The following is a 72,089-nucleotide window of genomic DNA, read 5'->3' as shown; positions in this document are numbered from 1 at the left end:
AAATTGTTTTTTGAGGAAAGGAAATGTATCTGTCTGTCATATCTTGGTGGACACCTATACCTCGCCGTAACGGGAAGGGAGGAAGATGGGAGTGAACGAAGACACCGTATCCACTAGAAGCACCTTTGTTCATTCCAAACAATCGAGCTGGCATGACGCACGACCGGCCCGAATTTATTTTCGGGAAAGCATGGACTGGTTTCTTGCAATCCAAAAAGCAGCTGCGGAGCCTCCCGAGTGGCTCTCAAGACTAGAGCCGTTGTGTATGTTGCGGGAATTTTAAACTGACGAAGCCAGTCTCGTGCTGGCTGACCACGACAGTGTCGTATGTATATAGCGTTATGTGTATTTTTGTTGTGCAATGTCATGAGCCAAAGACAGGCAATAAAGAAAAAAAAAAGCTGGCATGGCGGAGTGGTAGCGTGCTCGACTCGCACTCCGGAGGCCGGGGTTCGATTCCCAAGCTCGGCCAATTTCCCACTCGGTTTTATTTATTTATCTGGTCTGGCTAGAAAGGTTAAGTAGACTAATTCGTTAAGTAAGCAATTAACTAAACTCAGTCAAACTTACTTGGAGGATCACTATACGATCCCTTTAATTGGTTGCATGGTCAGTAGCCAAAGTACAATTGGCCCCGTTTAAAATTCGCGCACTGTGACGTCACGACCGTTTCGGCCAATTGATAAGCGTGACATTTCTGTCGACAGCTCCTGCTTACAACGATGAGTCATTAAAGGCTTCCGCCTTAATATGCGGACTGATTTCGTGCTCTAACAGTTCATGCAAAACGCACATCAATAAAATAGAACAGTTTGGGGATCAGCACAGTTTCCAGCCTCAATGATTGTCAGGTTAGCTTCATGTTGTCAGGGATAGAACAAAGAGACTTGGACTGGCAAACAATTGTTGGTAAACTCTGGCTGCAGCTATCCTCATTAGTTTAAAGTATACAGAAGGCTTCTCACCCAGCCCTCAGGTACTCGATAGCTTGTGCTTATCAATGAGTTCCGAGACATAATGAAGAGTAATGGTTAATGCAGTGAAATGGGTAACAAATAACTGATTTTTCTCAAGAAAGTGCCGATGGATTATGCTGTCAAACACAAATTCCCAAGGATTCTTCAATTAAACAAAAAATGTCAGTTTATGGGTAGCCACTATGTTATAACAATCACATACAAAAAAGTGACACCAGAAGCCCTCCTTATTCACTGACAACAAGAGAGAATTCTAAGACATATCATTCCGGCGCACAAAATCACACGGATGAAGAGAGTAGACTCCATGGACACCATATTTCAACTGAGGTTTATTCCACAACACAGGCTTTTTATGTGCAAAGGGGTACTAGTGATCTCTGGGGCTGAAAAGTGTTTCCGCGACCAGATAACAATTATTCAGGACGGTAAAAACCAGAACAGAAAAAAAACATAGGGACAAAGGTATCTTGCCACTCACATTCAACACATCAGCATGCCTATGCATCACCTACCTGGCTGACCCAACAAACACATTTGCCTTGAGATAATCTATTTTTTTTGTCTAGAGCGCTACAGAAGTGCTGCTGACGTAATTCTCGTTTTCAGCAGAGATACAAAAGGCTTAAAAAATTTCCCAGCTCTTTCAAGTGCTAAACTTGCATAAGACGTGCTTCTTTCAAAAACGCCTTGCATGCTCGCTTGTTTGCGCAAAGCCGAATGCGCTCAGCTAAATGACTTTTGCCACTTAATGAATCAGCTGTCCTGCGATGTTCAAGAAAGCGTTCATTGATGCACGCCTCGTCTGTCAAATGTAATGCTTGCCACAGGCAAGGAGGATGCTGTACACCACGTCAACCTCATGTTTAACGAGGGGTTTGGTGTGCTTAGTTTCGTAGGCAGGCCTTTCCATAACGTCATTTATCAGATGGAACATGCATCCCAGCTTCCCCAAGCTGAAAACACGACATGTACACCGTGTTTGTCACTGGCCTTCTTGAGGCGGTGCAACACCTGATGGCAGTAGGGCACAATGACAGCTCGCTGTTGCGAATGTGCATTGTCTTCTGGCTTGCGCTGCCCAGCAGACTTCATCTCTCGAACCTGGCTTTCTACCACTAAGGCTACAATTTCTCCTGTGAAACCTTCCTGCTCCAGCCTCCTTACTTGGGCATTGATGCTGTCACGAAGTTGTGACAGCGTCAATGCCGAAGTAAGACGACTGGAGTAGGCAGGTAGAAAAAAAAATAGATTATCTCAATGCAAATGTGCGTGCTGGGTCAGCCAGGTAGGCAATGTGTAGGCACGCCAATGCGTTCAACTTGAGTGGCAAGGTACCCTTACACCTATGTTTTTGTTTTGGTTTTCGCAACCTTGAATAATTGTTACCTGGTCGAGGAAATACTTTTCAGCCACAGGGGTCACCAGTACCACTTTGCATGTAAAAAGCCCATGTTGTGGAATAAACCTCAGTTGAAGTCTGGGGTCCATGGAATCTACTCTCTTCGTTCATGTGTTTTTGTACACTGGAATGATGTCTTATAAGTCAACCCAGAACCAATCAGCCCAGCTCTTCATGCTTAGCAAAAATAAGGCAGCAGTAATGAAACCAGTTAGCTCATGTGTCTACTTTCTTTTACATCTGTGACCTGCGATGAGTGGCATAAAAACACATATTTAAGTTAACACGCATGCATCATAATGTTAATATTTGTAGCAGAAACAGTATCACATTATGTAGCCAAAAACATGCAGACATTTCCCACTTCATGCATAGAATGCAACATTTAAGAGACGAGCAATATTGAATGTAAAACTTCAAATGGCCTGCAACAGGCCCATTCTGACGGCCAACTAGTATTACTTATATAAACATGTAAACATATCAGGCCAGAGCTATCCAAACTACTCCAAACAGTAGCATTAAGGAAAAGAGCAATGAAAGTAAAAGAACATTTCATGAGAACTACAAAAACAAAGCACAATGTAGTAACAACTTACAACACAGCTTTTGACCCCATATGGTGGCCACAAAATCCATGCCATTGACCCGTACTGGAAGAAAGATATGCCACCTGCAGATACCAATTCCCCATTATCTCTATGACAGGAATACAGAAACAAGCATGCGAACTCGGTCCAACAGTGAATATCACATGAATGCAAAAAGATAAGGAAAAATATACTTGCCCAAGTATACACCTCAATACAAAGGAAAACTAAGTTGTTTAAAATGCATCCGTTCCCCTAGCACTAATAAAGGAATCTTGCTATGAGGAAAACAAATCTGCGTTCGAAAGCGTAGATAAACATTAACAATTACTGCGCCACTTCGTTTCCTCAAAAACCAATTTTCAACTAAAGCAGACTGATCGAAATGCAAGAACCTATGATCTGGGTAACCAGAAACGCGATCGGCATCATAAAAAAAAAAGATTTTCACACACTCGTTTAAAAATTAAACTCTGACGACCGGAAATTAACTTTCGTTGGTAACTGCAACCTGACACAGTGCTTTCTTTATGGTGGGGTTTGAATTCAGACGCTGAAAATGGGCACTGATCGTACTGGAAGGTTCCGGATCAATTTAGACCACCTAGAATTTCTTATTGTGAGCTGACATCGCACACCACAGGGGCATTCTTTTTTTTTTTCATTTCACCTAAATCGAAATGCGGCTACTGCGATCAGGACCGAGCCCACGACCTAAGGTTCAACAGCCTAGGGCCAAGCAAAAACCGCGGCGCAAAAAAGGTGTTTGAATCCCCCTCAAAGCGCTAACGCTATCTCGAAAGAGAATCATACATTTCACGCACAGCCAAAGTGCGGATGCTTGAAACGTGGGCGGTGCTGTGCCCAAGCATGGGCAGAAACGCGTAGAACGAGGCATATACGTTGTCAAATCTCTCCTCAACAGGAAAAAAAAAACGCGCAAACAGGCTCATGCGCATACTAAAATCATGCGAAGCTAGCGCACGCACGTTAGCATCCCCTTTGCCAAAACAAGTACCGACAATTCTTGGCAGAGCAACTCACCGCGGCGACATTTCGCCAGCCAGCGACAACAAGCGCCTTAAACGCTTTTTATAGCAGTGAACACGAATACCGCAGCAGCAGTACGACAGGTCACCGTTCAGCATTATATGCTTCGGAGTACGAGAGTACTGCACGAGAGTACTGCTTACCTTTTCAGACGATTGCGTAGTCGTGCAGAACGCTGTTTGCCTTCGTGTCACAGGCACTACACCAACCAGTGTGAGTTCAGCACGATTCCTGCGTAGCCGGCACACTCTAATACGTAGTCACACAGAAGAAAATATTCCAGGCCTTATTTCGAACCTTTCAACCGCGACACTGGCCACACTACACAAAGAAGCGCACAAACTGAAAAGTTAGAGAGACCAGAAAAATGACCCTTGGCCTCGAATAGGCTCTGTCAACAGCACTGCGCGATTTTGCACCCTTGTGCAAGAAGAAACACACGCAAACCACAACACATTTCATGACGGCTCACAAGCGTCAAAGCGCGTCGCAGCACCAGAAGCGCCATGAGGGTTACACAGAGAAACAGCTACCGGCAGCCATCTGGAAGTGACAACCAGTTTCTGTTTCGGTTTCGTTTTGAAAAAGCTTATATCCTAGATTTTACTTTATATTTGGTATTTTAAATGGGTATTCAGCCGTATCGGCATCCGCAGAAATTGCACCAATTGCCAGCAATTAGCACTGGTAGAAACGCGCGGATTAACGACCTGTTGCTTGCGCTGCGGTTGAAAAATGCATGAGTTCTCACGGCAGTATCGCAATGTTGCTTTGCTCATTCACGAAATTACATGCCGATTTCTGTTTGCATGGGGAAGTTTTTATAATTGTTGGAGATCAGCAAGGCTAACAAAGTACCCAACGTAGCAGTCGTAGAAAGTAGGTCGTCGTAAAACCATGGTGACGCTGTTCCTTAAAATGTTTGATCGGCAGTACGACGTGCGAGGCGGCAGCGTTGAAACGCGCGTCGAGAGAACAACTTCCATGGTATATGCTTTCTTGAGACTGCAGTGAAGGTGTGTATTTGCTATGGTGGAGTTCTCTCATCCAATGTGAAAACCAAATCAATTCTTAGTGTCAAATATGCTGTGTAATTTAGATCTGCATTGAAAAACAGTGTAGTACTGATAATTGTGTACCAAGGTGCGTGTATAAGTGTGCTGTAATCAGCCTTTTAGAAATATTGTGTGTATAATTTGTATTCGTAACCCTTCTACAAAACAGCTGTGTGGCCAGTTATGTGCTTAACAATATGTTAATTGAATTAGTAATGTCTTAAAATTCACGCTCAATAAAATTTTCTGAATGAAATTGAGTGTTGGATTCAGGCATGCCGGGCTCTGTAAACATGCAATATATTATTTTGTAAACAATGAAGTTAAACTTTTTCACAAATATTTTGCTAATGATAATCTAAGCCCCAGTATATAAGTCGTTAGTTCTGAAATATTTGGGAAATTGTCAAGTCAACATATGCACGTGTAAAAGAATTTTGTCATGCAGTTTTTATTCTAACAGCATAAAGTGCCAAGTGTACCTTTGATGGATTTGACCCACTGAGATTGTTAGTGCATTTACGAGGTTCATTTTGTCAACCATTTAAGCACATGCATGCAGTATCTGCTCCCCAGCATCGGTCATTCAAATGCAGCCATGGTTTGTACCATGCCCAACAAGTAGGTACACATCCATAGGCTCCCACCGTGGTTTCCACATAGTCTAGTGTTGCCTGCCAGGCCCAACAAGATAACCACGATGGATACCACCAAGCCCACCACGTCCCATCGTGTTCACTGAAGTGTCCAGCGTGGTTTCCATTCAGCCCAATATTGTGCACTGGAAGTGCCAGTGCAGCCACCACAATTTCCACTGCATCCACCAGCACCCAGCGCGGAAACCAACACTTCCAATCGGCCAACCGTTTTCTCCAACCTAACCAGCGTAAAATCCAGCCAGACTTTTGCTGGAATTTTCAACAGGCCCAGTGACCCCCCGATCAAACTGCACATGTACGGGAATCCAGTGCCCATTGTACCTCAGGTAGAGATTCTCGGCCTTCTCAGTAACAACATACTCGATGCAACCGCCACCCTTCAGCTCTTGCAGAGACAAACCAAACAGGTCTCTGCACTTATCAGGCGGGTGGCAGCACGCAATCATGGGCTGTCTGAACGCGAGACAGTCAATATGACAAATGCACTAATCATTAGCCGCATTACATACCACCTCCCATACCACATACTCACCCAGCGGCAAACACATCAGGCAGACATCCTAATGCGCACAGCTGTCACCTCCGCCCTACGTCTTCCACGGACGGTTAGCACGAAACGACTCCTGGCCACTCGTACCCACAATACAGTGATCGATTAATAGAGGCTCAACGCACCAACCAATTAGTCCGCCTGAGTCGCACGGAAACAGGACAATGCCTACTGCGACAGCTACGTCTCAATCCACACATTCCCTACTCAACAAGTCCTACACCTTACATGATTTCTCTGCGCACGCAGGATCACATATATCAGAAGCCCCTACCGCGCAATATGAGCGCTATCTTCATCAGGGTAGGCGGCAGGCACGAGCGAGATATTACACCAAAACATACAGCTACCGCTCCGATATCCTTTATGTCGACGCGGCTGAAAATTCTAAAGTAGGATATTTCACGGCAGTCGCAGCCTATGAAGACGGCGCAGTGGGGGCCCCCGCCACTCTGCGAACTAATCAGCCTGCAGAGGCCGAAGGAGCCGTCATCGCACTTGCTCTGGCCCACTCCACCATTGAAAAAACATAACCGAATTTTGCACAGATTCCCAGGCCCCGTGCCGCCACTACCTAAAGGGCGTGGCGACGCCGGAAACACACCGTATTCTGACCACTGCCACCTGTCTCGACCGAACGGTTACTCTGTCGTGGGTCCCTGGACATGCGTCGATCCCCGGTAATGAGCGCGTTCATGCGCTGGCCCGAGAACTCTCCTGCCGGACCCCGGATGATCAAGCACCCAACCCTGCACAAGAAGCCCCATCGGTCCTCTCTACATATCACCAAATCACCATATTTTACAAATTCAGCCGCATGACACTGCCACCACCCCACAGTACCTTGTCGCCCTTATCCAGCGCCACATGGCGACAATTACAGACAGGCTGCTTTATTTCACCCCACCGTCTCTCATGCTTTCACCCCACCGATCCTCCTGATTGTAACACCTGTGTCGTGCCCAGATCCACACTTTCCGACTACCTTTGGGAATGTCCGTCCCCAAAGGCAGTACCCCCCATCCCCAATCCCACTCATTCTTCCTGGGAGGCTGCTTTACGAACCGCTCAGGCCGCCGGCCAGAAATGGCTGGTGGATCGGGCTTTACATGAAGCACAAGCCCTTGGACTCCTGGACCAGTAGGGGAGCACCCTGGAAGATGTTTTTTTTGTGTAATAAAGTTGTTTCCATCCTTCCTACTATTCAGCGTTTGGAGCAGCATATTACCTTAAGAGAGCTTGCGGCAGGAATTTGAGCCGGCGACCTGTAATCGGGGCTGCGGGTGTCCACAGAGATGTGTGAGACAAATGCTTCAACTTCCTTGCCTCAAATCCAATTTTTGTTTTCTTCATTACGGCACCTCTCTCTCTCTATACCTCCCTCTTTCATTCTTCTTTCACTCCCACCTACCTCACTTACCTTACGGCGGGGTTCGAGTGTCCGCAGCGATTTGAGACAAGTACTGAGCCGTTTTCTCTCCTCAAAAATGCGTTGTGTTCAAAGCTGTTTCCAAAAGGCCAGGCGTCGCGCTGAACGGGCGATCTCGTTCTTTTCCCTCGTGGTGGTGGTGGTGAAAATATTTATTGCGAATGAACAGGAGGTATGTTTGGATCAGCCCGTAAGGGACCGATCCTTACAAACAATAGGTGGAGGTCCCTAGTATGGGACCCCAGTAGCGGTTGCCGCCGCCCGGTCGCGTCTCCAATTCGGCCGTGTCAACTTCAATAACACAGTGGAACTGTAGAGGCTTTAAGGACCACACTAAGTGGGCCAATTTCCGCCTCTACCTTGAAACTTTCGAGTCCTTACCAGCCGTGGTTGCCCTCCAAGACCAGGCCTGGGCGCCACAATTTCAAATTACACGACATTCCAACAGGATCCCGCGTCTTGTCTTCTCGTTCACAAAGACTACACAGTCAACCTAGTGGATCTCGACCTCCAACTAGAGTACTCTTATGTAATGGTGACCCTCCTACCAGTCCGCCGCAGGGACCCACTGTTGCATATACTCAACGTGTACTGCTCTCCCAAACTAAAGCGAGTGACTTTTGCGGACCTCTTTAGCCGCGCGCTAAGAGTAGCGGGCCGCGATCCCCTGCTGATTGTGGGCGACTTTAACGCTCCCAGTCAGCAGTGGGGGTGTCGCAAGGAGGAGTCGCGTGGGCGTAAGCTGGCGGAGCTTGCGTCCACGTTGGGCCTCACCCTCCACACGTACCCTGTCCACCCAACCCGGCTAGGAAATTCCGTGACACGGGATACGTGTCCGGACTTAACCTTCACTCGCAACATACGACACGCAGACTGGCTCAACACCGAGGAGACCCTCGGTAGCAACCACTGCAGCATTAACACTACACTACGCACACGCCCCCTCAAGCGTCCCAGAACACAAGCCCATATCCCAGATTGGACGAAATTGAGGCAAAATTTTAACTCACTTGATAATACACCCATTTCCGCACAAGGCTACACAGCATGGTCCCAACAGGTGCTGGCATACCTTTCCTCGCATGAAAAACACATCCAGCTCTCAGAGGCGGTCACGGACGTGGATAACCACCTTCTACACCTGTGGGAAGCCCGTCGCAGCCTCGTCCGCCGTTGGCGACGCCAGAAACACAACAGAAAGCTTAAACCTCGAATTTCCGAGCTTACCCAGAAAGCGGCAGAGTACGCGGCCCAACTCGCCGACACCAACTGCGTAGATAGATGCAACACGGCCGCGCGACAAATGTCCAGCCGAAACACGTGGCGTCTCTTTCGAGCCCTAATCGACCCAACCCAAACACGAACCGCAACACAAAAACATTTGCAGCGAGCCATGCACGCTTTTCCTGGAAACACGACTCAACTGGCACAGAAACTTCGGGACCAGTATCTGTCTACAGCCCCAGACCCCCGTGGATCTGCGTACTCTTATGGAGGCAGAGAGAACACGGAGCTGGATCAACCTTTCCAGCTCCATGATCTGCGGGCGGCTCTCGCCAAAATGAAACGGGGCACTGCGCCAGGACGGGATAAGGTCACCTTCAAGCTTTTGACGAACCTGCCCGAATTGGCATACCAGTCCCTCCTGGAATACGTCAATGCGATTTGGCGCGGAGACACCCCCCCTGCCAATCAAATGGAAAACGGCTTTGGTCACTTTTATTCCTAAAGCTGGCAAACCAATTGACACAGAAAACCTCCGCCCCATCTCTCTCACCTCATGTATGGGCAAAGTAATGGAGACGATGGTGCAGGATCGGTTATCTACACATCTTGAACACAAACAGGTCTTAGCGAGCACCATGTTCGGATTCCGCCCACACAGATCCGCACAGGATGTCCTCCTGCAACTCAATCGGGAAGTCCTTGACCCCCTCGAATGCCCCCATAACGACCGGGTAGTACTCGCCTTGGATCTTAAAGGGGCATTTGACAATGTAACACATGAGATCATACTCACTAACCTAAGTCACACCGACTGTGGCCTCAACACATTCCAATACATAAGCCAATTTTTAATGGATCGTCAATCCTACATTCGAATTCAAGATAGAGACCATGGTCCTTACCTACTCGGCACGCGGGGAACCCCTCAAGGCGCGGTACTTTCCCCGCTGCTCTTCAATCTGGCCATGATGCACCTGCCGGCTCAGCTGAGTGGTGTCGTCGGCGTGCAGCACGCCCTGTACACCGATGACATCACTGTGTGGGCCACGCAGGGCAGCACAGGAGACATTGAAACCAGCCTGCAAACAGCGGTGACGATAGTAGACCGCTACGCCCGCCGCTGCGGTCTTCAATGTTCCCCTCAAAAATTGGAATTTGTGCACCTCCGCCCCTCACAGAAGTGCAAAACTAAAATATCTCTCTCTCTTGAGAATGGTCCCATACGCGAAAGTGATGAGATACGGGTACTCGGACTCTACATCCACAAACACAGGTGGCCAGACACTACATTGGCCAAACTCCGTAAGGTGGGGGACCAGGTGGGCCGCATGGTCCGCCGGGTTTCCAACAAACGCGGAGGGTTACGAAGTAAGGATGCCTTGCGGCTGGCAAACGCCTTCGTAACTAGTCGAATTCTCTATTCGACTCCTTATCTCCACCTACGGAAACAAGAGGAGGACGCCCTTGAGGTCATCCTTCGCAAAATTGTTAAACGTGTCCTTGTCCTCCCCATCACTACTTCAAACAGCCGGCTTATGGCTCTTGGGGTCGTGAGTACTTTCCGGGAGCTCCAGGAGGCGCACCTTACAAACCAGTACACGCGCTTGTCGCTAACGGAGTCGGGTCGCCGCCTTCTTGCTCGACTCCATATCCAACACACCCCTCTAATGGAAGACAGGTTTCGCATCCCGGAACTGTGGAGACGTGCCCTCCACGTGCGGCCTCTTCCAGCAAACATGTCACATGAAGACCATAATGGTCGGCGCCTGGCACGAGCGGAAGCGCTAGCCCGATATTATGGCAACAAAACAGGTGTATACTACGTGGACGCCTCCGGCCCTCACCACGGGGGAGGGTACACGGCCGCGGTAGTTTACAACAGCAACACAGTTAACGGCCTAACTTTCAGAGCCCGCAGTGCAACACAAGCAGAAGAGGTCGCGATTGCTCTCGCGGCCTCACATTCCAATTCAAAATACGTAATCACCGACTCGCGAGGGGCCTGTCGAAACGTCGAACAAGGCTGCACTCCCTTTCTAGCCTATCGAATATACCAAAATTGCATACGGGATACGGACCCCGCACACCGTTACCTCATATGGGCCCCTGCTCATCAGGGGTTGGCAGGAAACGAGGCAGCAGACGCAGCCGCCCGCGCGCTCTCTCACCGGGCTGTTTTCTCCTCCCCATCCGATCAGGAACCCGATTTTAATACGATCTATACATTCAAAGATATTACAACATATCATCAAAATTGTCATCGCCTTTACCCTAGCTCATGTAAAGGCCTGAAGAAGGCGGATGAGCGGCTCCTTCTCCGCCTTCTCACCAATACATTGCTGTGCCCGGCAGCGCTAAAACATTTTGACTCCTCCTTTAGCGGTAGCTGCCCACACTGTAGTGCGGTGTCTTCTGACACCTATCACATGGTGTGGGCCTGCCCTTCCAACCCCGCTATTCCCCCATCCCCAACCCAACCCGGGAGGACTGGGAGGCGACCCTGCTCGGCTGCCACGACTTACAGGCCCAACAAGCCTTAGTCAGGCGCGCCCGGGCGGCGGGAACCGCCACTGGGGTCCCATACTAGGGACCTCCACCTAGTGTTTGTAAGGATCGGTCTCTTACGGGCTGATTCAAACATACCTTCTGTTCATTCGTAATAAATGTTTTCACCACCACCAGCACCGGGTGCGCCCGACTACGGCTTGTTGGGCCTGTAAGTCGTGGCAGCCGAGCAGGTTCGCCTCCCAGTCCTCCCGGGTTGGGTTGGGGATGGGGGGAATACTCCCGGGCAGCGCTGCAGCACGCTGTCGCGTTCCACTGCGAAAGGTGAAGTTTAAGTGTCTTCCAATTTTTATTGCGAAAGTAATACTGCTCGAGGTTTCCGCTCTTGGCCGTTATCCCGGAGAATCCACCATTGACCTTTAGCGTGACCTATGTGTGACGTCATACCAGCTGTGGAAAAGCGGGGCCCCAACTCGGCTCGTCGTGATCGTCTTAGCGAATCCTCCATGCCGCAGCTGCGAGCCGCTGCCGCGAGGGGCGCTCGCTGTACGTGACGTCATGGCAGCTGTGGAAAAGCCCCCCCCCCCCCCCAAATGGGCTCGTCGCGATCATCCCAGCGAATCCTCCACGGTCCGCTGCCGTGGGGGAGGCGCTCGCTCTACGTAACCAGCCAAACCAGGCGCAGCCAGGGCTTTTGCTATCGCAACCTACCGGGCTTAACGAAGCTAAGCCTCTGCCAATTTTTTATCTTTTCAATTCACTTTTCTTTATAAAATGCAATTCTTGTCCTCCTTTAGACCCTATTCATTTATTTTCGATAAGTTTCAGCCTATCAATGCCGAACTGGTGGCGATTGGCTTTCGATTAACTGGTCATTTCCCTCCTTTCAGCTCAGTATTCCTTTCGGACTTTCAAATTTGGCGCCGCATGTTCGCTCCGCGCACACTTCCGCTCACGTGCTCCCACCCTTCCGGCGTTTTCGCTCCACTCGCTGCCCTAGTTTCGCCCACTATGGACATTTTTGGCTCTAATTATTATCTACTTGTGAGGGGAAAGACTCCAGGCTATTTGTTGTCCATGGGACAAAGATTCATTTTTCATGGAGCCAGGTTTTAACGGGTAGTGTATTAGAGTGCAATTTGAAAAGAATGTTTTCACTGTCGGCCGGACCGGGATCTTTTTCACCCGTTTTAAAATATCCTGCCCTGGGCATCCACGGTAAGGTGCACGATACAAAGGTGGCGGCAGCATAATATCAACCAGATCCTTATACAGCTTCTTTTTGGGAACCTTATACAGGTATTCTAGTGAAAAATGCACTTCCAACAACCTGAAGGAAAGGACAACCTCACGCAAATATCCGTTTACAGCACCACGCATGTTTTCCCACGATGACACTATAATTCCGGGGAGCAGCTTTTGCAACCGCATTTGCATAACAGTTCTCAAAAATATGTCATTTTGATCACGAAGGAAAATAAAGCGCGACACCACTTGACGCAAAAACAAATAAACCAGTCCAACGCCACCGCTTTTGACTCAAATAAACAAGTTTGTTCGCCTGATTTTCTCTCAGGTCGACACCGAAGGAAAACCTGCAAACACTCGATGCATTTTTTGAATATTGCTGCGCGACGTACAGAGCACATTCATCACGTACCATATCTTAGAAATCAAGAAAACATTGCACACAAAGGCACGTGAAAAGATTGACAGCTGCCTTCCTTGCCACGCGTCCGCTTTCTCTAATTGCCTGTTATGTATGCAGCCGGAGACAATTGAACATGTTTTCCTAGAATGCTGGGACGCGATATTTTTCTGCGATGTCCTGCAGACAACCATCAAGAAAGAACTACCACTGCACCCTTATGGTATCAGATTTCTACCAGTTGATCGCAAAGAGGTACCCTATGACTTATTAATGCTTCTTGGCCTTCACAGCTTGTGCACAACGCGAATGCAAATAAGGCATGAGGATATAAACACTCGTACTACACGTGAGAACTTTGTTGAAAGTGCTGTGTATCTGCGGGAATGTTACCAGGCGCAGCGTGACCCACTCCAGTGGGTAACACTACTAACACTAACACTACACTACTCGGGGCTGCTAACTCCCGCAAAAAAGATGTGGGATGGAAATTTGTGTGGTCAAGCAATGGAAAGGTTTTGGCCCGTCCAGCCGAGGCAACCACAGTCTTGCATATCAAGTCGGTGGCCGATGTGGATCGTATGACACCGAGCTCGCCTATCGCACAATCAAGTGATAATTCTGTAGTGCAAGAAGATGGTGATTCCTCGCCGGGCAGTTAAACGGCTGTACCGATCACATGTTTTTCATTCCATGTACACGTTGTGTCGATTGATCTCACGCCATGAATGGAGGGATGTGTGATTTTAATAGCTTTAAGGAAGACATCTTAAAGAATGCCTGGGTGCGTAGATCACTATCTTTGTTTCACTTGAACACCCGCAGTCTCCGAAAGAAGGGAGACCAATTGGCATTGTATCTAGAAGAGCTCTCTTGGGAATTCGATGTACTTTGCTTCACGGAAGCTTGGTATATGAATCAATCTGATCTTTATCATTTTGACGGTTACAACTACATGGGTTTATTTCGATCTGGAAAAAGAGGTGGTGGGGTTTCTTTATACACAAAAGTTGGTTTAAATTGCAGTTTACTACATGACTTTTGTGTTATGACCAATGATTTTGAAATACTGACAGCAGCTTGCAGAGATACCGTTATTATTGCTGTATATAGACCTCCTTCGGGCAAAACAAAAGATTTCCTTGAATACTTTGATGGAGTATTAACGCAGTTGTCAGTTTCTGGTCGATTTGAAATAGTTGTTGGGGATATTAACATTGATCTGCAAAGCGTTAGTAGTGTACAAAATGAATTCTATACTATGATGCTTTGTTATGGTTATGAAAATCGTATAGTCAGTGCCACACGTGTTACTGCAACATCGGAAACTCTGATCGATATCTGCTTCACTAATCTTGTTTCGGGCCGAATTGTTTCTGGGGTCCTTGCGGCAGATATTAGTGATCACCTGGCTATTTTTTGTATTGTAGAAGACCTTTCCTCTAAGCAAGTTAATGAAACACAGTTTAAAACGAGAAAGATTAATGATGATACCTTGCAAGCTTTTAGAGAATTAGTTCAGGAGGTCGACTGGTCTCAGATTATTAACGAACAAGAATCAAACATTGGTTTCAATCTATTCTACTCTAAGATCAAAGAGCTCTACTCAAAGGCATTCACAGTGTATTTTTGGAAAAAAACATAAAAGGGCTCGAAAGCCATGGATGTGCCCCGCGTTGTATGGTAAGATAAAACAAAGAAATAAATTTTTGAGGACTGGCTGAAACACAAAGATGAATTAAAATTTAAGGAGTTTAAAATATATCGCAACAAAGTTAATGCAGAACTAAGGAAAGCTAAACGTGAGTATTACAACCGTAAATTTCACAGCGCGGATCAACCTCAAAAATTTTGGAAGGTCTACAAAGAAGTCACCAATATGACACCTGAATTCACTTGTCTCTCGGAGTTAAACACGCAGGGTTAAACACTGTGTGGTGTTGAACTTTGTGAAAGATTTAATAGACATTTTTTGACAGTTGCGATAGACCAGATGCGGGATAGATCAGATTTAGATCCAGTCACTTACATTAATACTTGTACACAAGGCACGCTTTTTTTACACCCTACTGATGAAGGCGAGATCAAACGAGTTATTGATTCTTTAAAGAGCAATAGTGCTCCAGGTCCTGACGATATTAAGGCACTGCCAATCAAGTCAGTAGCCTCAACTCTAGCCTCCCCGCTTGCACATATATACAATAGTATCGTGCGCAGTGGACTTTTTCTAGATGAGCTTAAAATCGCACGGGTAACAGTGATACATAAAGGCGGCTCAAAAGACGATCTTTAGAACTACCGCCCCATATCGCTATTAAGTATTTTTGCGAAAATATTGGAATGCCTTATACATAAACGACTTGCTGCATATGCAACTGCTTTTCATTTAATCTCTCCCAAACAGTTTGGCTTTTGCAAAAATAAGTCGACTGAAACAGCACTAATCCACATTAAAGAGAAGATAATCGAGAGTATCGAACAAAAGCTTTTTACAGTTGGTATCTTCCTCGACTTAACGAAAGCGTTTGATTCCGTAAACCATCGCATAATAATCGAAAAACTAAATGCTTATGGAATTCGGGGACATGCCAATAACTTAATTCAAAGCTACTTAAGTAATCGAAAACAGTTCGTTAAACTGGGTGATTATGTGTCCGAATTGAGAACTATAAATAAGGGTGTACCACAAGGGTCAATCTTAGGTCCGCTTCTCTTTTTGTTCTATATTAATGATATTGAAAATATTCCTTTCACTCAAGACATACTCTTGTATGCTGATGATACAAATGCTTTTTTTTCCGGATCAAAATTGAAAGAAATAGAAGAAGCAGCCAGCACTTGGCTATGTAACTTATCGAACTGGCTTATTAGCAATGATTTGCAGTTAAACATCAAGAAAATAAAATATATCCTATTCAGAGCAAGAAACACACCTATTGACTACGAAATTAATCTCACCTTCCACACTGAAAGTTTGCAGCAAACAAAAACCATTAAATTCCTCGGTGTCCACTTTGAAGAGTTTCTGAGCTGGAATGAACATGTAAATCATTTGAAATTAAAAATGTCGAAAGTAGTTGGAGCATTATGGAGGGTGAAGAACCTGATTCCAACTAGGTACAGATTAAATACATATTATGCAATCATCCAATCCCACTTATCTTACTGTCTATTGATTTGGGGGAAAACAACTAGAGGTAACTTGCAAATGTTAACAATCATGCAAAAGAAAGCCATTAGGGCTCTGGAAAGCTTAAATTATAATGAGAGCACAAGGCCTTTTTTCAAGAAATATGGGATTTTTTATCTTGAAGAGCTCTATTTATACAAACTTGCACTTTACATATACACCCAAAGGAAACAAAATTCCCACAGCTTTGATAATACATATCTCATGAAAAATGACAGCTTTTGCTTCAGGAAAATAAATTATATATTACCACGTTTACGAACAAATTATGGATTACAAAGTATGAAATACCTTATTCCCAACGCTTTAAACGAGAACGCGGTGTTAGCTGAAGCTATCAATTATCCTTCTATTAATACATTGAAAAGATTTTTGCGCGAAATTTTCATTGTGTGGTTGTAGTTGGGTTCACGGTTTTTGTGAATTTCTATAATGTGTACTTTCCTTTCGAGTGACTGCTTTTGAGTGAAATGGACTGTATTTGATTTATGTTTATCATACTTATTTGTTGTACATTATTGATTATAAGTGTCTCTCCTGATGGATTCTGTATTTTTCTGATGGTTTCTGCACAAGGGTTTGCTAAAACAGTTTTTATTTTGTTTAAATGTTGGCACGAGTGTTGTGCACAATTTCAAATATCATGCTAAATTGTTTTCGCTCAAAGTGCTTCGTTCGTTTTTCTTCGTTAGCTTATGATTTGTTTATTCCGAGTGCATCGCTACCAACTTTGTTGTGGGGTCAGGGGACCCAGCCAGGTACAGGTATTGTACCTTTTGTCCCCGGCCCTTAGTTTTCTGTACTGAGAACTAAAATTTTAATAAACTCAAACTCAAACTCAGATGATCTCGTGAAACTTAAGAAATTTTAACTTCGCCCGTATCAGCTCAAGTGTAGCTGAAGTGTTCTTATTGTTTTCATCTCAATCTCGAAAAAAAGAAAAAAAAAGAACGACTCCAGGCTAAATTTACGCGTTAAAATTCATGCTTTAAAGGCAAGAAATAAACGAGGCGGCATTTGGAGGAAAAGAAAGAGGAAAAAAACAAGAGACAAGAGAAAAAACAACGAGGGGAAAAAAACGGGGAAACAGAACAAAGCACTCGTGAAAGGTACGGCAGAGAGTTAAAAAGGAAAGGCACACTGAAGTTTCTTTTGTGTCGCCGTGATGAGCCTGGTGCGTCGAGCGAGGAGGTGTGGCTGGGCGTCGGAGCAGTCTTTAGGAGGGGATCAGCGTCCCAGTATGGACGCAAGGTTGACGGCGTTGTCCACGGCGGCCTCAACGCTGCCGCAGGAAATAGTCACGCCTCTGGGCTCCGGGCACGGCCCCCAGGTCAGGTAGCCCGAGTATGCAGCGGAGATGCCAGAGGCGGCCCATATTGAGAAGCTGTCGGACAGGAGGGGAGAGTGGCGCCGGGGTCTGGTGGCTGAGGCTCTCGACGACGGCTGTCCTGGTCTGGTGGCCCGGACGTCTGCGGCGGAGGCCCAAGCCTGGGAACTCGGGGAGCCAGCAGAATTCGTCCACGTCCGTCGCAAACCACGCTCTTCCTCTTCTCGTGCCTTGCGCAATTCCTCCTCTACCCACTCGCGTAACTCGCACCCCTGCAATCCCAGGCGCTCCGCTACCGCGAGCAACTCCGCAGCACTCATTTTGGCTCAGAAACTCCGTTAACTAGCAAACGCTGCTCGGCCTGGTCCTGTAGTAGCGTACGCCAAATTTGTGAGGGTAAAGACTGCAGGCTAAATTTACGCGTCACAATGTATGCATTAAAGGTAAGAAATAAACGAGGCGGTATTTGGAGGAAAGTAAACTCTAATTTAAGTATTGAAATGAAAACAGAAGAAAAAACAACAAGAGGGGGAAAAAAACGGGAAAACAGAACAAACACTCTCGAAAGGTACGGCAGAGATTTAAAAAGGAAAGGCACACTTGTCTCTTTTGTGTCCCCGTGATGAGCCTGGTGCGTCTAGCGAGGAGGTGTGGCTGGGCGTCGGCGCAGTCTTTAGGCAGGGGTCAGCGTCCTAGTATTGACGCAAGGTTGACGGCGTTGTCCACGGCGGACTCCTCATCACAGGCACACAAAAGAAACTTGGTTTGGTTTGGTTTGGTTTGGTGTTTATTTTCTTTCAAAATGAAAGGGGAAGCCTGACTAGGCCTGACTAGGCTTTGGCTCCCTGAAACAGGCGGCAGCACACACCTTTAGCGCCTATGCAGGACAAACAACGACACCAAATAATATAACAACAATATGACACAAACAAGCATGAATTGAGTACATCAGTGACACCAAATAATATAACAATATGAATAAACAAGCATGAATTGAATGCATCAATGACACCAAATTATATAACAACAGTATGACACAAACAAACGTGAATTGAATGCATAATTGACAAATTTTAAGCCGCAGGACGTTTTCATGGAAACAAAGACTAGCCAAAAAATATATTATAGAGAGTATAGGCCACAAAACTAAACAGGATTCTCTTACAAATATTTTTTTATACATTTTTTAATTACTTTAGTTGATGACAAGAATTCCCGTTCTAGTGAAGTTTGGTTGATGACGACAAATGGTACCTTGAAAGTTAATTTCTGTTTCCCATAGTTAGTCCGAGAGATAGGCACAAGATTTTTTCATGTTCTCAGATGGTAAATTATAACAGGCCTGTCAGGTAGAGTGGCATACAATCTGTTATGGTGAATATACTGCAGTAAACGAAAATAATAAAATGTTGTACTAACAGAATACCATGTTTTTTGTGTAGGGGTTCTGTAGGTAAATCTTGCGGTCTCCCATAAAAGCCTTCAATGGCTCTTGGAGCTTTTTTCTGGAGAACAAGCAACCTATTAAAGTTACCAGATCCAGTGGCTCCCTAAACAAGCATACAGTATGATATTTTGGAATAAAAAAGAGCATAATACAATGAAATATTGAGCCAAGTCGGTATTAAGTTAGTAATTTTATAAAGACATCCCCAGTAGCACAAACGGGGCTCGGAATTGCGGGCCCTCGTGGGCCCCACACGGGCAGCCCATGGGGGCCCGATGTGGGATATGTGCGGGATTTGCAACTCGGCATAACGGGACCCACAGGGGCAGCCCAGTCGGCTTGCTACATATTACCAGCAGGGGACCCCTATGGTCTGCATGCATAAAAACGATACAGGGGGCTTTCCTCGGTCCTTTGTTGGACCCATAGGGGCCGTAATGGGCTTCTTAGAGGGGACCTCTAGGGGGGCTTAGGCGGCAGTGCAGCGGGGTCCCGCACGGGCTAGCCCAAGTCCGGCCCACATGGGCAAGCCCAAGTCCGGCCCACATGGGCTAGCCCAAGTCCGGCCCACGTGGGCTAGCCCAAGTTCGGCCCACAGGCAAACACACACAGACCAAGAAAGAGACAGGACAAACACCAGCGCTGAATTCAGCGCTGGTGTGTGTGTCCTCTCTCTTTCTTGGACTTGGTGTGTTCGCGCTGTTGAACCATCATTATGGATATACACTAATTAGCCCAATCTGGACCTCATCCACAGGCAAAACAGTTCACTTTTGCTTCTCAACCGGTTTTCCTTGGGTGATGGCTCCCCCACCCAATTTCTTCTCCTTGTTAGAGACAATTCGGTGCGCGCTATCTTTTTCCCATTGAACATGAAACGCGAGCTGTGATGCATTCCGGGAAAGGTCTAGTATTGGACAGTCGCAGGTATTAAGCGACAGCGTAAGGAGCTCGTTCAGGTGAAATCCCGGCTCCGCCCGTCGGAAAAAACCCCAAATTCCTGTAAATAGAAAAAGAAAATAGCCCCACTGCGCCAGGTGGGCAAGTAACGCGTATGCCACGAAGGTTTTTGTTTGTTCTTTATTCTCGTAGGCCACGAAGGGTAATTGCTTCAGGCGTGTTTGAGCGACACCCATTGAACGCGTGGTCGGGTGTATGGCTTAGTAACCTGTGTTTGGGATGTGTTCTGGTCTGACAGTAGTGAAAAAAAAAATATTGGTGTCGTGTATGGGGGCTTAACGTCCCAAAGCGACTCAGGCTATGAGGGACGATGTAGTGAAGGGCTTCGGAAATTTCGACCACCTGGGGGTCTTCAACGTGCAAAGACATCGCACAGTACACGGGCCTCTAGAATTTCGCCTTCATCGAAATTCGGCCGCCGCGGCCGGGATCGAACCCGCGTCTTTCGGGTCAGCAGCCGAGAGCCGTAGCCATTGAGCCACCGCGGAGCCAGACAAATATTAATATGCAAATTACGCGTCAGAAATTGGACGGAATAAAAAGGGGTGTTATGGTGCTTCAGTGTACTGGAACAAATGGTGTGTATGTGTAAAAGTGGCGTAGTATGCCGTGCTCTGTAAGCTAGATAAGGATTGATCATAGGTAATCAATAATTGGGATTGTAATCGACGATCGTTATCGGTAAAGTGATTGTGGATTGGTAATCGCTAAGAAATAAGAAAAAGAAAAAAAGACGAAAAGAAGCTACCGAGAATCTTACGCAGCGGAAGGTGTACGTCACATTACTTAAAAAGAGATAATGCGTTCAAAAGAAGACAGGACGAAAGAGAAGGCACGGACAAGCCAGGCGTCTCATGACGCCTGGCGCTGACAATTGGCAATGCTCAGTATCGTGAATGCACCTCACGCCTTTCGTATTTGAATAAATATTGCGTTTCCAATGTGTGTTGTAACATTGTTGGTGTGTAAACAGGTTGCTCGGACGATTCCAATGCTTGCTTGGTCATCCTCCTTTATTTACGGCACATTCCGCAGCATCGATGCGATGCGTGATGTTTGTTCAGGGCCTTGAGCCGCTCCCCCTCAGGACGCTCGTCGCTGATTGCGCTCGCACGTATGCACCATATGCCTGTGTAAAGAAAGAATACACACCACAAAACTAATTTTAGTCTTGTTACCATGAAGGACAAGAAATTTCGCTATGTAACAGAGAAAATTTTTCGGTATTTTGGCTCTCTACGCTGTGCAATCTTGAACTGTCTGGTTCAAAAAAGACACTGAACAACTAGAAAGTTTCTGTTGACGCCGAGCATATAACTGAGACGGCGGCAGTACTCAGACAACAGAGTGATTTCAAATGCGTACTTACGTCCTAGCAGCACAACGTCGCCGTCATAAAATCCGCCTTCCCCACCGTGGCCTCCAGCGCTCAAATGTCAGTAAATGTCACTGTTCACCACTCACGTCTTTCGGAGCGAAGTTATTCAACACTGAGACAAGTACGACAGGGTTCCACCATACTTGCACTAGACATACGCATGGAAGGCGATGTCATCTTCGATCCTGGATTGATCAAGCTACACGAGGAAAGGCACAAAAAACTGTATAACACAAATTCAACGAGGACTAGCGAGTGCCAGCGTGTTTTCGCAGCTACCTTCATCCCTTGACACTCAACCCAACCGCAGGAAAGAAAAACCTGTTCCAAACAAACGCAGGAAAGGCCGGGAGGCACAAGTAGAGTCGGAGCCCCCTCTCCACTTCATGGAGCGTCGCGGGGAGTGTGGTCGGGAGGGCGGCTTAAAATGTTCGGTAGTTGGTTGTAGAGTGAGTGCCTCCGCGCCATTTCGGGGAAGGGGGCTGGGAGGGACACGACAGACACAGAGGCGCCCTCGGGGAAGGAACAAAGGCAGACAGAAAAACCAGGGTTGAGCAGGTTTGTTTTTTTTTTTGAGAGTGGACCCAGGAAAAGCAGGGAAGGCGGTGGTGAGAGGAGAAAAAAACTTGAAAAAAAAAGTGCGCAAAGACAGGTTACTCGTGTAACGTTTCTACAGGAGTTTGTTTTTATTTTGTTCTCTCTAGCACTGTACCTTTTCGCTAGCTAACCTTTTCTTATTCGTCGATAGAAATATTCTCGGCGATTTGTGATTAGTATCTCTTCCTGATAGGGTGAAGGGTGGGGCAGCTCGCGATGGCGCTTGGTCAAGTTGCGTTATCAATGTGCGATCACTAGACGAAGAAGACGCGCAAAGAATGCCTGCACAAAAACCAAGAATTTTGTGTATTGATCGACGCGTCGCTACAAACTGCTGCTAGCGGACAATAAGAAAGCTGCTGCAATTAACGCGACAGTAACAAACCTTTTGCAGCCTCTGGCGCAGTCGCCGCAGGCTCGCTATGTTCATCAACTAGTCATGAATTCCATGCGCCACATGTTTCATGGAGACGACGAAAGCGCTTGAAGTGCTGGTGTAATTGAAGTGCGTTGAAACAAGCAAGAAACCTCATCCTGGGAGCTTTCTCCGCGGCGACCGCAACGCACCAGAAAAAAATACAATGCGATAAACGCAAAAGAAGCACCAACAAATCTCAGAAGCGGGTTCTTTTGTTATTACGACGTTAAAAGAGCAGCTCTTCGTCAGAGTGAAACGTGCAAGGTCTTGCTATTTGGTCACGCTTAACCCTTTTACCTCTGATGTAGGATATGGAGGCAGACTAAATGCAAGAATGTCAACTCTTCCCGTGTACAACTAGTGTACGTGTGACTGTCGATAGGTTTTGCCCGGCAACTCGCTAATGGCGCATGATGTTTCTGCACTGTGAAGCCCAGAGTAGTCTGCGCAGGATTTACGAAAGCTGCTGGCGGATATAATACTAGCCGTTTGCCCGCACACACTGTATGTCTTGCTACTGCGCAGCTCACGCTTTGGCCTTTTCTACCAGATATGTGCGATACAGGCGGGGAAGATGTTGGAATCGCAATTGTGCCCACGCCTAGCCCATATATTTTCCATGCAGGACCAATTTAGGCTACAGGCGGGAATACTGGTGTTAGCCCACCTACAGCCCAATTGGTTCCGTTAGGGCGCTGCACGGGCAGCCCCTGTTGGGTGTGCCCGCACTTCACCGTCATGTAGCCCCATCTTTTATGCACACGAACTGCACGCAGCCCATGCTTACCCCTTTCATACCCGATTTAGAATACAGGCGGTGAAGACGTCGGAATGGCAAATGTGCCTATGCCCAGCCCACGCGGGACCTTCGCCGGTGTTGCCAAGACAGCCCAAACTGCATGCCTGAAACGCTTCGCCACTGTGAAGCCCATAGTTTAGCCCCTGTATTTGCTACGCGGGACCCATGTCGGCTGAAGGCGGGAATACTAGCTCTTTGCCCACACAAAAACACTGCGGCTCCCTCATGGTGGTGTACGGGCAGCCCCTTTTGGGGTTACCCGCGCTTCACTATAACAGAGCCCGCATCCTAGTCCGCATGTATCTGCGGTGGGACCTAGGTGGGCTGCCCAGTCTGTTTAAGCCTGTGCCTAGCCGAGGAGGGTCCCATTCGGGCACGAAGTGGGCAGCCCCAGCGTTTTGTGCCAGCACTGCACCCACGGGGGACCCATGTGGGTTTATTGCGGGCAGCCACCAGCCCTCATTGCCCATGTCGGACCCGCATGGGCCCGCCACCTAGTGCTACTGGGTATCCTACAGTTTTACTGAGATCTTTCACTAAATTTAAAACATGCACATTCGATGAAAGGTTTACATTAAAAGTGTGTATTTCCTTTTTAACCCCTGAACCCTCGCGAGATTCAGAAGAATGCCCTGCTCTGTCACCTTTTGAACGGATGAACCGAATTCACAGGAGTGAAGATTCGCTCCAGCCTTTTCTTAAGCTTGAATAAAACCATTCTGTTGGGCAAGAATATTCATAAGAACTGGTTGAGCCAGCACATCAGTGTCTTCCGCTACTTTTACAATGAAGCACTGCTCATTGCAGCCTGATATTTGGGAGCCTTTCAACCATTTCGTCACAGCAAGGACTGGCGCCATTGCATCTACCGATTGGCATGAAATCACCACAGGACAACGCTCGATTTTCTCACTAATATCGCCTCCCAAGTACGAATGAACGCCTACTCTGCCTGCTCGAGCCAATCCATGTTTACTGGCAGAGTCATCTATGATGCTGAATTCTGGCTTCATGCGATCTGAATCGGTATGAATTTTCGATGCAACCAAATTCATAAACTTATGTTATTCATCAGCGTAGCTTTTTGGGCTTGTTGGTACTTAGTTCCAATACACTGTAGCGCAGCAAAAGACGAGGACTCAAGAGACGAGAGACGAACACCACGAGCGCGGTCAGAAGAACCGCAATTCGAAGTGAGCATCCGGTGCTCTTTTAGCGGAAGGCTACTTGCAATCACCTTCAATGAGCTGCCATCACATCTGGCACCGCCAATTACCTCCGCAGACTCACACTGAAATCTTCATACACCACCAACGCAGAGTCGACACCACCCTAGCCAAACTACGCGCAGTGGGAGACCAGGTGGGCCGCATGGTCCGCCGGGTCTCCAACAAGCGGGGCGGATTAAGAAGCAAGGATGCACTGCGGCTTGCCCATGCTTTCGTAACGAGTAGAATCCTCTACTCAACTCCTTACTTGCACCTGCGCAAACACGATGATGACCAACTGGAGGTCATCCTGCGGATAGTCATCAAGCGGACTTTCGATCTCCCTGTCACCACCTCCAACCAGAGGCTTCTGGCCTTGGGCGTGGTGAACACATTTCGGGGGGTTCGAGAAGCCCACTTAGTCAACCAATACACGCGTCTTGCACAGACCACGTCCGGTCGCCGCCTCTTGGACCGGCTACACATAAAACATGACTACCACATTGAGGAAAGGGAGAGAGAGCCAGAACCCTGGAGACGCGCCCTATGGGTCCGACCCCTTCCCTGCAACATGTCCAGGGAAGACCATAGCGGTCATCGCCAGGTGCGCGCGGAAGCGTTGGCGCGATACTATGGTAACCAAGAACACGTGTATTACGTGGACGTTGCCGGCCCACACCGCGGGGGGTGGTACACGGCCGCAGTCGCACACAACACAAACACAGTTAATGGGCTCACTTTCAAAGCCTTCAACGCAACACACGCGGAGGAGATTGCCATTGCTCTGGCTCTCACGAATCCCAAGTCAAAACACATCATCACCGACTCGCGAGGGGCCTGTCGGAACTACGAGTTGGGCTGGGCTCCCCCGCTTGCCTGGCGCATGCTGGAATATAGCTGTCGATGCGAAGATCCAACTCCACGCAACCTGATTTGGGCTCCCGGTCACCAGGGACTCCAGGGAAACGAACAGGCCGATCAGGCCGCCAGCGCACTCTCTCCCCGGGCTATCTCCCTGTCCTTGGAAGGGTACTCCCAATCAGACAATCTGGCCCTTAAATTCAAACAAATCACCGATTACTACAAGGAGGAGCACCGGCGTCACCCGGCCCCTAGTAAGGGTCTGGATCGCGTTAACAAACGCCTCCTCATCAAAATTCTTACTAACGCTGTACTGTACCTGGCGGTGCTTAAACATTTTAATACATCCTTTGATGGCGCGTGCCAGTTCTGTGGGGAGGTGGCTGACACCTTCCACATGGTTTGGGCGTGTAAATCAAACCCATCTATCCCCCCAACCCCAACCCCAGCAGAGAGGACACGGAAGCGGCCCTGCTCGGCTGTCAAGACCTAAAGAACCAAAAGGCCTTGGTTCAACGGACGCGGGCGACGTTGCTTGCCAATGGGGCACCGGAATAGCGGCTTGTTGTATATTGGGCTACAACTCCACCGCTGGAACCAGTGTTGGTGACGGAGGGTTCCTGGAGATGACTGACTCGTTCAGCCCTGCAGGTCCCGGCTCCGAATGACTGTGTCGGACTGCGTTATCGAGGAAACTGTACAGAAGGGTTTATTCTACATATTTACAGAGGAGAAGGGAATGCTCTGATCACGAAACATCCCGTTAAATACGGTTCGTATTCCCCAGATCCCTGACTGGGGAATTTAGTTTGAAGAATGTTGTCCAATCGGATGGGCAGTTGATGACGCTGGCGGTACCACCCCCGGCAGGGGCGGTGCTGATGCTCTCTCGCTCTCTCACAGCTCGGGGGATGGGAAGGGGTAGATCAACAAACACTGAGGTGTCGCCTTGTCCACTGCGGCTAGTCTTCTGTGCGTTGCCGCCGCGGGAAAGGAGCATCCCGCTGTCTACACGCAGGTGAATGAACCTCCTCGAACTCCCCCGCCGCATGACCGAAGCACGAGATATCTTCGAGTACGCAGCGTCTTTCAATTAATAGCCTCGCTCAGCGGGAGCTTGCGTAGCATCACCCCGTCCGGTGGCCCGAAGACCGACTCGGCCAACGTATACCGCTGCTTCCGCCGTGCTTCCTGTGCATCTCTGCTTCCACCGTTGCTGCAGCTGTCGCAAGTTCTCGCCGCCTATGCTTAACGACGACCCACGTCTGGTAGTAATTTCTCCCAGGCCCGTGGGAGACAGCTTCTCTAGATCGGTTCGGAGGTTCGGTGGTTCGGAGTGGAACCACCCCGTCTGTCGCCGTCTATGCTTCTGCCGCCGGCGCCAGGCCTCGTCGTATGCTTTGCTTCGCGATGAGTCACATCCGGGTCCCAGGACCGCGTTCCCCTCTCTTAACCGCTCGTCCGCGGCCCGAAAAATCTCGAATGGCCAGCGTTCACGACCTCTGGGCAGGAGGAGATGAAGCCAGAGTCGGGTTGAAGGGCTGGTTTCCAAAAATGGCATCCATTCTCGGACATTCAACAAAGAATGACATCAGTGGACTGTTCCACGAGACAGGGCACTGACCCACAAGCAAGCGCTCGGAATTTGCCAAAGACCCACCAGGCTTCCCACAATGACAACAAATGTTTACTAAAACATGACTGAATTTTGGCGTAATTTTGGTGCCGAGAAAGCGCAAAATATCCCCTTTGAAATCGCCAAGGACGGACTGCTTGGACCTAGGTAAAAAAAAAAGAACACAGTAGGTTGTCCTACTAAGTACTCCTTTGTACCACAATCGGCTGAATCCATCAGCATTTCCGTGTGGTTTTCCCTTCCTGTAACGCATCGAGGAATTGTTTTTGGAGAGCAGGACTTCGTCTAAGCAAGCGACCATTTTTGGGGGGCACAAAACTGTCACAGGCATGTTTGAGACGATGGTCAGTCTCAAATATGGACTTTGCGCCGTTCAAGTAACTCTGGTAACCCGACAACATCTGTGCCACCTAAACCAAACGCGCGCTCTCCGTCTGAAGCGCTGAACATTTCTTCTCTCCAGGTCAGCCTGCGGCTGACTTACAGAACCGGGTGCTCTTCGTGGCCGTCGCCAACGTGACTTAAAATGGCACCCAGTCCTCTATCACTGGCGTCAGATTGAACTTCTGCACCAAAGTAAGTGGCCCGAAGCAAAGGTCTGGACACGAGCGCTTCCCCCAGACGAATTTTCTCTTCCGTCATTTCTGTGTACGTTAGTGAGGCTCCCTTTCGTAACGTGTCAGTCAGTCAAGGGATCAAATCTGCGTCTACGCGACTCTAAGCGTAGTTCTACGCGAGCTGCACTCCTGTGAGTGCCCTCATAACTTGGTAGCATGGGGAATCGACGCCTGTGATTTCTAACTCAGTGACTCCATAGCCTTTGTCTAAGGTAACGAAAAAAAAACAGTAACCTCCGATCAACTCGTTTTACCTCAAAAAATAGCCTTTCCCTGCTGTTTTTCATAAACACACACACAAAAATAGAGGAATGAAAAAAAGAAACAGCTACTTCGAATCTCAACCCGGGGGGGGGGGGGGGGGTGAAAGCTGACTCACTGCCGCCGAGATGAAAGGATTAGTCTTTCAGACGCGCCCGCCGGGGTCGCGCTTTGACTGATTGTACTGCGGTCAACTCGTGACAAAAGCTACTGAAGAAAAACGTCCTTGACTCCCGCCTTTGCCTCCGCTCTCCCTCAACGCGCTCGGAAAGCCTTGGCAGTACATGCAATGTCGATAACCGAATCTGGACGACGAGCAGTGACCAGAGCTAGAAGGTACCCGTTTTTCTCGCCCCAAACAGGAAGCTCGACTACCCCTTTGCCATGCGCGCTTCCTAGAATGCGGTGACAAAAGTGAAGGACGATCCCCCTTCAAGTGCGCCCACCGAACACGCCTGCATGCGTCGTCTCGGTTGTTCGACGCCTGCGTTCGCATGCGCTGAGTGCCGCGCAACCTTGCGCCTTCTGATCTCTTGTGCCGCTTTGTTTTTTTTTTCTAACTGGTTTTTTGCCCGGACGGCGCGGTCTAGGCTTTCTTACAGGCCGATGCCCCTTGAAGCACTTCGCGCCTGTTCTGGTCGGAAAACGCACACTTCCTTTTCCGTTGCTGCAGTCAGCCTTCGAACGAGCTGCACATGTCGCCAGGTCATTAACTGCAATTGCAAGTCTGCGAGGTGCAACGCGTGAAGGTGCAGCTCGGGAAGGTTTGGCCTTTGTTTCTACCGCGTTCCTTTTTTTTGCCAACTCTGGCAGCCGTGCACGCTAAGGAATGTATGGCCTTACATTTGAACCGTTTTCTTTTGGTTCTTGCCCTTTTTCTTTTTCTCTGCCTGGACTGTTCCGCGTACGTCTCTTGATCACAACTAGCTATCTGTAGTTTTTCAGTCGCACCTCGGAAACTTTCGTCGAATTCAAAACTGGCCTCTGTGCCTTCGCAGCAGAGTGCCAGGTCCACGCAGCTGACAGACGGATATGAAGCTTTCCCCGAGATCCCCGGCTCATTCATTCGAGAATTGTCCTCTACCGCTTGCCTGTCGCTCTGCGCACCATTCTCTGCATTGCAGTGTTCAGCTACAATTGAGCCCGCCTGCCTGCCGCCCTGCGCGACATTTTCAACACTGCCGTGCTCAGCTACAACTGAGCTCGCCTGGCTGTCGCTCTGCGCGCCATTCTCTGCACTGCAGTGCTCAGCTACAACTGAACCCGCCTGGCTGTCGCTCTGCGCGCCATTCTCTGCACTGAAGTGCTCAGCTACAACTGAGCGCGCTTGGCTGTCGCTCTGCGCGCCTTTCTCTACATTGCAGTGCTCAGCTACAACTGAGCCCGCTTCTCTGCAAGTCTGGCTCTCGCCCTGCTCAGCTACAACTGAGTTGTCTTCTCTGGAAGTCTGGCTTATGCTCTGCTCAGCTACAACTGAGTTGTCTTCTCTGGAAGTCTGGCTCTTCCCCTGCTCAGATACAACTGAGTTCTCCTCACGGGAAGTCTGGCTCTTGCCCTGCTCAGCTACAACTGAGCTCTCTTCACTGGAAGTCTGGCTCTTAAGGCTATCCTTTTCCTCGGCAGCCTCGCACTCTTCTTGTGCCAGTATTACCAAGGTAGCCTCTCCCGAGCCTTTTTCACTGAAGACACTGTGACATTCTAACCCGCTTTTACCGCGGTTACAACTCTCAAAAGGGGTTTCCGCTGTTTCAACTTCGAAACCTTTCTCGATAGGAAAACCTCCCTTTTCGCGGACCTGTATCGACTCTACTGAAAGGGTCGCGCTCGTAACAGTCCCGACAAAGTTGTCAGTTGCCACTCCTGCCTCACCTGGAGGAGAATCTTCGCACTCGGGTCGTTTAGACGCTATCTCGGAATTCTCTCTCTTAGCTTTACGTCCAACTACTCCGGACACGGTCTCGGATTCTGCGGCTTTCCTTGGACCACCGTACCGGTTGCACACGTTCTCTGCCACTTCCATCATGGTGTTGCGATTTATCAACTCGGCTACAGTCACAGACTTTGCGGGTCTTACCTGCGGACCTATTTCATAAGCATCGCTTGCTCTTTCAGGAGTACTGGCTCTCACACTACCGCCCTTTTTCATATTTCGTTTTGAAGTTCTAGTATCTTGTGGGGATTCATGTTGCCCCTCGCCCGCCGGATGCACCCTTCTCTCTCTCGTGGCCTACCACGGCTCTTCCTCTGGCGGCCCCCGACATGGAGCGGAGGGGAGGCGCCCGCGACTACGCGTCGTCACGTGGGCAGCCCTCCTTACCCAGCCCTCTCGGTTTCGGCGGCCGCGCGGGCCGCGCGCACGGGCACAGTCGGATGGAGAGTTGACAGCGAGCCTTGAGAAAGAGCGGACGCGACACCAGCGGCGGCCCAGGTGACCTGAACTGCTCTGTGCCTGTCTCTGTCCTGTGCCTGTTGCCTGCCGCTGCTGCCTGCGCGCGACCGAGGAAAAACATTGGGAGATCCCAATTAAGGGTTTTGCCTGCGGGCTTATTCCTCGGAGGTGTGTTCTTCGCGGCCACAGGTGTGGTCGAGCTAGCGGAGTGGCGTTGGCCCTGAGTTCAGGGTCCGAACCGTGCCAGTAACCCCACATATTGGCGCCCAACGTGGGGCCCCTCTGGAGTTCCAGGTGGGGTGCTAGCTCACGAAGAACAGCATGACCAGCCCGCGCTACGGGCTGCCGGACCTAATGATGTTGGCTGATGTATGCGGCGAAGCACGGGAGATCTCGAGCATCGTTTCCGTGGCCACATCTACCGACCGCGGATGCGGTAGCGCAAGGTCCGTCGGGCGCTATGCATGAAGCCGCAGGCGCGGCTGGCGTCCGAGATATTGCTCCAGGAGTTCCTGGTGAATACTCCGAGCTGGAGCAGCCAGGTGGCTGTGGCTACAGGAGTTCCGTTCTGCTGAACGTGCCCCAGGCGCTCCCGCAGATGCGGGTCTCGCAACTGGTTACGCGCCGGGAGATCCCGGCCAGCAAGGAAAGCCAAAGTCAGGTGTCAGTGGCTTCCAAACGCTCCGCTACGTCTCAGGCGCGTCCCCAGATGCGGTTCGCAAACCGAGTTTCCACCCAGGAGATCCTGGACTGCTCGTTGAGCCATTGGCAGTTGGCATCGGCTACTCGCTCCTTTCAACTCCTGCGCACGCATTCAGACCAGGTGGTCTAACTGCGTCGACGCCCGCAGATGCGGGCAGCGCTCCCCGCCAGATGGCAGAGGGTGACGCAGCGCACATTGCTCCGGGAGGTCCCGAGCACCACTACAAGCCACCGCCAGTTGGCGAAGGCAAAGTTCACGGTCGAGACCGACCATATGGCCTTAACCTGGCTGAAACGCCAGCGTGAGCCCAGCGGGAGGCTTGTGCGATGGGCCCTGACACTGCAACGCTTCGAGTTCGAAGTGCGTTACCGCAAAGGCACTGCAAATGTAGTCGCCGATGCGCTGTCACGGGCGCCGGTCACTGACACCCAACCGGCCGGCCAGGACGAGGAGGAGGCAAAGTGGCAGCTGTCTCCCCCTCTGCGGAAGGAACTCGTTGCGGGGAGTGCCCCGTTTTCGAAGCCCCGAGAGCACGTGCACCTCGTTGGAGCGGGGATCCCTCTCGAGGTTGCGTTCAGCAGAGAAGAGCTTGTCAAGGCTCAGGAGGAAGACTCATTATGTCAGGAGTTGATCAATAGTCTTAGTGAAGAGACAGACACTCCGACGAGTCAGGCCAAATTGCGCTGTGAAGCCACTGGTAGTGTGGTTGGCGCTAACTCTAGTGTCGCTGGTATTGCGGCGAGTGAGTTGGAGAACTTCCTGCTGGACCGTGATGGAGCTTTGCTAAAATACGTGCCAGGCAAAGAGGCCTCGGATGAGAGTTTCAAAGCCGTTATTCCGCGGAAACTGCGGCGTGCCGCTATCACGACGCAGACGGTCACGGGAGCGCTCCAAAGACATGGCAGAAGCTTTGTCGGTTTGCTGCCTGGCCGGGAATGAAGGCTGACGTATGTAGATATGTACGAACATGCCACGTATGCCAAGAGAGAAAGCCTAGAGGTGGAAAGGCACCCGGCTTACTCCAACCCGTCATAAGCACCAAACCCTGGGAGATCCTGGCGTGCGATTTGATGGGGCCGCTGCCGCGCAGCAAACGAGGGTACAGATACGTGCTGGTAGTCACGTGTCACTTCAGTGGGATCGCTGAATTGTACCCGCTGCGAAAAGCGACTGCCCGGGAGATCCTCGCAAAGCTGTGTGAAGTGTTTTGCCGCTACGGCTTCCCAAAGCGGCTGATCACTGATAATGCCACGTATTTCACATCGAAAGTTTTCCGTGATACGTGTGCAGCAATGGGTGTCCGGCAGCAGAAAACCATGTGCTACCATCCCCAGTCCAATGTGAGTGAGCGCCGAAATCGAGATATCAAGCCGCTCCTGGGCGCATATGCGAGATCGCACAATGATTGGGACGAGCACTTGGACGCCATCTCCTTCGCTCTGCGCACGAGCACAAATCGCTCGACCGGCTTCACGCCGGCTTTTCTCATGTTTGGCAGAGAGCTGAACACGCCTATGGACACAATTCTCATGGAAGGGTCGGAGAGTGTCCGCGAAGTCACGGCAGATGTTGACGACTACGCAAGGCGATTGCGCGAGCGTTTGGCAAATGCCATTAAGGAGGCGAACCGCAGCCGCGCGAAGGCCAGGGCAAGTCAAAAGGCCACTTATGATCGCGCACACAGAGACGTGGACTTTCAGATGGGAGACCTCGTTCTCAAGCGCAATCACGCACTCAGCGATGCAACCGCAGGTTTCGCGGCCAGTCTAGCGCCCAAATGGGTGGGACCCTTCCTGATCGCTGAGAAGCTTTCGCGGCTCAACTACCGGCTGAAAGACCCGAGATCGGGCCGAATCAGCGGACCCATTCACGTGGGAGAGCTGAAACAGTACTTCCAGAGGGAGGTTGCTGTGGAAGCAGAAACGCCACCCGCGCAAGATTGCGCAGAGGCGAGCGAAGCCCAGAGAGATCTCTACAGGCATCGCTATAATACCCGAAGCCAGCGAGCTCGCTGGGGCAACGGGAGAATGCCGAAAGCGTGAGATCACGCACATGGCGGCGTCGGTTGCCAAAACAGCTCGAGATCGAGCAAACGGCGAAGGAACGCCAGACGCGCGAGATCGCGCACGGTGGACCTCATGCAAGGAGATCCTTGCCCCCCGACGTCACAATATCCGAACTGGGCGAGATCGCCGAATTTGACCCATGCCGACCACGGCAAAGCCTGGTGCGAGAGGTCTCGTGCCCACCCTGCCTGTGTGGATACACAAGCCGGTGTAGTTCCTGTGCCCGGAACCATGCAAGACGCCCGCTCGGAGGAGCCGAGCCCCCTCCGGCTGCCCTGATTTACGGCCCTGGCTTCAGCGACGGCACGGAGAGCGGCGCGCGGCCGGGGTCGAGCCGCCGAACTTCGCCCCCACACCATCGCACGGGGCATCGGCGGCGGTTCCGGAGCAGCGCGGGGCGAGCTGACGACGGGCGGCCTGAACGCGGAGCAGGCCGGCTTTCGCGGGCGCCATCCTGGTCTGGCCCGCGCCCCAGGCGCAGAGCTGCCATCCCGGGGCCCAGTCTCCGGAAAGGCGGCATGGACCTGCTGATCCGCCGAGTTCGCTTCAGCGGGTGGAGGTCACTATTGAGAGAGGGAGGGTGTGGGGATTCATGTTGCCCCTCGCCCGCCGGATGCTCCCTTCTCTCTCTCGTGGCCTACCACGGCTCTTCCTCTGGCGGCCCCCGACATGGAGCGGAGGGGAGGCGCCCGCGACTACGCGTCGTCACGTGGGCAGCCCTCCTTACCCAGCCCTCTTGGTTTCGGCGGCCGCGCGGGCCGCGCGCACGGGCACAGTCGGATGGAGAGTTGACAGCGAGCCTTGAGAAAGAGCGGACGCGACACCAGCGGCGGCCCAGGTGACCTGAACTGCTCTGTGCCTGTCTCTGTCCTGTGCCTGTTGCCTGCCGCTGCTGCCTGCGCGCGACCGAGGAAAAACATTGGGAGATCCCAATTAAAGGGTTTGCCTGCGGGCTTATTCCTCGGAGGTGTGTTCTTCGCGGCCACAGGTGTGGTCGAGCTAGCGGAGTGGCGTTGGCCCTGAGTTCAGGGTCCGAACCGTGCCAGTAACCCCACAATCTTTAGTTTCCTGATTTCATTTTCAACCTTCCACTTTTGCCATTGCCGTTCCTTCTCTTTTTGCCACTCCCGATCAGCTGCCTCCTTACGTGCTTTCTTCTCTCGATTGGCTTTCTCTTTAGCCTCCTGGTCGGGTTTTTCTTTGCGGGCTTTTTCCCCCTGTGAGCTGCAACCGGCATCTGTGTCTGCATTTTCACTGACATCAGAGATTAGTACATTTTCTTGCAGATGCTGAGATAATGGAAACTACGACTGAAAGCATAAGGTTTCGGGGAAGTATGCTTCCTGATTGCTTGTGGGAAAGTGCTGGGTAACCACCAATACAATGGGTACATGCTTTCTCCTACCTTGGTGCTCGTCTTCTTTAGGGTGAAATGCCTGCCAAATGGTTCGTTGCCCCACCTAGAGATGAAGAAAATACCTTGTGTCATGGTGCTCTTTGTACTCAGATTCCCTCGCGCCATCAAAAATCACAATCATCATCATGCTTGTGGGCAAGTGTCTGGCCTTTTTCAGATGTTACCAATGTTCCTTGCTCGCTAAGTTGTGCATTGAGTACTATGTAATGAAAGGCATCTGCATTTAATTGTATTTGGCACCCATTCTTAGCTACTTTCTATTTGCACAAAATTGTAGACAACCGTAAATACTTTCATGCACACAGTGGTGTCCAAGTAAGCGCATTTTGTCTGCTTCTTCCTGGCCCTGTGGTTTTTACTGTTTACTGTTATGAGAAATGAATTTTAGGCAATGAATCATATTGGTTTGGTTCTCAGTAAATTGCTTTTACAAGCTTCTACGAGAGCCAATTGTTCAATAGCGGATGGTTGAAATGTATTTGTGAAATTTATAATTGGTGTTGTGTGGCTACTAAATGAGGATTTTTTTATCTTTTCAGATGAATCCGACAGCAATGTTTAGAGGTACAGTGTGTGCAATTTGTCATGAAAATAAAACGTATGTACTTGTACTCACCGAAACACTTGCCACTCTTTCATTCTAAGCTGCATTCTTTGTATGTGTGCAATAGATAATATGCATGAAAGTCTTGTACATAATACTTATTTCCTCGGCTTCTGGACTGCTATATCTGCAGTGAACATTCTGGGCAGAAGCTATACACAGATGCATGTGCATGTTCTACTGAATGTACTATCGAGAGCAAAAAATAGCCTGGCTTAGCTTATGGTTAAGCCTAGGATGCGAAGCTTGCCGCTGGCGGAGGCTGCGCGTCCGCAAGCTAGCGCACGAGTTGAGCCCCAGCTTTCACAGCTGTTGTGACGTCAGCGCCCCTAGCGGAAGGAGCGGGAGTTAGGCCGCCGGTGGAGGCTGCGCGTCCGCAAGCTAGCACACGAGTTGAGCCCCAGCTTTCACAGCTGTTGTGACGTCATATCACGTGGTGCGCCGATGTAGGTCAAGTGGTAGCTACGCGGCCGCGCGCGGCGCAGAAAGGAAGAGGTCGGTTGTGCGGCTAGTATGCTTCGCATAAAATAACAGACCCCTGCCAGCGCGTGCCGATCCGTGCCAAACTGCATGCAAGCGCCGCTTGACGAAGCGCTCCAGATGCTGAGACGAGCGCAATGGCACGCAATGCGTAGCGCTCCTCAAGATGGGCGCACGCCACTGCGCTGGTCTCGGCACTAGGAGCGCTTCGTCAGGCGGTGCTCGCACGCAGTTTGGCGCGGATCGGCACGCGCTGGCAGGGGTCTGTTATTTTTGCTCTCGATAGTATATAATTACAATGCAGATTATTTCCGCTCTAGATCAGACGACTTCCAAGTAACGGAGGAAGTATGCATTCACATTACGGGACCTTTAATAAGAACACAACAGAAGCATTTGTTGCAAAAAAACGATTTCATTCTCGTGCATAGCATAGCGTAACTTTGCGTTACCAAGAATGTGACGACCGTCAGACGGAGTCGCTGTATTCAAGGTGCGGAAAACCCTCCGGCAACGCATTACCAGCGGGTTTCTCTGTACTGTGGAGCAATTTTTTTACAGTGTAAGTAGACATATTCTCTTACTACTTCCAGCACCTTGCTACCAATTGCGAACTGCTGTTCTCTTGTTAGACTTGAATGTTACTTCGATTTTCTCCATGTTAATTTTTAGCCCCACTGTTCCCTTTGCCTGTCTAACTCATTGATCATGCTTTGCACTTCATGTCCTGAATGGCTTAGCAAGGCAATATCATCAGCAAATCTCAAATTACTCAGGTATTCTTCATTAACTCTTATCCCCAACTCTTTATATTTCAGGCTCCGGAATAGCTCCTGTAAGCAGGCGGTGAATACACTGCCGAGATCATGTCTCCCTGCCTGACACCTTTCCGTGTCGGAATTTTATTGCTAACTTTATGGAGGACTTAGTAGCTTTGCAATCGTTATATAAATATCTTCCAATAATTTCACATAACACTCTTCCACACTCTGATTCAGCAATGCCTGCATGACAGCTGAGGTTTCCACTGAGTCAAATTTGACTCAGTGGAAAATTTGATGTCAATTAACATTGGGGATCATACTGTGCCTTGTGGGTACCCGCGTCGTTTATGCTTATCGGTTCTGCCTGGTCTTGCCTTCGTTCAGTTTGACTGTGCGTTCAGCAAAAAAGCCTCTAATCTATGTGTGTGTCTTTTAATCACAGTTCGTTTTCTGTAGTAGCAGTAGGAAAACATTTATTGTCACAAAAGGAAAAGTTAGGGAGTAGCGGGTTGGGGATAGATAGATGTGGAGCTTTAGTGGTCGGTCTTCCCTATTCCAGGATCCCGTTGGTCTCCGCCGCTGCCTTGGCCCTCGTCACCAGCATAAGCTGTGTGCTCGGGTCGGAGTCAGCCAGGAGGGCCTCCCACTGCTCTAGACTAGGGCTATTTACCTTTGGTAGTAAAAGGCTTTTTTCACAGCCCCAGGTGGCGTGGTACGTTGTGGGGTAGCCCCCACACCACACGCACTCTTTCGCGTATCTGTTCGGCCATATTTTATGATACATGGCTCTGCTTGGGTAGGTGCTTGTTTGTAGTCGTCTGAGCGTGGTGGCCTGCTCTCTGTTGAGGATATCCGCCGGAGCCGAGTATTTCTTGCGCGCTCCCAACAACGCCTTCATTGCCTCCCCTTAAGATTCTGGCGTGCTGAAGGGTTCGACCGGCAAACCCGCCCTCCGGTTCGTGAACCCTCGGACAACGGTGTCTGCCATGAGATTTCCCTCAACCCCAGTGTCAGGGACCCAAATGATGGTGTGTTGAATGTTTTTGTTGTTTGATCCATGTCTGTGTTGTTTTTGTTCGATCAGAATCCTCGCGGCTTTTTGGCCGATCCTTCCATCTCTGTATGCCCTCGCTGCAGCCTGAGAATCCGTCGCTATCCAGCTCAGTCCCTGCCGATTGGCTTCAGTCAGGGCTAGAGCTATGGCGATCTCTTCCGCTGCTTCTGTTGTCCTTGTGCGCACTGATGCAGTAGTATTTAACTTCCCATTGTCGTTCACTACTGCTACCGCCCTAGCGTTTTCCTTCGTTCTGTACTTGGACGCGTCAACATACAGAACCATCTGTTTCTTCTTTACGAACCTGTCCAACTCTAAGGATCTCGCCGCCCGTCTTCCTTCATGGTTCTTCGGGTCCATGTTTCTGGGCACTGGTTTAACCAGGAAAGTGCTCCTAATTTGGCTGTCAATGTCTGTCTTGTCTTCGCCCTCGCCTTCTGCCGGGTATCCTAGCTTTAGCAGTAGTGCTCGGCCAGCGGCTGTTCTTTTAAGTCTTTCGAGTTGAAATCTGAGCATAGTTTCGCTGTGCTCCTCATAGGTGCCGTACACGCCCATGTTCATCAGCTTTTCTGTCGAGGCGCACGTCATGACGCCCAAGGCTTGCTTATACGCCTTTCTTATGCATGTTTCCATTTTGTTCTTTTCCCCTTTCATAGGTTGTAGGTACGGAAGCGCGTACGTCATCCTCGGTATGATGAGCGCAGAAGTGATCCGTAACGCATCTCGCTCCTTTACCCCTTTTCTCTTGTTCGTAATCCGGCTTAACATCCTGCATATCTGTTTCGTGGAGTGTTCCAAGAACTGGATGGTATGGTCCCGTTTGCCTTTCTCCTGCAGCCACATTCCCAAGATGCGAAGCTTATTTGCCCTTGTTGCGGGTTGTCCATCTATCTCTAATTCTATCTTTCCCCTGTCCTCTTTGTTTTTGTGAAGTCTAATAAATTATGATTTTTCTGGAGAGCATTGCATCCCGCTAAATAAAGTAAATTGACCGATCTCATCCGCCGCTCTTTGCAGTAGTTCTTGCTTGTTTCCTGTCGATCCTTTTGTCGTCCACACTGTTATGTCGTCCGCGTAAATTGAATGTTCTACATCATTGATGTTTTTCAGTCTCCTAGTTAATCCAATCATTGCTATATTATAGAGCAAATGTGAGATGATGGATCCTAGTGGTGTCCCTCTGTTTGGCGTCGTCTTCTTTTCTGATCTAATGTTGTTGATGCCGATCGTTGCTGTTCTGTTAGACAGGAAGTCCTTTACGTATGCGAAGATCCTCTCCCCACAGTTTGTTGTTGAGAGTTCTGCGAGAATGGCGTTGTGGCTGATGTTGTCGAAGGCCCCCTTGAGCTCTACAGCCAAGATTACGATTTCTCGAGTTCCCGATATATGTTTTAGTACCATGTCTCTTAACTGGAGCATCACGCCTTGCGTGGAGAGTCGCGTTCTGAACCTGAACATGGTATCCGGAAATAGAACGTTGTCTTCCATGTAGGTTGTTTAGAATTGTATTGTGCTTGACATTGTCAAATTATTTGTTCTTTTAGCTCTAGGCGAATGTCATCAGCTGATAGGTTTGATCTGAAACAAACTTAAGTTCAAAGCTATGCTTTTGTTTACGTGAGCTTGTATAGCCTCTTTGTTAATTTCTAAAAGAGCTTCTTCGAGCACAATGTGAGGGAGGTCAGTCTGAGATTCCCTATGTCCATTTCGTTTCTATGATTTGGTAGGATGTGAAACTTTGCCCTCCAGACCTGAGGTATTTTTCTCCCAGTCACTAGTTATTGAGGACATCTGTTAGGCTTTTAAGTGCGGCTTCCTCTAGGTCCGCCACTACCCTGACTGCAGCTCTGTCCCCGCTGGGGTTCGCAATCCATGGGAAAAGGCCGCTTGTTCCGCCTCAGCTAATTTAACCCCACAATCTACCGCAGCGGCCTGAGTTTGCCGAGCCACACCATCACGGTCCTTTGCATGTGTTAGTGGTAGGCCGTGAGCCTGCAGTCATGCTGCGCAGGACCTAGATACAGAAGACACGAATGGATTTCCCATGAGATGCTATTTCTAATAACTCGCTCTGTAAAATGGAGAAGACGTAAGAAGCAGGAACATGCGTCATGGTGAGTATTTGCTTCATGAGACGACACCAGTCACAAGGTAGACTAGCACGCAGATTTTCTGCCTGTAGGCGATTTATGGGGTGTTTATATCTTGGCTAGTTGCCACCTTTTTTTATTTGCACAACGCATGAGTGGTGTCGTAAGCTGCAACGAACTTCCACCTTCACTTATTGGCAAATAAGTCTTTTCTTCATCAGGGCTTGTAGAGCATGCTATCGACCGTGCATCCTGCAGTCTTGTGATCGACTTGGGCTTTCAGGTGTGCGTTTTCATAAACGAGGAAAAGGAAGGTTGTTTCGTTTTTACTGCCCCTTCCTGCTATCGGGAAGCGCAAAAAGCAGAAACAAGTCAAGAGTTCTAACCTTCCATGCTTTTTTTCATGCCTTCGTCACACGTTTATGTGACAGTCGATAGGTAAGAATTATATTCAACGCATTTATGTTTCTGTATTCTCCTCAACACTTACCCTTTATTGTACTACTGCGGCTTACATGGAATACTGAGGAAGGTCTCTTTTAGCTGTTCAAAAAAGCTGCCTAATGTTAGGAAATATCTGAGTGCGTCTGTGTAGGAGTCCTGCATGGTTCCGTTGTCGACGGTGTAAACAGAGGGTAGACTAGGAGAATGAGCTACAAAATATTCTTGCGGGGTATTTTTGTAGATACTCATTGCATAAGAAATGGTCGGGATAATCAGTTTGAAGTTCTGGACTTCAGCTGAATCTGAAAAGAAATGAAAAGAATGTATCACTCGCAGCCCAAGTTCACACAGCAAGATTCGTTACTGAAAACCTAGCCATTGTTCTCGCTGGCATATGGCAAAACTTACAGCGCGTGCGAATAAATGTTGCGGTGATCAACTCGCATTCACTAATGAAAAGTGGTCCTCAGTAGTGTTAGTAAAGCTTTTGATGATGATGATGGGCCCTAGTTCTCAGCTTTTTGGAGCCCGTGCTTTTCGATGTTGGGCGTGTCGGTAATGGGCGTCATACGTGAGGGTGCCGCGTGCGAGAGCGATGTGGGCTCGCAGGCTGTCTTCAATACGGCAGCGCGACGCTCGTGATAAACACGAGGCGTATGACACAAAGGGCTTTTTTGCGGAGTAGAGAGGACGCCCGATGAGTGCGTGGCGCTTAGATAAAGCGCATATTCTCAATGCCTTCGGCGTGCCATAGAATTCAGGCACCTACTCTCTAATGAAGGGTTAGGAGAAGACATCGATGAAGGCACACCCAACTCTTTGCGTGAGTAAAGAGAACATATATGACTCCAAGAACATCGACTTACAGATCAAAAATTGTAGGGGACACTTAACCTCCACCTTTACGGCGATGATGTAAATGGGTTAATAACCATAAATGGTCTGCTCTGAAAGTAGTAGGACTCATTTTTTTAAACAAAATTTATTCAAGAGAATAGTACAAACGATTACAATTTTTCTAGGTAGCACCCTTCCACACCTACACGCTGCTGCCAATGAGTTTTACAGTATTCGTACGCCTCCAGGAACGCCTGGACCGGAATGCTGTTTAGCTCCCTCGTCACGGCCTATTGAACCACCTCTACCGATCCGTGATCTTTCCCTTCGAGCGTCGATTTTATTCTCGGGAAGAGACAAAAGTCTGGCGAGGCCAAGTCGAGACTGTAGGGGGGCTGAGGCAGCGTTGCCGCCTTGGGCTGGCCAAAAAATCAGGGTCCTCATTTACATGATGAAAGAGATCCTACCAGTTGCCCTTTTCCTCCTCTGACAACACTCCTTGCACCAACTTCGCGCACGCTTTCCTCATGGATAAGTTTTCTGTCACGATCTCAAAAACTTGGGTTTGAGGAGAGCTCAAGTCATCAGCAATCATTCAGATACTCATTCTATGATCATTGTTAAGTTAATGTTTCACTCGCTGCACATTTTCGTTGGTCTTGCTGGTCGAAGGGCGTCTGGAGCGGTCGTCTTCCGCCACTCTTTCATTACCTTCTCGGAACAGCTTGTGCCACTCAAAAAACACCTGACCTACCCATGGAAGCGTCCCCGTAGGCCTCCTTAATCATGTTGTGAGTCTCTTTGCCCGTTTTACCAAGATTTACTCAAAATTTGATCACGTATCGCTGATCCAGTAACCGCTCGATAATTCTGCGTGACGAGACGTTTCGACAGGGGTTCACAGTACAAGCGACCTCTTCTCTTCAACGGCCGAGAGCCGACTGCCGATTTTCCCTAGCATTCTCAATATCCCCCTTCAGCGATCCTGCACGCGCAGACCCCCTCTCGTCCGCCCGTTCGCCCAGGAAAAAACCAGTCCTACTACTTTCAGAACAGACCCTGTATATGCGGAATTGATCACTCTCTCTATTACATTTATAGATCCCTAGGAATCCTCAGTCTACTCCTGGCGCCAAGCTTCAGCGGTTAAGCGATGCGCCTCTGCCCTGCGATGGCAGGAGCTGCCACCGGTTTGCATTATGAAACCCAGGTTGTTCTTCCCGAGCAACCTTTCGCGACCTTTCATTAAACTGCCACCTGCCACGGTCTGCAGTTTGCTCTATTCCGAGTGGGCTAAGCAGGTTGTGATGACACCGCAAGGTCACGGGACCTAGGTGACCCATTTGCGTTGCTTCTCTCGGAATTTTTTGCTCACAGCGTTGACAACGATGACGACTGATTTTCTGCATAGCGGGAGCCCTTTGAAACAGGGCATATGCTGTCGCGCTGATGGCCGCATACATAGGATAGCAAGTATAAGTCGGCTGTCAACCAACCTTCCGCAGACCTTTCGTAGCCTTGCTTTTTTTGCAAAGCTTGGCTTTTGCGCGCCTCACTATTCTGGGAATAGCAAGGAAATTGACTTATGGATGCTATCCTTGAGCAGTTGAAAGTTTTTTCTTCTCCAAGCTTAGAACAGTGACCGCACTCACGTATTACAGATGGCTACGGGTCATTTACTATATAAGCTTGTGCCCTGGGCACTCCTGCCAGGCAAGCAGCGGACAGTCCTTAAAGGGACATGTTATAACGTCAGGACCAAGGCATGCCAGGGAAATGGGATCGCTTTATTCCAAGCAGGCGTACATATATACTGATAGGTGACGTCACACGGTTCACGCTCAGCGATCGTCGCGCCAGATACACATGTGGGCGTGTCAGCCGACTTGCTGCGTTATCACACTCTTTCCCGCTTAATTTAGTTACAAGCCATCACTCAAAAGTTCTGGGGTCGATACCAGCCTGGTTGTCTTCGCACGCGAGCACTTCTACGCAGCGCTGGCTCCTCCCCGGGTGGTGCAGATAGTGTTGGCGCGTTGGCCAAGGGAGCCTCGGACTGCTCCTGCGGAGCAGGCTCCACCGTAGCCGGCTGGTTAGTTAGTTATATGGGGTTTTATGGCGCATAAGCAACTATGGCTATCATGCGCCAAACACAAGGTTAGATTACGTTATGTCAAGTGTACAGAGGTTACATTATAATAGATTTAAAACATTGGCTTTCTTTAGAAACTTACAAACAAGTGAAAACTCGACAAGTGTTTGCTCGCCTAAAAGCAATGCGGGATGAAATGGAATGTGTTCATTGTAAAATGTAAAAAAAATTTTTTCTACGTTCTTCGAGATGCGAACAACAAATTAAAATGTGATTTACCATGAGCTCCTGACCACACATTTCACACACAGGCTTGTCTTTTTTTGTTAATAAGAAGTTATGGGTGATGTGTGTGTGACCTAAGCGTAAACGACATAAAATTACTTCGATAAAACGCTCTTTATGGCGGCATGATCTCCATTCTTTTAAAATGGGCTTTATGGTATGCAGCTTGTTGTGTCCTTCATTTTCCCAAGAAGCTTGCCACTTGGCTCTTAGTCTGCTATGCACTAACTTCATGTAATCCCTAGCAGGCAAATTCACATTTTTTATTTCCATGGTTCTGGTTTCTGCAGCACACATGTCGGCTCTCTCATTGTCCCTAATGCCAACGTGACTGGGAACCCAGCAGAATTTTATAACATGCATTTGTGTTGTGACCTTTACTATATTGTGTATGATGCTTCCAATAAGTGGCTCCGTGGCATTTTTGGAGTTTAATGCTGTAAGGACGCTCAGTGAATCGGTATGAATGATGCTATTTTAGATGTTTTCATTTGTTATTTTCTGTACCGCAACGCTAATAGCATAACACTCCGCGGTGAAAACTGTAGCACATGAGGGAAGTCGTACTGCATGTTCATTTTTTTCTTGTATTACAGCGCTTCCTACATGAGCATGAGTTTTTGACCCGTCAGTATAAAATGCAGTGCAATTTCTGTATTTTTCTTGTAGTGCTAGATATTCTTGTATTATATGGTCATGTGGTGTACAGGTTTTCCTGAGGCGTGTTAGTTCGACGTCACACACTCTGTGGAGAGAGTGTACCACGGCGGTAACGCTTCGTGTCTTGGGGCAATATTTTTAATTTCATTTAGTATGTTCAGGGCTTGGCATTTTTCTTCGAAGCGCAAGAGCAACGGCTTAACTGCGTGAGGCTTGTTGTTGAAGAGTATTCGGGATGGGCATTTCGTGACAATTGGATAACAGAGATGTTTGGGCTGAGAAAGGATTTTGAGCATGTATGTACAAGTTAGTGCAGTTCTTCGATCTTCTAAGGAAGGTTCATTCGTTTCCACATACAGACTTGCTATTGGTGAAGTTCTGTAAGCACCGGAAGACAACCTTAAACCAAGATTGTGGATAGGATCGAGTCCTTTTATGTAGGACGGTCTTGCTGAGCCATATACTATGGACCCATAGTATAACTTAGAGCGAACCAGAGAACGATATATATCAAACAGGCATGCCCTATCAGACCCCCAGCGTTTTCTTGACAGTAGTTTCAGTACATTGAGGGCCTCAGAACCTTTTTTCTTTAAGCTGTTTATATGTGGAAATAATGTGAGCTTTTTATCGAATGTTATCCCTAGAAATTTATGCTCTTGTTTGACAGGTAATTGGGTTTGGTTTAGATATAGTGTGGGGTCGGCCTGTAGCCCTCGTCTCAAAGAGAACAGAACCGCTATTGTTTTCTGAGGGGAAAATCTAAATCCGTTTCTTTCTGCCCAGGTACCAGTTTATTTATTGTTATTGGTATCTGTCGCTCACAGGTAGGTATGCTGGATGACGTGCATGCTATTTGGAGGTCGTCTACGTAAACTGAGTACATTATGGATTTTGGGATTACTTTTTCTATGGAGCTCATTTTGATGATGAATAAAGTCGTGCTGAGGATGCACCCCTGGGGTACGCCAGTTTCTTGAATAAAAGTGTTGGAGAAGGTTGCACCTAGGCGGACTCTGAATGTACGGTTGCTTAGGAAGTCGCTCAAACAGCCCAGCATCCTGCCGCGGATACCTATGTCCGCTAGGTCACGGAGGATACCGAACCTCCACGTGGTATCGTAAGCCTTCTCCAGGTCGAAGAAGACCCCGATACAGTGTTGGTTGTGGATGAACGCTTCTCGAACTGTGTTCTCAAAGCGAACGAGGTGATCGGTTGTGGAACATGTCTTTTTAAAACCGCACTGGTGTATATCTAAAAGTTGCTGGGACTGCAGTATGAAGGTTAGTCTGATGTTTAGTATGCTTTCGAATGATTTTGCTATACAGCTAGTGAGTGCTATTGGCCTGTAGCTGGTGGGACTAGTTGGTGGTTTGCCAGGTTTTAGGAAGGGTACTATGATTGCTTCTTTCCATACTTGGGGGATTTCTCCACTCATCCATATTTTATTGAAAAATTTTAGGAGAGCCTCTATGGCAGTCTCAGAGAGGTGAGCAAGCATGGCATAATGTATATTGTCTGGGCCTGGTGCTGTCATTTTACCGGATGTTAGTACTGTGTTTAGTTCCTTCATTGTAATAAGCTGATTGTAGTCTTCGTGTATGCATGTTCCAAAGGAAAGTTTTTGTTTTTCTACTTTTGTTTTGTGCTTTTGAAATGTTTGCGTGTAGTTGGATGAGCTTGAAACTGTGGAAAAATGCTCACCCAATATGTTGGCTTGTTCTTCTCATGTTGTTTGAGTACCGGGTGCTGTTAGCATTGGAAATGTGAATGGGGTAAAATTTCAAGTGAATTTCCGCACCTGCTCCCACATTTTCTTTGATGATATTGAGCTGTTTATGGAGGATATGTACTTTTGCCATGATGACCTTTCTGCGTTGCGTCTAATGTATCGTGCTTTGGCTCTAGGCCTTTTGAAGATGAGCAAGTTTCCTGTAGTGGGATGTCTGCGAAGGTTGCCCCAAGCCTTGTTTTGCTGCTTTTTAGCCAATGGGCATTCAGTTGACCACCAAACTTTGTGTTTTTCGTGCAATTTCAGACGTTTGTGGGATGGCTTCTGTTGCTGCAGATACTAAGCATGTGACAAATTTTTCATTTATTTCTTCTACAGTAAGGGTTTCGGCATATTCTTTTTCCACTGTGGCCTTCGTTCTGAAAAGTACCCAGTCGGCGAGGTGAATTTTCCATCGCCGTGGCTTCCTAGAGAGGATGACTGTAGTTCATGTTAGCTTTAAAACCGTAGGTAAGTGATCACTTCCCCGAGGGTCGTCTAAAACATCCCAAATAAAATCATTAAAAACCAATGAAGATGCAAATGCTAAATCGAGGCAGGTCATTTTTCCAGAGCTGGGGCAACAGTACATGGCTTTTCCCGTATTCATTAAACATATGTTATTCGAAAGAATAAAATCCTCGATGAGCTGACCCCTGGAATCAGTATGCTCACTTCCCCAGAATGAGGAGTGTGCGTTAAAATCCCCAATTATCACATATGGCTCAGGCAACTGCTCTTGAAGTTCTTCTGGATCACGCATGGCAATTGTGTTGTGTGGTGGTATGTACACAGAGCATATTGTTAATTATTATCGTTTTATGGCTAATGATGTTTACTGCGACCGCTTCTAAGTTTGTCTTTAATGATATCTCTCTTGCAGGGACATCGCTTTGCGTTGTGATAGCGACTCCTCCCGAGAGTCGGCTAGCTTGCACTCGGTCGTTCCGGAAAATATTATATTTTTTAAAGATGTTTGTGTGCTGTGGCCCAAAGTTTGTTTCCTACAGGCACACAGCTGTAGGTGCCATTGTTTTCAGCATTTCGATTATGTCTGTGTAGTTTCTGTGTAGACCTCTACAGTTCCATTGTATTATATACGCCATTGTGATAGGCTGGAGATTGGGGAAAGCTATTTATTCTCAGGAGCAGTGATTCGTGGTTTCCCTTTCTTCTCTAGGGAGTCTCGCCGCCGCTGCAGCGGTGGCGAGCCAGGAGTTGAATCCCTCGCCACTTTCGTGGCGCTGGATTTCCGCGGAGGCGCCGCGGGTGCATGTGTTTTAGATGTCGGCGGACTTTCGCTGACATCCATTTCCTCCAAGGTGGACGTGGAGGATGCTTCTTGGTTGCGATGGCCCGTGGCCTTCGCATTCGTCTTTTTTGTTGGCACCACTGAGCCAGTCCCTGCTCCAGCGGCAGAGTCTCTTGGGCCAGCAGTTGCCTTCTTAGAGGGGTGGGGCGATAGGTCCAGTTCAGCAGAGCTGTTCGGGGTGTCTGTCGCCGAGGATGCCGCTGCTGAAAGTGGGGCCTGAGGGCCTCCGGCGAGGATCGCGTGGTCTTCCCGCGAAATTTTCAGCCCTCTGGACTATGTCACCGACTTCTGTGGTGGGGACTTGGTTGTCGACCCCACGTCCTTCGGATCGACCTGTGTGCCGACAGAAACTGAAGGCGGCGACGGTCCCCGCGTCATCGCTTCAAAGTATGTCCCTTTCTGTTGGAAAGAGACGCGTTTTTTTGCTTCAAGGTAGGACAGGTTTTCTATGGTCTTCAAAGTTATGATTTGTTTTCCTGTTTTCCATACTGGGCACGACCTGGAGTACGCGCCATGTGCGCCATTGCAGTTGATACATTTTGCTGTGCGTTCGCATCTTTCCTTTGTATGTGCGTCTTCTGCGCATGTGACACAAGTTGATTTACCGCGACAAGCCAACATGCTGTGTCCAAAGCGCTGGCACTTGAAACATCGTCTCGGGTTCGGTATGTATGGGCGGACTTTACAATGGAGGTATGCGGCGTGGATGGATTCAGGCAGAGTGGTGGTATTGAAGGTTAAGACATTGTGTTTTGTCTTAATTTCAACATTGTTTCTCCTGATGGTTCTTCGTCTGGCTGCTATAACTCCTTGTTCAGATAGTTCTTCTTCCAATTCCGCATCGGTACTCTGTAGGAGTTCATATTCAGATATGACGCCCTTTGAGTGGTTCAGGGTGCGGTGCGGGGTTACCTGTACACTTGTTTCTCCAAGATTATGTAACGACATCAGTTTGGTGCTCTGTTCTTTTGTGTTAATTTCTACAAGGAGATCTCCGGTTCGCTGCTTTTTTGCTTTGTAGTCTTTGCCTACTCACCTTTTTAGGGTGTTGGCGATCACAAATGCAGACAAGTTTGCTACAGGCTCATCTGTATTTGAGTGAACCATGAGAAACTTTGGAAACGTTTCTGGTTTCTGTGGCATCAATTTTTTCGCATCGGTGCGACCCCTTTTTGGGGGCCGATCAGATTTTTTTGCAAATTTTTCCATACGGCATGTACTGGCTAAGGGTTCCTCATACTTTGTCGCCTCTGATTCAGCCTTATACACAGAGGAAGGTCCCGGGACTCCCCGCCTTGTAGACAGACGAGGAGCCCATCGGCCGAGGATTGACCACTTCCTCGACCGCCACCGTTCAAAGTTTCTTCCCTCCACCTTTCAACCTATCGCCACGGTACGGATGACAGCTTCGGTATGGGGGCTAAGGGTCCGTGGTGGCGCCAAGCACCAAAACCTCGTTACACAAGGTGCCCTTGCGGGCGTGGCCGGCTGGGTTGATCCGTCCGGCGCGTCAGCTGCGCCACTGGCGGGCTCGGATGGCGACATTGACAAGTCCGTGTCATGTCAGGCAGGGATGAGGACACTTCCACCGGTCGGGTTGTCTTAGCACCCACATTCTTGGGCGGAGGAGTAGAGCTGGGGTCGGCGTGCAGAGGACGCAGGTGATCGGCATGCGTGAAGCGCAATCCATCGCGCACTTGCACCACGTATGTCACAGCACTGACAACCTGGGACACCACACCTTCTTCCCAGGCAACACTCTCACCGCGCACAGTTTTCACAAAAACGCGATCGCCCACAACAAACGCGCGCTCTTGCCCACGAACCATATCGCGTTGTGCCTTTAACTGCTCCTGTTTGTGTTGCATGGTCTTTGCAAAATTAGGCTTGAGTAAAGAAAGTTTGACGCGTGGCTGACGCTTCAAAAAAAGTTCAGCGGGTGATTTGCCCGTCACACTACTTGGTGTGTTACGATAAGCCATGAGGAAGCTATCAATTCTTTCTTGAATCGTCAGCTTCGTATGTGATGCCTCGCTTTCAAGTACCTGCTTCAGCAAAGCCTTTTTCACGGTTTGCACAGTTCTTTCTGCAGCCCCATTGGATGCGGCATGATAAGGCGGGGTACGCACGTGTTTTACACCGTTGGTCCTCACGAAGTCAGTGAACTCCGCTGACGTAAACTGTGGCCCGTTGTCGCTCACCAATACATCAGGCAAGCCGTAAGCGGCAAAAACACCCCTAATCTTCTCAATGGTTTTAATGCAGACGTTGAGGGCATTGAGGGCCGGGACGCAGGTTGAACTGCTTGGCAGATTTTGCATCGCTGCACGTACTGTTCAATCGCTAAATCGATCCCGGGCCACCAGACAAAACTTCGCGCTAGCATTTTCATGCGGCTGGTCCCCGGGTGCTCCTCATGTAGGATGGTTAGCACACGTTCCCTCAGTTGCTCCGGGACTACAACTCTTACACCCCAGGTTACGCACCCCTGCTCCAGCGATAGTTCGTCACGGCGAACATAGTAAGCTTTTAAATCGTCTGCACAATCTCTAGGCCACCCATTCAACGTGAAGTGTGCCACCCGGCTCAGCGTTAAGCTTCGCTCTGAGGCTTTTGCTATCTGGACAGCTGTCGGCGGAAGGCATTGAAACACTGACAGACATTCGGATGCCTCGTCTTTCGCGGGTACCGGCTGGCGCAATCTTGACAAGGCGTCGGCCACTTCTGCATTTTTTCCCTTCCTAAACTTCAGTTGGCATCTGTAAGCTGCAAGCATTATAGCCCAGCGCTGCATACGTGCGGCCGCCACAGTTGGAACACGTTTGTCGTGTCCGAGGATACCAAGTAATGGCTGGTGATCTGTGTATATGGTGAATTCTCGGCCGTACAGTACCTATGAAATTTCTTGAGTCCAAAAATTAAGGCCAAAGCCTCGCGCTCACACTGTGCATACTTTTTTCCGCTTCTGTTAGCGTACGCGACGCAAATGCGATTGGTTTCTCGTCGCCCTCAGCCGTCTCGTGAAAGATAACTGCTCCTAAGCCATATGACGATGCATCGCAAAGCATTGCGAGCGGTTTCCTGACGTCATAGAATGCCAGCACCTTGCTGCTGGTCAGCAGGACTTTCGTATCATCAAATTCATCGCTACACTGCTTCGTCCAATACCATTTGTGATCTTTCTTTAACAGCCGATAAAGCGGCTCCGCTACAGTCGAGGCGCTCTTAAGAAATTTGGAATAAAAATTCCACATGCCCAAATATGCTTTAAGCTCTGTCACGTTGGTCGGCACCGGTGCTTCCAAGATTGCCCTTTTCTTGGCGTCCGTAGGGTAAATACCTTCTTCAGTTACCGTGTGACCCAAGTACGTGACCGATTTCTGAAAGAAGCGGCATTTGTTCACATTGAGAGTGATGTTATATTCGCTCAAGCGCTCAAAGACACGCTCCAGTGTCTTCTGGCAGTCTGCCGTGTCATGTCCAGTCACGATCACGTCATCGATGTAACATCCCACGTGCGGGATGCCGTGAAGCACCTCGTCCATCATTGACTGGAATATTGGCGGCGCACTGGCCACACCGTAAGTTAGGCGTTGGAATTCAAACAACCCTAGACTAGTGTTTACAGTCAAAAAGGTCGGGACTCGGGAGTAAGTGGCAATTGCTGGTATGCCGACGAAAGGTCTAGCACACAAAACACCTTTCCTCCTGCTAAAGCAGTGTACAAATCCTCCGGTCTGGGTAGCGGGTAATGATCTGTTTTCAGTGAGGGATTTACGGTTGTCTTGTAATCCCCACATAACCTGATACTGCCGTCTTCTTTTAAAACTGTGACTAGTGGCGTTGCCCAGTCGCTGCGCATCACTGGCTGCAGCTTGCCTGTTTCGATTTGCTCCAACAGTTTCTGCTCGACCTTTTATTGCAGTGCAAACGGTACAGGCCTGGCGCGGCAAAAAACAGGCACAGTGCCCGGTTGCATAACAACTTTTGCTTGGAATTTCTGTATTGTTCCTAATCTGCCTGAGAATACGGACGGGTACTTCTGCTTTAGAACCGCCACTCTGTCCTCGACTGTCACCTGCCCAATTTCCAACCAGTCAAGTTTCAGACGTTCTAGCCGATTCCGTCCAAGCAGTGCTGGTAACCGCCTTCTGTTGTCCCTTACAACAATGACAGGTAGCGTCATGCTCTGATCTTTGTACCGAACAGCCACGTCACACTGTCCTTTAAGTTGTAACTGCTCCCCAGTATACGTGCGAAGCGACATTTTGCACGGCTCACATTTTACGTGCGAAAAGTGAGACTGGTACACTTGTTCTGGAACAATTGTGACGGCTGCTCCCGTGTAAATTTGCATATTGAGTGTGCGCCCCTCAATGTTAACGCCCAGTTCATAACACGATTGGTTTGAGTTAACCAATTGATATAGTTCATTCTCAGAGTCTTCCTCGGAATATTCGAGGGCATGCGTCCGTTTCGATTTCGCCCTAGCAGCCGGACACATATTTCTCAAGTGACCCACTTTAGAACACTCGCGACAAACAGAGTTTTTGTACCAACAAACTTCCGACGAGTGTCCCCTCCCGCATCTTTCACATTTCTCGCTCTTGCTGCCTTGACCTTTCTGGGGTTTGGCTTGCCTCCAGTCTTGACGCGGTCGGCCTTTCATGACGTGCACCGATGCCGTTTGCTCTTTTGACCGCATTTGCGCACTGTCTCGCACTGCTAGTTCCCTGTCCAGGGCGATTTTGCATGCGCTTTTAAACGTCACGTCTCGTTCCGCGAACAGAGCACGCTGAGTCTCTTCATCCCGTATGCCGGCAACCAGCCTGCCTCGAAGGGCATCTTCCAAGAAGTTGCCGTAGTCGCACTTCCTGGCCAAGTGTTTAAGTTCTACAATAAACCCTTCGACGCTTTCCCCCTCTTGTTGCATGCGTCTGTTAAACTTGCATCGCTCTGCTATGACGGAGCTTCTGGGGCTGTAGTGCTCTTTAAGGAGACCTTTAACTTCTTCATACGACTTTTCTCCCGGTGATTTCGGCACCGTGATACTTCTTAGTACTTCGTAAGCCTCCGGGCCTATCACTGTCAAGAAGACGGAGAGGCGCTTCTCATTGGCAATGCCATTTGCCGTTAAAAAGTGCTCAAACCGTTCCAAGTACGACTCGAAGTTTTGCGTTTTAAGGTCGAAGTCCGATATCTTCCCCACTGATGGCATCTTGAAAGAAGTACAGAAGTTCGCTACTCATCCGTTTCCTACGAAGAGCTGTCCCGCTCGGCCTGCTGTTGGCTGTGGGACCGGTGGCCGCTTGAGCGATGCTGTCCTCCGAGGAGCACAAACGTAGCTGACGGCGTCCTGGAGCGTCTGTAGGCGGTATTCGTACCCCAAGAGAACGCTCGCTGGACGAGTGTCCTGCTCGCCTGCTGCTCGGTCGGCCGTTGCCTACGTAGGCGCGTAGACCGCCTCGTCGCCAATTGTTATAACGTCAGGACCAAGGCATGCCAGGGAAATGGGTTTAGAAGAACTTTTTGTTGGGCTAGATGGTGCATATTGTAAGAAAAGAACAGTAGCGCAACCAAAACGAACAGAAGAGAGGACCACACAGGACTGTCCTCTGTGTGGTCCTCTCTTGTGTTCGTCTTGGTTGCGCTACTGTTCTTTTCTTACAGGGAAATGGGATCGCTTTATTCCAAGCAGGCGTACATATATACTGATAGGTGACGTCACACGGTTCACGCTCAGCAATGGTCGCGCCACATACACATGTGGGCGTGTCAGCCGACTTGCTGCGTTATCACAGGACAGAATTGGGCGCTCTTTGTGCGGCTGTGCAATACATTGGTCTCAAAACACCCCGTAATTGGTTGTGTTCTAAGGATTCTCAAGCTATCCTACAGTGTCTCTAAGCTGCCTCACGCCATAGCGAACACGAGCGATTCGGAGCTGAGATCAGATACCTAAAACACCGGGCATAATAAAGGGTAAACCATAGTCTTCCAGTAGCTGCCAGCAGACTGTGCTACAGTCGAAATGGCTAGGCTGTCGCTGAAGTTTGATTGGTTCAAGGTAGCGCCAGCATTGTCTGGATGCCACAGACAACAGCCGATGCAGCAAGACATCGGCGAGTGCTTGTCCGAAACAGTAACTGATCGCCGGGACTTACACGCCCGGTGGCTCAGTGGTTAAGCCGCTCGTCTACTGAGCCGGAGTACCCGGATTCGAACCCGACTGCGGCGGCCGGGTTCCGATGGAGGCAAAAAGCGAAAGGCGCCCGTGTGCTGTGCGATGCCAGCGCACGTTAAAGATCCCCAGCTGGTCGAAATTATTCCTCAGCCCTCCGCTACGGCACCTCTTTCTTCTTTTCTTCTTTCACTCCCTCCTTTATCCCGTCCCTTACGGCGCGCTTCGGTTGTCACAGAGATACTTGAGACAGTTACTGCGTCATTTCCTTTCCTCAAAAACCAATTTCCCGAGATCAATTTCTTCCCTGGCCCATCCCGTGACGCTCGGCATGCCGTTTCCCCCACCTCGGCCCATTACTTCAACTGAATATACTTCCCATTGCCTCCCGCTGCGGTGCTAGGCTGTTGTGTAGCCTGTGGCTATAAGTGGCATTTTCAAATGTCAGCTCCCACCTAATGATAGCTTGCGGTTACAGGCGGCCGCGGCTGGCCCAGGAGAAGGTTAACTGGAAAGGTATGGCAAAGGCTCTTGTCTTGCAAAGGGGGTAGGCAGGCGTTGGGTGATGATGCCTCCCACCCAATCTCAATGACAGGCTCTACAATGAGGGAGAACAAAGCACGGAATGGCATGAATGGGCAGCTACTTTGGGACTGCCCTCGGATTATCGTGTCTTCCTGGCTGCAAAGTTCCGCCGCTTCCATAAGGGTCCCCTTACAGAAGACAAGATTCTGGGGCCTCTGGCAAAACCTTCATCTGTGACGAAAGATATGAGGCGCTATGAAAATTCCTAAACAACGCAGAGTTGAGTAGAAGGCTATAAACTTGCAGTGTGCGTTCTCTGTTCCCTTGCTAAGTGTAGGGTAGCATACTGGGCGTCACCGAGTTAAGCTCCCTGCCTTTCCCTTCTTGTGTTTCTATATTTATATCTGTTGGCATATCGGTCGGCAAATACTGAATATAAAGTGGCCAAAACAAAACAAGAAGCACGTCCGGTCGAGCCGGGAACTCAGCCCTCGTTTTTTTCCTTTCATGAAATAGTGTATGAGAGACGTAAGTGCGTTTGACGTTTTTAATACTTGACTAACCAAGAAATGAACGTTATAAATAATCACTCATTCTATGTAGACAGGCTGAGCACAAGTCCATAACACTACCACACCTTGGTTGACACGGAAGACGAAATTAGTCACGGTATCATACACCACGTATTAACGCTTCTTAAGTTTCTTATTATCTGCGATCGCAGTAGAATGCAGAGTACCACCAGCCGCAAATGAACACAAAAGCTGCAGTACATGGCGTGGACTGACAATAGAGCTAAAGAGCGTTGGTCGCTTCGTCGGCCACCATGAGAGGGCGGCAGCAGGCCATCCGCTATTATAAGCAGCGGATCAGACTTATGTAGATCTGTAGAATGGTTTTGCACCCTGTGGCCAAACGCTTCGTGGCGCAAATGTTAGTCCTGTCATCATCTTAAGTTTCCGGTCAGAGGTAATAAGGCGTGTACACCAAGTCACTCTGCACAAGTATACAATTTATGTTTACTAGAGACGCTACATTATTATTACTGGTCAGCTTCTTTGACACGCTGAAGAGAAACTGCTAAGTACTAGGTTTTATATCATGGTCAGTTTGTTATGCCTTCTCAAGAACAATTACTCCGCTTCAGTCTACCATTTCCATCTTGGACTTGTGAAAACTATTGTTGAAGAGGGAGGGGCCCTAGAGATGACTGACTCGTTCAGCCCCGCAGGTCCCGGCTCCGAAGGACGATATCGAACTGCGACACGGAGGAAACTGTACAGAAGGGTTTATTTTACATATTTACAGTCGAGAAGGGAGTCCTCCGGTAACAAAACATCATCCCGTTAAATAGGGTTCGTATTCCCCAGATCCCTGCAATGGGGAATAAAGTTCGGAGAATGAAGTCCAATCAGTTGGGCCGATGTGGACACTGGTGGTACCACCCACAGGAGGGGGCGGTGCTGGGTTCACCCTCTCTCGTAACTCGGTCGATGGGAAGGGGTACAGGCCGAGTCATCCAATACCGCTGTATTACTTTGATCACTGCGGGAAGTCTTCTTTGCGCTACCTTCAAAGAAGATGAAGTTTCCAGCATTTTCCCGGCAGGTGAATGAACGTGCTCGAACTCCCCCACCGGACGCCCGAAACACGAGACGTCTGTCGAGGACACAGCTGTCTTTCAATTAGCAGCCTCAGCGTGACCTTGCGTAGCATCACCCCGTCCGGTGACCCGAGGACAGACTCGGCCACACTACAGCTGCCGCTGTCGTCTTTGCTTCCGCCGCTGCTGCGGGCGGCGCCAGGCCTCGCCGTATCTCTTGCTTCGCGATGAATCACGTCCGGTACTAATTCTTCACAGGCCCGTGTTCGCCAAACTTAACAGCTGCTCCGCGGCCCGAAAAATCTCGAATGGCCAGCGTTCACTACCGCTGGGAAGGAAGACATGAGGCTGGAACCGGGTGGAAGGGCTGGTTCCCAGAAATGGCATCCAAGCTGGAACATTCAACTAAGAATGGCATCAGTGGACTGTTCTATGAGACAGGGCACTGACCCACAAACAAGCGCTCGGAATTTGCCAAAGACCCAACACGCTATCCATAATGACAAAAAAACGTTTACTAAAATGTGACTTCAGTTTGGCGTAATTTTGTGCCGACAAAGGGCAAAATATACCCTTTGAAATTGCCAAAGAACGACTGCTTCAATTAAGGTTCAAAAAGAAAAGGAACAGATGAAGTGATCTTGCTAAATTTCCCCGTTTACAGCAATCTGCTCAATCCATCACATGTGTAGTTTTCTCTGCATGTAACGCACTGAGAAATTGTACTGCTGGAGAGCTAGACTCCGTCTAAGCAAGCGGCCATTTTTGGGGGACAGTTGTCATAGCCGCCTCAGACACAGTGATCAGTTTCAAAGGCGAAATTTGTACCATACAGGTAACCCTGGTAACCCGACATCTTCTGGGCCGCCCAAACCAAACACGCGCACTCTTTTTCTGAAGCGCTGTACGCTTCATCTCTGTACGCTTCTTCTCTACAGAACCGGGTGTTCTTCAAGGTCGTCGCCAACTTGGCTTAAACAACGCAAGTACTCTATCACTGGTGTGACACTGGACTTAAACTGTTTACCATAGTAATGGTCCGAAGCAAACGTCGGGACACAAGCGCATCCCTGAGGCTCCTGAAAGAGTTCTCTCTTACGTCATCTGAGTGTAGGTCAGTAGGGCTTCCTTTCGTAAGGTGTCAGTCAAGGGATCAACGCTCCGCCTACGCGACGCTAAGCGTAGTTCTACGCTAGATGCACTCCTGTGAGTTCCCTCATCACTTGGTAGCAATGGAAATCGACACCTGTCGTTTCTAACTCAGTGACACCATAGCCTTTGTCTGAGATGAAGAAAAAAAACAGTAGCATCCTATCAACTTCCAAATTTTCAGCTTCAGGAAAAGTAGCCTCCCCCTCCCTAATATAATACACACAAAAAAAGAAAAAGAAAAGAACAGCTACTTCAGTTACCTATGCGGGGGTGAAAGCCGTTTCAGCTCCGTCACGTTGAAAGGATTAGTTTTTCAGGCGCGCCCGCCGGGGTCTCGCTTTGACCGGTTGTACCGCGGTCAACTCGTGAAAAAAGGCTGCAGAAAAAAAACGATCCCTGACTCTCACGGTCTTTTCCGCGCCCCCTTGAGGCTCTCGGAAAGCCTTGGCCACGCCTACAATGTCGGTAACCGACTCTGGACAACGAGCAGTGACCAGTGCGAGAAGGTACCCCTTTCTCTCGCCCCAAGCAGGAAGCTCTGCTACCCTTTCGCCATGCGGGCTTCCTAGAATGCGGTGCCAAATCTGAAGGACGAATCCTTTTCAAGCGCGCCCGCCGAACACGCCTCCATGCGTCGTCTCGGTTGTACAACCCCTGCGTTCGCATGCGCTAAGTGGCGCGCAACCTTGCACGTTCTGATGGCTTGGGGCGCGCTTTGCCCTTTTTCTTACTGTATTTTGTAAGGACGGCGCGGTCTAGATTTTCCGGCTGGCCGATGCCCCTTGATGCACTTCGCGCCTGTTTGGCTGGAACACGCGCTCTTCCCTTTTCACTACTGCGGTCAGCTTTAGACTCACCTGTGTGTGCCGCCTGACCAGTAATTGCAGCTGCAAGTCTACGAGGCGCAATGCGGGAAGATGTAGCTTGGAAAGGTTTTGCCTTCTTGTCTACCGCGTTTCCTTCTTTGATACCTCTGGAAGCCGTCCACGCTAAAGAATGTATGACCTCGCATTTGATCCGTTTTCGTTTGGCCCTTTCCCTTCTTTTTCTTCGCCTGGACTGTTCTGTGTGCGCCTCTTGATACCAACTAGCTCCCTTTAGTTTTTCCATCACACCTCGGAATAGTTCCTCTGAATCAAAACTGACCTCTTCGGCTTTGCAGCAGAGTGTCAGCGCCACACAGCTAGCTGCTCCCGAGTTCGCCGCCTCATTCCTTTGGGGGTTCTCCTCTACCGCTTCCCTGTCGCTTTGAGCGCCATTCTCTACATTGTAGTTCTCAGCTACAACTGAGCCCTCTTCTCTGCAAGCCTGGCTTTTACGGCTACCATTTTCCTCGGCAGCCTCGCACTCTTCTTGCGCCAGTGTTGCGAAAGTAGCCTCTCCCGAGGCTTTCTCACTGATGCTACAGTGATTCCTCAACTCGCTCTTATCGCGGTTGCTGCTCGCTAAAGGGATTTCCTTTGTTTAAACTTGGAAACCTCTGCCGATAGGATAATCTGTCCTATCGCGGCACTGCCGCTTCGACGCTTGTATCGCCTCTATTGGAAAGGTTCTGCTCTTCACAGCCCCGACAAAGGTGTTCTTTGTCACTCCCACCTCACTCGGAGGAGAATCCTCGCACTCGTGTCTTTTAGAAGCTATCTCTTAATACTCTTGCTTAGCATTGCATCTAACTACTCCGGACACGGTCTCTGTCAGGATATGGTGGGCGGCTCGATGGTTTGGCTGGCGCCGAAAATATGATTAATCGGGCCAACCTGCCCACCACTGCACTCTCCCTAAGTTCGGAGGGGGAAGGGCGACAAACTTCTCCACCCCGCGTGCAAGAGACGAGGTTCGTCCGCTGACCGGCGATAGGGGCCACGCCTGATTAGCTGTTTACCGGAGGCATGAGGCGTAGGCAACTTCTTAAAAAGCAAGAATCTTTACTTGGGCAACTGTTAACAACAACCAGTTTCAACACTACGCCCCACAAAGTAGCGTTAATACATAAGCGCGACGCGAATAAGACAGAATGAGAACACAAACACTACAATTAAGAAGAAGCGGAAAACCCTGTTACAGGCTCCATCCGCGCGACGTCTCGAGATGGGCTTCGTATATTGGCTCACGACGTAGAAGACCCGAGCACGGAGCCCTGAAATAGGCCTAAGGGTACTGCGGAAGTATCACAGCTATTAATATTAGCATCAAAACCTTCATCACGGAAAAAAACACGGTGTGGTTGGTTACAATAAACACAGCATGGTTAGTCACAAAACTTGGTTTTTGTTAGATAAGGGTGATTACGTCACAGATCTGGTGACATAGCAGAGCGCTGATGGGTTGACGGAGTCAGTGGCGTCATGAGACCACGTGACACAGCTGTGTCTAAAAGTGCGCTGGTCACGTGACATGGCCGAGCGCGGTGGTGGTTTCCGCCGCTGTACGCTGCGGCGCTTGGTTGTGCACACAGGTGTATAGAGAGCACCGCGCATCTGATGGAACGAAGCCGCGTGCATCTACCGCAGTGGAAAATGCTGCCTAATCGAGAGGGCGACGAAGGTAGTATGTTGCTGAAGAAGGAGTATCGGCGGCTCCACAGGCACAGCGTATGCGGCGGCCAATAAAACGGAGGATGAGAAGCAGGCCGATTGGACTTGATGAGCTAACGCTGACGCATTATCAAAAAGTGATGTAATTAGGCGTTCTCTAAGTTCTTACGATTTGGCATTTGTTCTGTCGGCTGAAAATTTTATATCCACGATTTTTTTTTTGGGGGGGGGGGGGGGAGAATGGGGGGGGCGTGGAGGGGGGCAATGTCTAGTTTGCTATGCTTGAAACAACGTTTTTCAGACACCTTGAAAAAATATAGCAACATATGCTGTCGATGTGGGATCCAGAGTCTGTGGTTGCGAGAAGGTCGGCAACTGAAGAGATGAACTTTGTTTCCCATGGAAAAGCTTCGGGACAACAATACTGGTGCGGTGAAAATACGGAGTTGCCATCGATGGACAACATTAATCAGATTGGAATAGATTATATGATCGGATATTTTGAATTGAATGCAAGGGAAAGAAATCGGTCTATAATTAGTAGGAAAAAGTGCGTCACTAGACCTAAAAAACGGTACCACACAGCCAACCTCGCAATTATTTGGTAACAGGATTGTGGAATAATATGCTTCAGTGGTCCTTATAAATTTCGAATTTCGCTCTCCACGCCAGAAAGATACATTTTTAAACTTTTACGTAAGTTTTGCTCATCGACGAAACAATAAGCAGTGTCCACTGGAGGACGTTTCTTGCTATGAATATCCGGCAAGGAAATAGACGGCAGTAGCAAAAAAATCTGTGCAAACACATCACTACTTTCATCATAACTTTTTTCTAAAGATAACAACGCCATTATTCATCGGTCAGGTCATTGGGTTGAGTTTTGAAGCGAAAGACTGACTACGTCATGTAAAGCCAAGGTCGCTGACCAGAGGAATATGACCTTGAAGTGAGCCAGAGGCCAAACCAATAAGCAGCCATGTATAAGTATCGTGTCCTACCACATGGCACCAAGGTCAAGGACAAAGGTCAACTTCAAAGTTAAGGCAGAAACACGGCACTGATGCCATAGGCTGTCGGCGTCCATTGCGTTCATTGGCGTTGACGATGACATCGTTTTAGACTTCGATGATTTCAAGAAAGGCAGTGTACATAACTGGCTCCCTGGGTCAGTGGATGCGTGCATTGCGCTTTGAGGTACGTGGGGTGGTGAGAGAGAGAGAGATGTGGGCTGCATGTGTTAGCGCTGAGAACGTTGTGTCAGACACGCGGCATTGCAGCAATGGGCCGCAGCGTTTATTGAGTGAGCAAACTCTCGCGATGAACCATCAACTGCCACCTGCCAGGGGGGCAGGGTAGGTGCGCTGTCTTTCCAGTGTCCGGAACGCACTCAACGTTACAGACGCCAAGCCGCGTATAGTTGCCCGAAATACTACATAGCTTTAGCTCTAACCAGGTTCAGCAGTTGTTAAACCGCGGCTAAATTTACTATGTACGATGCAGTCCAAGTAACCACTGTTTTCAAGATATATATATATATATATATATATATATATATATATATATATATATATATATATATATATATATATATATATATATATAGTAGTTGCAGCAGGTCTTGTCGTTCAATGGGCCAGGAAGACTTGTAGAAGAAGGGATCACAACATTGCAATTATCTTCATTTAATACCGACAGTTTCGGACGGAGGACCGTCCTTCCTCAGGGTATACACACTATACTATATATATATATATATATATATATATCGTAACGACGAATAAGTTTTTATTCAAGCGAAGTAGACGACGACGAACTTCTGACCGTTCTATTGAGCGGCATTGCCATCGCTATTGTTTGTGTGCTCTCGGTGCTCGACCCCTGGGTCCACGGACCGCCGTCGCCCAGTACCTATACATTCCAGTACCCATCTTAAATTTGGTGGAGTCGCCGGGTAAAAATTTCCATCGTGGAGCGGCGTAGCCGCACTCTTCCCACGCTTGAAATGCCGGAAGATGCCCAACATCAATCTGGGCAAACGGGCCCAGCTTTCATCTGCGCCGGCTCCCTTCGCCAGCGAGACCCGGCTATCTTCAGCGGAGCCAATGAGAATGACGTGGAAGACTGGCTCGCGTCATACGAACGGGTGAGCCTGTGCAATAGATGAGACGACTATACGAAGCTGAGCAACGCAATTTTTTATTTAACTGGGGTCGCTAACCTATGGTATCGGAACCATGAGGGCGACATCTGAAGTTGGGCAGCCTTCAAAACGAAACTCGCCAAAGTCTTTGGTCGCCCCACTGTCAGGAAACGTCGGGTTGAACAGCGTTTGCGTGAACGCTCGCAGCACGTCGGCGAGAGCTTCACCAGCTATATATAAGAAATCGTTGGCTTATGCAAACGTGTCAATGCGAATATGTCCGAAGCCGACAAGATAAAATACATTTTGAAAATTATCGACGATGATGCCTTTCAGCTGCTATTAGCCCGCGACTTGCGCACCGTTACCGAAGTGTTCACGCTCTGCCAGAGCTTCGAAGAGCTGCGGAAACAGCGGTTATTGACTCGGCAACACCAAGCCCAGGTTGAATCGCTTTCTGGTCTGACGCCTGCAGCTGACAACACCTCTTTGCTGCAGCAATTCAAAGATTTCGTCAGTGAAGAGGTAGCTCAGCAACTTTATCTTCTGCCTAGCCCTCAACAGGCGCCGCCATATTTGGCGCCGTCTCTTCGACAGGCTATAGAGGAGCAGGTTACTGAGGCGCTTCGATCCTTCCATCCTCCGCCTCCTCTCGCCGCACCCTTGACTTGCGCCGGTGCTGCTCCAAGGCCTGTCACCTGTCCCGTGCCTCGCGCCGACGTCGCCTGAAGACCTGTCGCCGGTCCCCGGACTTACGCCGGCGTTCTAGTAGAACCCTCGTCGTCTTCCTATCCTACAAAGTACGTGACTTTGCAAGGGTCGGCACCTCCCCGCGACCAGCTCGAAGAACAAGCAATACGTGACGCACGGGTGACAACCGTCCTGCTACACTTGCGGACTGCCTGGCCACGTCGCGCGCTACTGCCGTCGCTACCTCCAAGCGTCAGCGCCACCTGCGCAAGCTTCAGGGTACTGGTACCATGGGCCTTACCTACTCGGCACGCGGGGAACCCCTCAAGGCGCGCTACTTTTCCCGCTGCTCTTCAATCTGGCCATGATGCACCTGCCGGCCCAGCTGGGTGGTGTCGCCGGCGTGCAGCACGCCCTGTACGCCGATGACATCACTCTGTGGGCCACGCAGGGCAGCACAGGGGACATTGAAACCAGCCTGCAAACAGCGGCGACGATAGTAGACCGCTACGCCCGCCGCTGCGGTCTTCAATGTTCCCCTCAAAAATCGGAATTTGTGCACCTCCGCCCCTCACAGAAGTGCACAACTAAAATATCTCTTTCTCTTGAGAGTGGTCCCATACGCGAAAGTGATGAGATACGTGTACTCGGACTCTACATCCACAAACACAGGCGGCCAGACACTACATTTGCCAAACTCCGTAAGGTGGGGGACCAGGTGGGCCGCATGGTCCGCCGGGTTTCCAACAAACGCGGAGGGTTACGAGGTAAGTATGCCTTGCGGCTGGCAAACGCCTTCGTAACTAGTCGAATTCTCTATTCGACTCCTTATCTCCACCTACGGAAACAAGAGGAGGACGCCCTTGAGGTCATCCTTCGCAAAATTGTTAAACGTGCCCTTGACCTCCCCATCACTACTTCAAACAGCCGGCTTATGGCTCTTGGGGGGGTGAATACTTTCCGGGAGCTCCGGGAGGCGCACCTTACAAACCAGTACACGCGCTTGTCGCTAACGGAGTCGGGTCGCCGCCTTCTTGCTCGACTCCATATTCAACACACCCCTCCAATGGAAGACAGGTTTCGCATCCCGGAACTGTGAAGACGTGCCCTCCACGTGCGGCCTCTTCCAGCAAACATGTCACATGAAGACAATAATGGTCGGTGCTTGGCACGAGCGGAAGCGCTAGCCCGATATTATGGCAACAAAACAGGTGTATACTACGTGGACGCCTCCGGCCCTCACCACGGGGGATGGTACACGGCCGCGGTAGTTCACAACAGCAACACAGTTAACGGCCTCACTTTCAGAGCCCGCAGTGCGACACAAGCAGAAGAGGTCGCGATTGCTCTCGCGGCCTCACATTCCAATTCAAAATACATAATCACCGACTCGCGATGGGCCTGTCGGAACGTCGAACAAGGCTGCACTCCCTTCCTAGCCTATCGAATATACCAAAATTGCATACGGGATACGAACCCCGCACACCGTTACCTCATATGGGCCCCTGCTCATCAGGGGTTGGCAAGAAACGAGGCAGCAGACGCAGCCGGCCGCGCGCTCTCTTACCGGGCTGTTTTCTCCTCCCCACCTGATCAGGAACCCGATTTTAATCCGGGCTATACGTTCAAAAATGTCGTACCTACTATCAAGATAGCCATTGCCTTTACTCTAGCCCCTGTAAAGGCCTCAAGAAGGCGGATGAGCGGCTCCTTCACCGCCTCTTCACCAATACATTGCTGTGCCCGGCAGCCCTAAAACATTTCGACCGCTCCTTTAGCGGCAACTGCCGGCACTGTAGTGCAGTGTCTTCGGACACCTATCACATGGTGTGGGCCTGCCCCTCCTACTCGGCCATTCCCCCTATCCCCAACCCAACCCGGGAGGACTGGGAGGCGACCCTGCTCGGCTGCCACGACTTACAGGCCCAACAAGCCTTAGTCGGGCGCGCCCGGGCGGCGGCTACAGCCACTGGGGTCCCAAACTAGGGACGTCCACCTAGGTTTGTAAGGATCGGTCCCTTACGGGCTGATCCATACATCTCCTGTCCGTTCTGAATAAATGTTTTCACCACCACCACCACCAACCCGTCATTATTCTGAGCCTGTCGACCACACGCCAAGTCGTGTTTCTCCCCAGATCGTTCAGCCCTCTCCAGCCGTCGCCCCCCTTCGCCGCTCTGTCTCCCCGATGCGACGTCGCTCTAATTCTCCTCAGCAGGAAAACTAGGCGCCGCAGTTCTGGAGGCAAGAACTGCGCCCTCGTCCAAATTTCGAAGATCTCATCGATCACCTGCGAACCTGCTTGATGTTTTTGTTGAGGGCGTGTCTGCGATGGCTCTGATAGACACCGGGGCAGCGATTTGGTAAAGGACGCGAATTTATTTACTTCTTTAAAGAAAGTTAAGACGCCAGTTTCTGGACTCACGGTGCGCACGGCCAGCGCACAGCCGATTACGCCGTTAGCAGCATGCCAGCATGCACCGCTCGAGTTCGAATCCAGGACACACTATATTCCATTGAAGAGAGAGGGTGTGGTAGATGGTCCTTGGCGATCACAAAATGAACAAGGGAGGGGAAAACCTCAAGTTGCTTGAGCCAACGTTTCGACAAGAGGACTTGTCTTCGTCTGGGCAAAGCGTTCATCATTGGCAGGGATTAAATAGGGCCTTCGCTCCGAGTAGGAAGGCCCCGGGTGAAGGAAGGAAAGTGGTGTGAGAGGGGATGCGTGTCAGGAAGGGGAGGGAGGTGAATCTTGATTCGTTAAGCTGCTATAGTGGGAAAACTTATATCCGGGGGGTGTGTAATGAACAAAGGCTTTGGAGGGGCTGCGACGGGGGGGAGGCGCTGGGTGGACCTGTAAAACTCGGATAAGAGGATTAGTCTGCGTGGTACAGGGAAATGAGAAGGAAAACAAAATAGGCTGGCACTGGAAGGAGAAAGAAAGGGGGGCATTTCTAAGGAAGGACAAGGCAGGGGGGGGGGGGGGGGTGGCTCGAGTTCAGAGAAAGCCAAAAGGTGGGGGTGAAGGCGTTAACAGGAATGTCATGGTTTCCGAGAAATAATAGTAGGGGATTAGGGGAAAAGAAGAAAAAAAAAGTGAACAAAGGGAGAGGATGAGAAGGCCGGAAATGTGGTGGAAGAAGGACGTGGGAAGGGTGCAAAGAGCGATAATATACTTATGCGAGGTTCTAGGAAATGGTCTGACCACGTGCAAGACATTTGTTAATTTAAAATTATGCTAACCCTGGAATGTACCTGAGAGATTCAAGGTTTCCTCTGGACATGTTAATCCCTGTTAGGTGCAGTGTTTTAAATATGTGGATTAGGAATGCTTCTCTGTATTTTCTGTCCCTAGTCGATTTGAAGCCTGTGAAGAATGAACAATTTGAGTTCATCGAATTTGTGATGGCGTTGATTAAAATGGGTCGACACTCCCTTCTGTTCATTCCGTGTTGTGTCAGCCCGGTGCCCGTTTAATCTGGCACTCATTGTTTGCCCGGTTTCTCCGATATATTGTTTCTGGCAGAAGGAGCACTGGAGCATGTAGATAATATTGGATGATTTGCAGTCAAAACTGTTCTTTATATCGAAACTGAAATCGCTTGCCGTACTTTTAACCGTAGTGTCCCCTTGTAAATGTTTGCATGTCTTGCATCTAGGTCGAGAGCATGAAGTTACTGTCGGTGGTGGTTTCTTACCGAGCCTAGCATGCACCAGAATGTCCTTCAGGTTTGTGTTGCGTCTGTATGTTACCCTTGGAGCGTCGGGATATATTTTCTTGAGACGGTCGTTCCCAGTTAAAATGGGGTGGTATTTCCGCAGAATATTGTTTATGTTTGGAAACGCTTTTGAGTATTTCCTTATAAGTGCAGGAGGTCGTTGACTGTTAACTTTTGTTCGTTTTTTAAGAACTACATCTCGTTTCAAAGTGGTTGCTCGTTGGAACGCATTATTAAGGGTTGTCTGTGGATGGTTTCTGATGATTAGTGTGTTTTTTAGCGAGTGAAGGTGTTTCAGGTAGTCGTCGTCGTCGCTACATATTCTTCTTAGTCTCGTTGCCTGTCCTACGAATATACCTTGTTTGCAGTGTCTTGGATGATGGCTAGTGAAATTTAAGTATTGTTGTCGGTCAGTAGGCTTCCTGTAAAGTGTGGTTCTGAGCTTGCTATTTTGTAAATGGACAGTGGTGTCAAGGAAATTGACTTGCGTTTTCGAGGAGTTGAAGGTAAATTTGATGCTGGAGTGACATGAATTGAAATGTGTGACGAATGCCTTCAGGGTCTCAGCCCCATGCTCCCATATCATGAAAATGTCGTCTATGTAACGCAGGTATATAAGTGGTTTTTTTAGAAATGAATTTAGAAGTTTAGATTCTAGTAGCCCCATAAAAATTTTCGCGTAGGTGGGTGCGAAGGGAGTGCCCATGCTTGTTCCAAATACTTGAAGGTAGTAAGAAGAATCGAATTCAAAGTAGTTGAGTATTAGTACCAATTCAAGTAGCGTAAGGTACACTTCAGTTTCGTGCGGGTGAGGACTTTGAGTTAGAATTTTGGAGAGTGCGTGGATACATTCATTTATGGGAATATTTGTGTACAAAGCGGCGACGTCAAGTGTGACAAGTATGCTATCTGCTGGGATAATGGAAGCGTCATTCAGAGACTGTTATGCGGAGAAAGTGCGGTGTATCCTCGACAAAGGAAGGGAGGTGGGTGGGAATATCTGCAAGATAGTTGTTCAGGAAAATTGATAGGTTCTCTGTGGGCGTGTTATTGTTTGAAACGATAGGTCTGCCGGGGATATCTGCGGTAAACAAGTCTTCTGCGGAAACCTTATGGATTTTGGGAAGTAGGTAAAAGCGCCCTGCCTGTTTGTTTACCGGATTTAAGAAGTGGTAGTCGGACTGCGTGATTAGTTCCCTTGATAATAAGTTTGCCAGTTTGTTCAGAATGAATTTGCAGAACTCTGAAGTGGGATCTGAATCTAATTTCCTATAATGACAAGGGTTGTTGAGTTGCCTAAAAGCTTCTTTCTTGTATTTTTCGGCCGGCAGGATAACTATGGTACCTCCTTTGTCTGCAGGCTTAATGACTATATCGGTTCTAGAAGCTAAGTGGTTCAGAGTAGCCTGTTTCGTTGGGGTAACGTTTCTGCGTTTTCGAGCTTGCTTTGTTTGGTCTATAATTTCTTTCGAGACAGATTTAATGTACAAGTCTAATTCGGGACTCTGCTGCGCTTCCGGCGTCCACGTGCTTTCGGCTTTGAGAGGGATGGTGGGTGGTGAAAACATTTAGGTGTTGGTCTCGGAGCTGTACTCGCGCAGCGCACACCTGGCTTTGCTGAGTACGTTGTCGCCTATGCAAGCCACACCCTGACTAAGGCAGAGTCCAATTATTCAGTAACAGAAAAAGAGTGTTTGGCTATCATTCGGGCTCTTACCAAATTCCGCCCTTATCTCTGTCTCTGTCCCTGTCCCTGTGGTGCCCCACCAGTATGAATTCGTACCAACTCGCCCAATTTTCAACCCTTTTGATCTCTATGGTCGTCCCTTTGATGTCATGACGCACCACCACGTGCTTTGCTGGCTATCCTCTCTGAAAGACCCCTCCGACCGCCTCGCAAGATAGGCTCTTCGTATGCAGGAATACTACGCGCGAGTAGTTTCCCGCACCAGACGCAAGCACCAAGATGTCTACGCCCTTTCTCGCTGCCTCCTTCCTGTTGAGCTCACCAGCCTCTCAACATTGGAAGACTCCCGTCCGTTGCTTCACATCAGCGACATGTCTTCAGCGCAGCGCATGTACCCTTGGATTGCAACACTGCTTGATTTCCTCTCTAGCCCTACGGCGGCTTCTCCATCAGGCGCTCTCCGACGCCAAACTCCTCACTTCGCCATTCGTGACAATCTCCTTTACCACCGCAACTACAGTACAGATGGTCGCAAGTAGTTATTAGTTGTTCTTCGCCATCTCCGCTCGCGATTATGTGATTATTTCTACGCTGACCAACAATGCCGACACGCAGGAGTCCTCAAAATATACAATCGAATCCGGCTGCGTTACTACTGGCGCGGAATGTATAACTTCATCCTCAGGTACATCCGCTCATGCCTGCCGTGCCAACGTCGCAAGCCCCCTGCCCACCGTTCTGCAGGCGAGTTGCAGCCGCTCCTTTACCCACCGCGCCCCTTCGACCGCGTAGGCATTAATTTATATGGACCTCTTCCCTGCACTGCAGCCGGTAGCCGTTGGGCTATCGTCGCCGTTGACCACTTGACGAGGTACGCAGAAACCGCCGCCCTTCCATCCGCCTCAGCTCCTGACGTAGCCTCCTTCATTTTGCGACGATTCATTCCTCGCCAAGGCGCACCTCGTGAACTGCTGAATAACAGAGGACGCGTTTTCTTATCGGACGTTGTCAAAGCCTTGCTCCGCAAGTGCAACATCATTCACCGAACCAGTACCGCCTATCATCCGCAAACTAACGGCCTTACAGAAAGATTTAACGGTACCCACGGCGATATGCTCGCTATATGCGTCTCATCAGACCATTCAAATTGGGACTCGTCCTTCCGTATGTGACGTACGCCTACAACACCGCAACACAGTCGAATACCGGCTTCTCCCCGTTTTATCTTCTTTACGGCCGTCATCCGTCTGCTCCACTCGATACCATTCTTCCATACCAGCCTGACGCATCTGAGTACACTCCTATTTCGCAAGCTTCACGACACGGAGAGGAGTGCCGCCAGATTGCCCGTTCCGTCACAGCTGAGATCCAATACCGCCAAAAATCACACCACGACAGCCATCACACGTCCCCGCACTTTTTCTCTGGTAGCCTCATGTGGCTCTGGATTCCATCCAGTACTCCGCGCCTCTCCTCGAATCTTCTTGCAAAGTTTCACGGCCCCTACCCAGTGTGGAACGCACCTCGCCTGTTAATTACGCGGTGGAACCGCTGATGCCGTCTCGTGATTTCGCCGGCGAGGACGCGAGACTGTTCACGTACAACGCTTTAAACTGTATTTTGACCTGGCCATCTTACCTACGCCGTAAGTCGCCAGAATGGCTCCTCTCCTCCCCGGGTGGCAGTTGTAACGACGAACTTCCTATTCAGGAAAAGACGACGACGACGAACTTCTGACCGTTGCATTGAACAGCATTGCCATCGCTATTGTGTGTGTGTTCTCGGTGCTCGACCCCTGGGTCCACGGACCGCCGTCACCCAGTACCTCTACACGCCAGTACCCATCTTACATTATGTATAACCCCTCCTTTCAAATGCGCACTGCGCACGGCTGCGGTGAAAGGTCAAACGGTGACGAGGAGGAGAAGCACATAATAAATAATTTTTAGCGCAACGGAGGCACAACACTAAAAAGACGACAACACGGGCGGGGAGAAGCGGCGGCGAAAGGCCAGGCGACGGAGTCAGCGGCGGCGGTCGCCTGCGCCGTGCATGACGTCGCTTGGTTTCGCGCATGCGCACAAGTGGCAAATCTGGCCTCCGGCTCACGCGACGCGGGGTGTTGACTAGCCTAGTGAAGCTTTTCGCTTCAAAAACAAAGGGGACACATTAGCTCTCTGTCACAAACCCCCGCCTTTACGGTCAACAGAGGCGCGGGATCCCCTTTACGGTTACCCGTCGTCCCTGTAGGAAGTTTGCGTAGACAGTTAAAAGTTAGGCCGGTCAAGCCGTGAAGCACGTGTGTCGGTTTGGGATTGAGGAATAAGTTCACAGTGAGTCACCGTTCTTTCGAACAATTGGATATTTACAGCTGGTAGTCCAAATTACACTGCATAAATTATCGAACAGGGAAGCGAAAAAAGAACCCGACAATGAACAAACACAGCGATAAAAGAAGGATATAAGGATAGCGAAGCAAATATTACAGATATAGTATGAAGTGGCAGGGGTTGCACAAAAACAAACGTAAAATACTAGTCAGATCGAGGTTTAAACACAAGGCGAAAACAATGTTCAATTGACCGACAGTCTTTTGCACAAAAAGAAAGTTCTCACGGCTTTCTTGTTGCATGGAGCGTCGTAGTTGCAGATTTCCGTAGCGGCGGTCGTGCCAGACGAGGAAAAACGAGGAGTTGATCGCGGGCTCGGCGAAGAAAAAAAAAAAACTTTCCCCGAGCGAACGGCCGTTTGAGTGACCCGGGAGGCTGAACCTCCCCAGAGCGCACTGACTGAGCGGGCGGCGGCCCGCCTTTTTATTCCCTCGCTGGGTTGAGTGGCGCCCCATCGTCTGGACGCGCGCCGTCCGGTCGCTGCCCCCGAGAATCATGTCCGGGCATGCTCGCAGGGGCTGGGAGATCCCGTAGTTTCCGCTTCTCTGGGGAGCGGCGAGATCTCGTATCTTCCGCTCTACGAGTGAGGCAGCTTGTGACACTCTCTAAAGTGCTGCAATGCGAAAGCGTTTCCTGGCGCACTGATTGTTTGTTTTTTCTTTCAAATTGTATTTTTGTTTCTTTCCTTATATTTATGTAAGGGATCGGTAGCGTTCGCGGGGGTCATTGGAACGCGGCTGGGGGCACTCAAAGCGGAGCGTCTCCTTTCTTGAAACGCGGCCCCTCGCGAACGCGCCGGGAAGTACGGGTGTCCACCCGCCCCGCGGAACCGATTCGCGCACGTGCTGGCGCTAAAGTGTATTTGTCTTTGTTTTTCATTTTTATTGTGCTATGGAAAGGGCGTTTTGCCCTACGGAAGCTGGAGGGCTGGCCATGCTCTCGGTAAAGCAATCATGTGAGGAGTGTAACGTGATTGGTTGCTACGAAATGTGGGCCGGACCTTTAGGTCTTTAAAACCGGACCCCGGAGCCGGAAGCGGGGTTCTGCGCTAAGGTGAGATGCAACGCATCTTCGGAAACGCCGAGTAGGGGCCTCCCCTAGTATTAGCCAGATCCACCTTTTTGTTGTTTTGTCCTTTTGCCGTTTAATATGTCTCCAGTGCCTCAACTTGTATATGTGATGTAAATACGTGTACATAAATCTTCAAGTATTCGCCTCACCCCTGCATCGTCACTCATCTTGAGACCGTCACTGACGGAGCACCCCTGGTGCAGAGATCCAGCTTCAGTCTTCAGCTAAACAGACCGTCTCTGGCGGGGCACCCCTGGTGCAATGAGGAAAGCAGAAGAAGCTGTGATCTTTACTGGCGCAGTCGACGAGGATCCTGCGGCCATCGGAAGATGGCGCAGGAAGAAGATTGAACGCAGGGAGAAAGGCGACGGTCAGGCAACAGCAGCGTTCGAGAAAGGACCTGCGGAGAGACGGCGGCAAGGATGCAAGGACCACGGCAGTAGTCCAGCGACGCGGGACTGCATATGGTCCAGAAAAGCAGCGCGTCGATAACTTGACGGTCACCGGCGGCGGACCAGCGGCGTGCGACAGCTCATCGCAGCGTCCGGGGAAAGTGGCGGTGGACTCCGACGCCAAGGAGCGGGCAATGCGGATCGACGCATCGAAACCGTGAGTTTCCTTGGTCGCATTGTTCACGTCCCTGTGTTCGAGCCGGTAGGACAGTTGAGTACAGACGGCGGTATGGAGGGCTATCCATGCCGGCCCTCACTTGATGTGAAGTACCAGGTTGAGTTAGCGAAGGCGCGCTTAGCGGACCTTCAGGCTCAACTCGCGAAAGTGAATGGCGGAAAGGCGGTGCTTCGCGAGGAAGAACCTCAGGATGTAAAGTATGTCTTGAAGGTTATAGAAGCAAGACGCCAGCAGGTAGAGCTCGAGATCTCTAAGATCAAGGAGAGCAGAAGAGCCAGTCAATCAGCCACGGAGAACTGCTCCGAGTCCCGAGAGATGAGGCCGCCTGTGCTGGAAGACAAAGACTTATCCTGCTCAAGCACAGGTGGAGGAAAGAGCAGTCAGGTCGCTGTAGGTAATCAGCCGATATGCGCGGACGCCTCTTTGTTGGGAAATGCCGCAGAGAGCGAAAACGAGATTTCTGAAGGAATCACAGCTTCGCCACTGCGGGCGGCTAGCAAAGAAAAAGAGCAGCCCAATTCTGATGGTCTAGGGCCAGTCGAGACAAAATTGTCCGAAACCAAGCAGGAGAGTGATCTAAATCCTGCAGGCTCTATGACTAAGATTGTGACCTCCGACACGGAGCTAGTAACCGGTGAAAATCTGGCGTTGCTGCAAACACACACTGTGTCGGCCATAGGGCATGAAGTGCCCCGTAGCGTTCCTGGTGACAACAGCCCTACATCCGAGGCAGAGAGCGGAGGTGGGCCCGCTGGGCCGACCGGGCAGAGCGCCGCGCAGTTGTAGAACGCACCCGGTGTGTGTCCGGCCAGGTCATTTGAGGACCCGGAAATGAGTGGCGACTTGCCGCAAGGCAAGCTCGGGTCAAGTGACTGCGAGGGAGCTCATGGAGCCTCAGAGTTAGATGATGCCACGAAGCCGGCAATCGCCGATCAAGGAGGTTGCGGCAATTCCAGTGTTTACCTGAGCAGGAACAGGGCAAATGGCTCGAAGAGAGGCAAAGTA

General features: G+C 49.5%; 1 protein-coding gene across 1 annotated transcript; it reads right to left on the bottom strand.

The window, feature by feature from the left end:
- Positions 1-17,509: 17,509 nt before the first annotated feature.
- Positions 17,510-51,977, bottom strand: LOC149344137 (uncharacterized). The gene is made up of 2 exons (XM_089547158.1): positions 51,400-51,977; positions 17,510-17,666 (listed from the first exon to the last, which is right to left on the bottom strand). The coding sequence occupies exons 1-2, from the start codon at positions 51,975-51,977 to the stop codon at positions 17,510-17,512; spliced, it is 735 nt and encodes a 244-aa protein (XP_089403284.1).
- Between the last annotated feature and the right edge of the window lie 20,112 nt (positions 51,978-72,089).

This window comes from Amblyomma mixtum, chromosome 5 (genome assembly GCF_055824585.1).
Source record: "Amblyomma mixtum isolate Tamu chromosome 5, ASM5582458v1, whole genome shotgun sequence".
NCBI lineage: Eukaryota > Metazoa > Arthropoda > Arachnida > Ixodida > Ixodidae > Amblyomma > Amblyomma mixtum.
Note: the sequence above shows the minus strand (reverse complement) of the source record. Positions and strands in the feature narration are given on the sequence as shown.

What these genes read in the sequence shown, in the direction of transcription:
- LOC149344137 (XM_089547158.1), bottom strand. Translation starts at nt 51,977, where the DNA reads ATGCCATCAGTGGGGAAGATATCGGACTTCGACCTTAAAACGCAAAAC. An exon ending in CGACCGCGTCAAGACTGGAG is followed by an intron (nt 17,667 to 51,399) that starts GCAAGCCAAACC and finishes CCTGTCCGACAG; the next exon opens with CTTCTCAATATGGGCCGCCT.